The 72089-nt window shown below is 31.3% G+C and overlaps 1 protein-coding gene across 3 annotated transcripts; it reads right to left on the bottom strand.

Annotated features, from left to right (window-relative positions):
* Nucleotides 1–13268: 13268 nt before the first annotated feature.
* Nucleotides 13269–56748, bottom strand: LOC139527075 (golgin subfamily A member 4-like). Of its 3 annotated transcripts, none has more exons than XM_071322334.1 (7): nucleotides 56535–56748; nucleotides 55633–55679; nucleotides 54823–54854; nucleotides 53262–53301; nucleotides 51103–51132; nucleotides 17515–22850; nucleotides 13269–15748 (listed from the first exon to the last, which is right to left on the bottom strand). In XM_071322334.1, exons 6-7 carry the CDS (start codon nucleotides 22770–22772, stop codon nucleotides 13606–13608), a joined length of 7401 nt encoding a protein of 2466 aa, XP_071178435.1. In that variant the 5' UTR covers nucleotides 22773–22850; nucleotides 51103–51132; nucleotides 53262–53301; nucleotides 54823–54854; nucleotides 55633–55679; nucleotides 56535–56748; the 3' UTR covers nucleotides 13269–13605. The 3 variants fall into 3 exon arrangements, with proteins under 3 accessions (XP_071178435.1, XP_071178436.1, XP_071178434.1); XM_071322335.1 differs by lacking the exon at nucleotides 56535–56748 and adding an exon at nucleotides 56332–56402; XM_071322333.1 differs by lacking the exons at nucleotides 51103–51132; nucleotides 53262–53301; nucleotides 54823–54854; nucleotides 55633–55679; nucleotides 56535–56748 and adding an exon at nucleotides 37008–37521.
* Nucleotides 56749–72089: the final 15341 nt, after the last annotated feature.

Raw genomic sequence — 72089 nt, 5'->3', positions numbered from 1 at the left:
TCGCAGCAGTCCATTCCATTATTCAAAATTGGCAATTTTCATTTTCACGCGTATTTCAATATTTAAATCCTTCGTTACTCCTCTAATATGCGTTGCGGAACATGTTGACTATATACATGTTGTTCCGCTCGTTATTAGCTCTGAAATGGAGAGAAGTTTTATCTATAATTAGGGGCTAAAGGGTCGCAACAGTCCATTTCATTATTGAAAATTGGCTATTTCTTCATTTTCACGCGTATTTCAATATTTAAGTCCTTCATCAACCTTTAATATGCGTTGCTGAACATGTTGACTATATACATTTTGTTACTCTCGTTATAAGCTTTCGAATGAGGTATAAGGTTTATCTATAATTAGGGCCTAAAGGGTCACAGCAGTCCATTCCATTATTCGAAATTGGCTATTTCTTATTTTTCACGCGTATTTCAATATTTAAGTCCTTCGTTACTCCTCTAAAATGCGTTGCAGAATATGTTGACTATACACATTTTGTTCTTCTCGTTATAATCTTTTGAACGAGGTATAGGGTTTTTATATAATTAGGGGCTAAAGGGTCGCAGCAGTCCATTCCATTATTCAAAATTGGCTATTTCTTATTTTTCACGCGTATTTCAATATTTAAGTCCTTCGTTACTCCTCTAATATGCGTTGCGGAACATATTGACTATAATCATTTTGTTCCTCTCGTTACAAGCTTTCGAATGAGGTATAAGGTTTATCTATAATTAGGGGCTAAAGGGTCGCAACAGTCAATTCCATTTTTCAAATATGGCTATTTCTAAATTTTCACGCGTATTTCAATATTTAAGTCCTTCGTTACTCCTCTAATATGCGTAGCGGAACATGTTGGCTATATACATTTTGTTCCTCTCGTTATAAGCTTTCGAATGAGGTATAAGGTTGATCTATAATAAGGGGTTATAGGGTCGCAGGAGTCCATTCCATTATTCAAAATATTCATTTCATTATTCAAAATTGGCTATTTCTTAATTTTCACGCGTATTTCAATATATCAGTCCTTCGTTACTCCTCTAATATGCGTTGCAGAATATGTTGACTATACACATTTTGTTCCTCTCGTTATAATCTTTTGAACGAGGTATAGGGTTTTTCTATAATTAGGGGCTAAAGAGTCGCAGCAGTCCATTCCATTATTCAAAATTGGCAATTTTCATTTTCACGCGTATTTCAATATTTAAATCCTTCGTTACTCCTCTAATATGCGTTGTGGAACATGTCGACTATAAACATTTTGTTCCGCTCGTTATAAGCTTTCGAATAGAGAGAAGGTTTATCTATAATTAGGGGCTAAAAGGTCGTAACAGTCAATTTCATTATTCAAAATTGGCTATTTCTTTATTTTCACGCGTATTTCAATATTTAAGTCCTTCATCACTCCTCTAATATGCGTTGCGGAACATGTTGACTATATACATTTTGTTACTTTCATTATAAGCTTTCGAATGAGGTATAAAGTTTATCTATCATTAGGGCCTAAAGGGTCACAGTAGTCCATTCCATTATTCAAAATTGGCTATTTCTTATTTTTCACGCGTATTTCAATATTTAAGTCCTTCGTTACTCCTATAATATGCGTTGCGGAACATGTTGACTATATACATTTTGTCCCTCTCGTTATAAGCGTTCGAATGAGGTTAAAGGTTTATTGATAATTAGGGGCTAAAGGGTCGCAACAGTCCACTGCATTATTCAATATTGGCTATTTCTTCATTTTCACTCGTATTTGAATATTTAAGTCCTTCATCACTCCTCTAATATGCGTTGCGGAACATGTTGACTATATATATATTGTTACTCTCGTTATAAGCTTTCCAATGAGGTATCAGGTTTACTATAATTAAGGCCTAAAGGGTCACAGCAGTCCATTCCATTCTTCAAAATTGGCTATTTCTTATTTTTCACGCGTATTTCAATATTTAAGTCCTTCGTTTCTCCTCTAATATGCGTTGCGGAACATGTTGACTATATACATTTTGTTCCTCTTGTTATAAGCTTTCGAATGAGGAGAAGGTTTCTCTATAATAAGGGGCTAAAGGGTCGCAGCAGTCCATTCCATTATTCAAAATATTCATTTCATTATTCAAAAATGGCTATTTCTTAATTTTCACGCGTATTTCAATATTTCAGTCCTTCGTTACTCCTCTAATATGCGTTGCAGAATATGTTGACTATACACATTTTGTTCCTCTCGTTATCATCTTTTGAACGAGGTATAAGGTTTTTCTATAATTAGGGGCTAAAAGGTCGCAGCAGTCCATTCCATTATTCAAAATTGGCAATTTTCATTTTCACGCGTATTTCAATATTTAAATCCTTCGTTACTCCAATAATATGCGTTGCGGAACATGTTGACTATATACATGTTGTTCCGCTCGTTATAAGCTTTCAAATGGAAAGAAGGTTTATCTATAATTAGGGGCTAAAGGGTCGCAACAGTCCATTTCATTATTGAAAATTGGCTATTTCTTCATTTTCACGCGTATTTCAATATTTAAGTCCTTCATCACCCCTTTAATATGCGTTGCGGAACATGTTGACTATATACATTTTGTTTCTCCCGTTATAAGCTTTCGAATGAGATAGAAGGTTTATCTATAATTAGGGCCTAAAGGGTCACAGCAGTGCATTCCATTATTCGAAATTGGCTATTTCTTATTTTTCACGCGTATTTCAATATTGAAGTCCTTCGTTACTCCTCTAATATGCGTTGCAGAACATGTTGACTATAAACATTTTGTTCCTCTCGTTATGAGGTAAAAGGTTTATCTATAATTAGGGGCTAAAGGGTCGCAACAGTCAATTCCATTTTTCAAATATGGCTATTTCTTAATTTTCACGCGTATTTCAATATTTAAGTCCTTCGTTACTCCTCTAATATGCGTTGCAGAACATGTTGGCTATATACATTTTGTTCCTCTCGTTATAAGCTTTCGAATAAGGTTGAAGGTTTATCTATAATTAGGTGCTAAAGGGTCGCAGAAGTCCATTCCCTTATTCAAAATATCCATTTCATTATTTAGAATTAGCTATTTCTTGATTTTCACGCGTATTTCAATATTTAAGTCCTTCGTTTCATCTTTAATATGCGTTGCGGAACATATTGACTATATACATTTTGTTCCTCTCGTTATAAGCTTTCGAATGAGGTAGAATGTTTATCTATGAGTAGGGGCTAAAGGGTCGCACCAGTCCATACCATAATTCAAAATATCCATTTCATTATTCAAAATTGGCTATTTCTTAATTTTCACGCGTGTTTCAATATTTAAGTCCTTCGTTTCTCCTCTAATATGCGTTGCGGAACATATTGACTATATACATTTTGTTCCTCTCGTTTTGAGCCTTCGAATGAGGTATAAGGTTTATCTATAATAAGGGGCTAAAGGGTCGCAGCAGTCCATTCCATTATTCAAAATATTCATTTCATTATTCAAAATTGGCTATTTCTTAATTTTCACGCGTATTTCAATATTTAAGTCCTTCGTTTCTCCTTTAATATGCGTTGCGGAACATATTGACTATACACATTTTGTTCCTCTCGTTTTGAGCTTTCGAATGAGGTATACGGTTTATCTATAATAAGGGGCTAAAGGGTCGCAGCAGTCCATTCCATTATTCAAAACTGGCTATTTCTTATTTTTCACGCGTATTTCAATATTTAAGTCCTTCGTTACTCCTCTAATATGCGTTGCTGAACATGTCGACTATATATATTTTGTTCCGCTCGTTATAAGCTTTCGAATGGAGAGAAGGTGTATCTATAATTAGGGGCTAAAAGGTCGCAACAGTCAATTTCATTATTCAAAATTGGCTATTTCTTTATTTTCACGCGTATTTCAATATTTAAGTCCTTCATCACTCCTCTAATATGCGTTGCGGAACATGTTGACTATATACATTTTGTTACTCTCGTTATAAGCTTTCGAATGAGGTATTCGGTTTATCTATAATTAGAGGCTAAAGGGTCGTAACAGTCAATTCCATTTTTCAAATATGGCTATTTCTAAATTTTCACGCGTATTTCAATATTTAAGTCCTTATTTACTCCTCTAATATGCGTAGCGGAACATGTTGGCCATATACATTTTGTTCCTTTTATTATAAGCTTTCGAATGAGGTATAAGGTTTATCTATAATTAGGGGCTAAAGGGTCGTAACAGTCAATTCCATTTTTTAAATATGGCTATTTCTAAATTTTCACGCGTATTTCAATATTTAAGTCCTTCGTTTCTCCTCTGATATGCGTAGCGGAACATGTTGGCTATATGCATTTTGTTCCTCTCGTTATAAGCTTTCGAATAAGGTAGAAGGTTGATCTCTAATAAGGGGTTAAAGGGTCGCAGTAGTCCATTCCATTATTCAAAATATTAATTTTATTATTCAAAATTGGCTATTTCGTAATTTTCACGCGTATTTCAATATATCAGTCCTTCGTTACTCCTCTAATATGCGTTGCAGAATATGTTGACTATACAAATTATGTTCCTCTCGTTATAATCTTTTGAACGAGGTATAGGGTTTTTCTATAATTAGGGGCTAAAGGGTCGCAGCAGTCCATTCCATTATTCAAGATTGGCAATTTTCATTTTCACGCGTATTTCAATATTTAAATCCTTCGTTACTCCTCTAATATGCGTTGCGGAACATGTCGACTATATACATTTTGTTGTGCTCGTTATAAGCTTTCGAATGGAGAGAAGGTTTATCTATAATTAGGCGCTAAAAGGTCGCAACAGTCAATTTCATTATTCAAAATTGGCTATTTCTTTATTTTCACGCGTATTTTAATATTTAAGTCCTTCATCACTCCTCTAATATGCGTTGCGGAACATGTCGACTATATACATTTTGTTGTGCTCGTTATAAGCTTTCGAATGGAGAGAAGGTTTATCTATAATTAGGGGCTAAAAGGTCGCAACAGTCAATTTCATTATTCAAAATTGGCTATTTCTTTATTTTCACGCGTATTTCAATATTCAAGTCCTTCATCACTCCTCTAATATGCGTTGCGGAACATGTTGACTATATACATTTTGTTACTCTCATTATAAGCTTTCGAATGAGGTATAAAGTTTATCTATCATTAGGGCCTAAAGGGTCACAGTAGTCCATTCCATTATTCAAAATTGGCTATTTCTTATTTTTCACGCGTATTTTAATATTTAAGTCCTTCGTTACTCCTCTAATATGCGTTGCGGAACATGTTGACTATATACATTTTGTTCCTCTCGTTATAAGCGTTCGAATGAGGTTAAAGGTTTATCTATAATTAGGGGCTAAAGGGTCGCAACAGTCAATTCCATTTTTCAAAATTGGCTATTTCTTAATTTTCACGCGTATTTCAATATTTAAGTCCTTCGTTACTGCTCTAATATGCGTTGTGGAACATGTTGGCTATATACATTTTGTTCCTCTCGTTATAAGCGTTCGAATGAGGTATAAGGTTTATCTATAATTAGGTGCTAAAGGGTCGCAGCAGTCCATTCCATTATTTTAAATATCCATTTCATTATTTAGAATTGGCTATTTCTTGATTTTCACGCGTATTTCAATATTTAAGTCCTTCGTTACATCTTTAATATGCGTTGCGGAACATATTGACTATATACATTTTGTTCCTCTCTTTATAAGCTTTCGAATGAGGTAGAATGTTTATCTATGAGTAGGGCTAAAAGGTCGCAGCAGTCCATTCCATTATTCAAAATATCCATTTCATTATTCAAAATTGGCTATTTCTTAATTTTCACGCGTGTTTCAATATTTAAGTCCTTCGTTTCTCCTCTAATATGCGTTGCGGAACATATTGACTATATACATTTTGTTCCTCTCGTTATAATCTTTTGAACGAGGTATAGGGTTTTTCTATAATAAGGGGCTAAAGGGTCGCAGCAGTCCATTCCATTATTCAAAATATTCATTTCATTATTCAAAATTGGCTATTTCTTAATTTTCACGCGTATTTCAATATTTAAGTCCTTCGTTTCTCCTCTAATATGCGTTGCGGAACATGTTGACTATACACATTTTGTTCTTCTCGTTATAAGCTTTCGAATGAGGTAGAAGGTTTATCTATAATTAGGGGCATAAGGGTCGCAACAGTCCATTTCATTATTCAAAATTGTCTATTTCTTCATTTTCACGCGTATTTCAATATTTAAATCTTGAAGTTCGTTACTCCTTTAATATGCGTTGCGGAACATGTTGACTATATACATTTTGTTCCTCTCGTTATAAGCTTAAAGAGTTCAATCATCAAAGTGAAAATAATTGAGTTCGTTTAAAAACATTATTTAATGTTGTCATGAAACATAAATTATACAACTCCGTTTCTTTTAAAAGAAAAAAAGAAAAAAAGAAAAAGTTCCTGCTAATGTGAGATTCGATCTTGGATAGCATTCTCCTAACGCCACGACCTAACGTTCGCAGCTATAAACACTACATCATACGGACGTTATAGTCTACTATGAACACTATCACATCCGTTATCGGTAAATATTAGTATTTAACTCTGGTAGAAATCTATCGCGTTATAAGCTTAACGTCTGCAAGCGTAAACTTGTTTAAACTACATATCTGATCTCTTTTATACATTTCTTTAGAATTATATTACTCAAAATGATATCATTTACCATTTATTGCAAAAACCTTGGTCTGTTACAAAAACACATAGACCGACGAATTTGCTATTTTTCCAGTTTTTGCTAGTTATTTATGTTTCTTTCGCTTTCATTTTGTAAAGATCGAGATAAATACTTGTGTGTTTTAAATGAAGTTTTTCACTGGAATGTAAACAAAAACCATATCTTTGTGTTCATATTGTTTTAAATTCATGTACGCTTCATTGATCTCTTATAACTTTAATTCTTCAACTATTTCTAATAATTTTTTTTTATTATATTTCTCATATTTACCTGCAATTAAGTCAAACCGCACCATAATCTTCACCTTTCTGCTTATAATAAATGTATTCATACCGATATTTCAGATTTGTCGTTACAGTATTTGGAATTATTTATGATCTGTATAATCATGATCCAACCACAAATGCGGAAAGTTTAAACCGGAGTTCCGAAACCTCTAGACTAGAATGACTGTACATTTGTACTATTATAGATCTTAGTACTACGATCTACTACAAATTATTGTCAAGATTGAGGCACTATAACCCAATAAGATAAGCAAAGTTTTTTTGGGCAAAATTCGATTTTCTTTTAATTCCAGGCTTATCGTTGTCTACAATTTAGAAGTCACCGTACAAATTCGCTGTTATTCAGTAAGATTTTTTTTAAAGTACTTAGTCTCAATAAATAATTTGAATACATTCTTAATGTTTACAGACATGTTTTTTATTTTTTGGTAATTAAAAGTTTAAGAATATTCAAGAAATAGGAATGCACAAATCAGGTTTTGGTAGAAGAATCCACAAAGAATCTCACTGTAAAGCCACTATCCTAGGCTAGTATTGCACTGCTTAAAAATGAAAAAGTTAAATTAAAGTATCACACCAAGCTTGCACCAAAAAGAATTTTTAGGTGATGTTTATAAAGTATATGCTTAACAACAATTTTTTTTTGGTGCAAGCATGGTGCGTTGGTCAAAAGAGAGAAAGAACATAGTATTTTTGTTATTTTTTGTACATTTCGCTAATTTGATGTTATTAACATGTTTTTTTTTTTTATTGCAACAACACGTCTCAACTCTATGAATCATGTTCTAGTTAAGAATTGCAAACAATCGGCAAAATATAACTTTTTATTCTTTTGAAAATCTGGGGCCATTTTAGGCTATTATAGCCCCTACTCCTTAGTGTTAATTGTCCAGTGACACATATTACATGTATACATTTATCACACAAATCAGTTTTAATTATCCAGTGACAAAAATTTCATGTATTTCACGGCAAATTAGTGTTGATTGTCCAGTGACATGCTTGAAGCATCACATGAATATCACGATGGATAAGTGTAAATTGTCCAATGGCAAGTATTAAATGTATATCACGGCAAATTAGTGTTTATTGTCCAGTGACAAGTATAACATGTATCTCATGGCCAATAAGGGTTAATTATCGAGTAACAAGTATGACATGTATATCAAGATGGAGCAGTGTAAATTGTCCAGTGACAAGTATTACATGTATATTATGGCAAATTAGTGTAAAGCGTCCAGTCACACATTTTACATGTATATCATGATAGATTAGTGTAAATCTTCCAGTGAAAAGTATTACATGTTTATAATGATCAGTGGTTAGCATCCAGTGGCAAGTTTTACATATGAAAAAAGAAGATGTGGTACGATTGTCAATGAGACAACTCTCCACATGAGAACAAAATAACATGTTTATCACAATGAATCAGTGTTAATCGTATATTGACAAGTATTACATGTATATCATGACAATCAGTGTAAAACATTCAATCACAAGTATAACACTTTATGGCATACATCTATATCATTTGAACTCTGGTGGATAGTTTTCTCATTGGCAATCATATCATATTTCAATTTTCTAAAGTAAAGATAAAACAAAAGTTTGGATTAAATAACGTAAGCTCCTAATTTGTTTGAAAAAAATAAAATAAACTAACAAATATTCTATTTACTATTTATTCGATCAACATGCATTCAATATCTTTACATTTCAATATGGTCCACTTTTGTAATGTAATGAGAATTTCAATAAGGACAAAATACATAGTTAGGTTGGTAAACCTGTCAAACAGCTTTCATGATATGATTGGGCAGAGCTTAAGATAATTAGCATCTTCTGTTAAGCTCCGCCCACAAGTCTGACTTTTTAACATATAATAAAAGTTGAGCATTCAATCTATGTACATGAATGTTATAATATGCACTGAGACGATATGAAAATGCAAAAGACAAGATAAAAAAGGGGGAAAAACTCATGATTTTACTCACACATAAATGATTACAAAAAAAAATTTGTGTACAAAAGTTTTTTTTCACAAAAGTTTAATTAATTCATGAACCAAAAAATAATTATTTTTCAATAATTCTTTGCATGTTTTAATTTGAAATCATATATTGTATAAATCAAATTTAAATACATGATACCAAACAACTGCCTTTTAAATAAAAAATACTCACTACACGTATACACCGACATTTCTGTTCTTCGTGTAAACAATAAAATATTAGTTTTTATCATTGTTAGCCTTCAAGAAATTGCAATTAGATTTTCTGAGGGAGGGGCGTGTAATAGGGGCATTATTTAAATCTGGGTGAAAATTCACATTTTTGAACACAAGTACTTCTTGCAATGTCCTGCATTTTGTAGAACAGAATAATCATTTTCACCTTCTTTTACAGAATAATTTTCTTCCAGTCATTAATACGTCAGACTAATCATGTTCAAAATTCTTCATGGGATCCCTCAATTTTTTAACAAGGTTGACCTGAATTAGTGAGGGTCAAGCTACGATTAACTAAAACTTTTTCCTATAGTAAAAAAAAACCCATTCATCCAATCTATTATCCAATCAGAAAGGGAGATAATTTCACTCTTACCTGTTCTATATATATTATAAAATGTTTAGTCTCATATGATTTAAATTAATTTAAAGAATATGTAAAGTTCTGAATAAATATTTTTTTTAGAATGCCATGATGCATTTCAATGATTTTCAAACACATCCTCATGTATACACATTTTTAAATACAATTTTAGATAACTAAAAAGTTGAGTCAAATTCCATATAACATGTATCATTTAGATTTACTTAAGTAATAAGTACTGTTCTATATATTTTTAATTACTTACATAATAAGTAAAAGTCTTGTACGATTTTAATTTACTTCAATAATAAGCAAAATTCATATCTACTGTGGATTCGTTTATTATCATGGCTACCAATTTTTTGTGGATTGAGGAAATTATCTTTTTGTCTCTAGGAATACTTCAAACACTTTCATGATTTTACAATTCAAACAAATTTTTAATTCAGTTCTAAAGAATGAGAAAACTTGTGTATCAGCGAAACATAACGTTAAAAAAATCATGCCAAAAATAGTAACCCGACAATAAAACAGAATCCACAATATCTGAACACTTAATGGTCTATAGAGATCATTTGTTATAAATAAAAGGCATGAAGAACGACCTACATAGATATCACCTGTTTTTAAGTACTCCTTTACTGTAAATAATGGTCTATAATTTACATGCAAATATGATAATTGGGATCATACTTTTTATAAAACATTCATTCAGTATTTATATCTGATACATGTAGGCAAATGTGTAATTTGACAAGATTATGATGATGACTTTCGCATTTAACAAAATATTTTGTTTCCAACAAACCATTCACACTCATTAAACCAAAAAAATGTGCACATAAAAAATAGCAATACATTACAGCTTCATTGTACAAGGAACAATTAAGGCCCAAATAAGGACATGTTTGTTTCATCTGACATGAAAATTACAGAATGTACTTTACACATCAAAATTATATACAAAACATACATTGATACATTTTCTGTAAAACATTGATGCAAAAACAAAATTATAAACTAAATAAAATATAACTTACAAATATTCATCCTTTTTATTGGTAATGTCTTGTAAGTTTTCAATACATGGTTATAATTCTTTTACTGAATATCAAAATTCTTGTCAAACATTTAATCAGCCATAATTTGTGATACACACATATTTATATGCAATGTTGGTCATTGTTTTCTTTAGTTTTATTGTAAAAAGTATCTAACTTTCAGCACACTTTGTATATTTAAACTTAAGAAATTTAAGACCAAATATAAAACTATAATTAATCAACAAGACTTAAGAAAAAGTTATAAAGATTTATAAATTAATTGTACAAAACTATTGTTTCACATTTCAATCAAGTCTCAAAGTCATTTCCCATTGAAACGAATCTATTTAATCAAATTCACATAGAAATTAATCACATTGGACATTTGTGCAACCAATCCACCAAACCATAATACCTTTCAATCAAAAAGCTTTAAAAAATCATTTTAAAACTGGTATCCTAAATCTATAAAGTGTAGATGGATGAAAGAGCAGACATATCAATCAGTAAACAGGGGAGATAATACATATCAATCAGTTAGAAGGGGAGATAATAACTATATCCTATTTAGGCCTGAACTAAAAACAGGATGCGAAGTATCGCTGAAATAATTCATAACAAATTTATATTTGGGCAAAGGAACACTGTTCAAATTTCAAAAGAATAACTTTCAAAGTTCACATAAATAAAAGATCAGGACAGCATTTATGCACAACTAAAAATTTCAAGTGAAAAAGTTCCAAAATTTGTATGAATGGGTTATTGTTGTACAAAAATATATCCAGTATGAATCAAAATTATATTTATAACTTTTAATTATCTAATTTTAAATTAATGGGATCAATTTAGCTATTTTGCTACAAATGTACACTACAATTTGTATATACAATGACACAAAAATTTGAACCAAAATACAAAACCAGCTACCAATTTTTGTGGTATAAAATCACACAAAAAAATAATCTATACAAAGATTTTTTTTATCTAATTACATAAACATTAAAGTGCATAAAATGTACAAATGTAAAAATACAAAGAAAAATGCATATATATCTCATTTTACACATTAATTCTTTCATTTAAGTATACAAGTTATAAAATGTAATACCAATTTCTTCACTTAAATATACACTTTATAAAATGTGATACATTATACCGATTGGTGTTGAAAATTACTATCCAAGAAAAAAGAGAAACATAATTTTTTGAAGATTCATTCTAAAAAAATTGCTTTGCATAGAATTTATATTTTGATATAACATTAACACCTACGGCGATTGCCAGTCTGAATTTAATCTGTCCAATCAAATCTAAACAACATTTTCATTATTATTCATTTCAAAAATGTAGAAAAAAACATAAGTTGACGATAGCATTCATTACGATCATTGCAAAGTCTGTGAACTATTGATATGAAAAAGAATAAGAGACTTTTGTTATTCTCAAGAAGAGAGTTAACCCAAGCAATGATTTTCAACAATTTCAAATTTTAAGTTATGAACCAGTAAATAAACATTCGCAGTTATGTAATAAATAAAGATGACAAGCTAAGTACATGAAAATTTTTTTGACCATTCAAAAAAATTGTGAAATGCAGGAATTATAAAAAAAAGTTTTAATGTTGTCTAGAGCAATACACTGTTTGCACATTTAAATAAATAATGCCCATATTTTCTATGTAACAAAAGTACATTAAATAAACAATAATAACGTTCATACGAAAATTAATAAATTTGAAATTCAACTTTTAAGCGAAATCATACAAAAAAATCACTGACAAACAACAACTATGATACATGTAAACTGAAAATGTTAGAAAATTGGAATATACTCAAATCATTCAAAATTTTAAACTTCTAAGAGCATAATCATGATAATGTTAGATGAAGAAGAGAGACAATCGTCTTCAATCAAAAACTATATCTGTATTATAGACTGTATAACAGATAGATATAAAGATGATTTTTTTAAATATCTAAAAGATGGGATTGAACAAATGAATCAAGACTTGAGAGGCTAAATTATGCATCTATTCTGACTGCAGCCTATTCTATTCAAATAGAACTTATCAAGTCATTTGCAAGTCTACCAAACTTGCAGGGATGATTTTCTTTGAAATTTTCTTTAAAATTTATCTGAAACACTAACACTTCTTTCAAATTGCATTTTCTAAAATTTATCTGAAACACTAGCACTTCTTTCAAAAGTGTAATTTCTATTGCTCTTTAATACAAAGTCTAGCATTTTTGAAAATGAGTTAAAGAATAAATATCAAATAACTGAAAGGAGTTAAATATAAACTAGAAAAAATCTATTTGACAAAGGAAATGGGTTTACAAATAAAAAAAAAAATATATCTATCTGTTTTGTCTAGATTTTAATAAAAACATGTATAAATTTGAATTTTGCAGGAAGTACTGCATAGAGACTATCATGGGATGTGTTGCATGCTTATACATGTTATATGGAATAATCTTTTATAAAACTTTGAAAAATTCTTTGGAAAGTTTTCTAACTTTAGGAATGTGTCTGAATTATTTGTAACTTGAATGTATTTCATACAAAAAATAAAATTGACCTCTAATATCCAAAAAAATGTACAGTGTCATTGTACTTCACAAATTTTTTTTTCCAAAACTTCCCTTTTTCCCCATGATTTTATGTTAAAACATGATATTTATAAAATTTTAGAACAAGAACCTAAATGACATATCAAAACATTAATGTGCATGTATAAATCTAAAAATCCTATTTGTTGTCATGTTTGTAAATAAATACATATGTTTAGTGCTTAAACTAACATGACTAATATGAAACATATACACCTATTCATTAGAAAAACAACACGTTTGTATTTCACACATCAAACATTATTCATATTATCCAACACTGTATTACATTATTACAAACAGGATTAGAAAATACACCAAAAAAAATATTATGTTCCACATGTGTACACTAACATACATAAAAAAGTTATTCAATTTTACAAATTTGCATATTATAACAGTTTAGAAAAAATTTAGTCCTTTTTCACGTACTGAATTTTCTGACCAGGGTGGTATTTTTGAATGTGAGGAGCAACTTCTCCCATTGATAATGGCACTAGACTTGGACAATACGGACACTTTAGAGGTTGGGCAGGCTTCTGACCAGACAATTGATTTGGACTCGGATGATGAGGTCTTTGATACGATTGAGGGTACGGAGGGGGAGCCCTGTACATCTGATTATACATTCCCGGTCTATTGTAGGCGGATGGATTGTACTGTCCTATCTGTTGAGGTCTTTGTTGCTGCATTCCATGCATTTGTGAATATGGCACTGGCCTAATGTTAGGTGTTGGCTGTCTTGCTGGTTGTAAATTAAATATTTGGAATGCGTCAGGCGACATATCGTCCATATCTTCAGAGTTATCGTGTTGACTATTGGGAGTTGAATTCCTAGACAAGTCTAACGGTGCTCCTCCACCTTCTGATGTTTTCCCATCACTTTGCTGATTTGGGGAAGTCACAGACCGTCGAATGGGTACCGATGGCACCTTAAGTACTGGTCTACTTTGTGGTGGCGGAGAGACATTACTTGACATTGATTGTCCTTGAGACTGAGTATGGAGTCTCTGCACCTTATCTGTCATTGTAAAGTTTGTATGTCTAATAGAAGTAGACGATGGCACTACTTGTGACTGAGGCTGTGAATTATTTCCAGGAAAGCGAATAAGAGGAGGGGGTCCTCTCATTAAGGGTGGTGGACTTGTAATCTTCCTACCATCACTATGTGGCAAAGTTTGAGCCTGAGTGGGCTCTGTATTTTGCTGTTGAGGGATATGAACAGGTCGGTATGACTTTCGACTAGCAGCTTTATTTATAGGTGGTGTTGGATTTATAGGCTGATTGCTCGATTGAGAATGAACCGCTATAGAACCAGGAACTGGACCTGGCATTCTAACAGGCTGACTTTGTATCATGCCAGGGAAGACTGGCTGCATTGGTGGCCTTGATGGTTGAGGTGGTCTTTGATGATAGACTGGCAAAGGCTGATGCCTACTACTTGGAATTGGCATAGGTTGTTGCCTGCTGCTAGGTACAACCATAGATTGTTGCCTGATGCTTGGAACTGGCATAGATTGTTGCCTGATGCTGGGAACTGGCATAGATTGTTGCCTGAAGCTGGGCACTGGCATAGACGGTTGCCTGTTGCTAGGAACTGCCATATTCTCATATCCTTGTCTTAGTTGATTACTCTGTGAGGTTAGAGGTGGTGGTATTTGTTTTTGTGATGTACTTTTATTTTGTGAGGTTTTATCTTTTATAAGGCACTGAACCCTTGTAAAGAGATTCTCTTCGATTGCAAGAGATAGAATTATATCGTCTGTATTTTTGTTGTGAACTGTTTTAATATGATTAAATACAACTTCCTCTTCTTTAGCACGGAATCTTTTACAATCAGGACAAACATAGACAAATACTTCGTTATGTTCTTTTTCCAAATGTTCATAAATATAGTCTAGAGATGGCATGTGACGCTTGCATTTTAAACATTTGTAAATGTCCTTCTCAATTAAATATTTCCCATCAACTTTTTGTGTGTCTCCCACAGGCACTTCAATTGTTCGTAAATGTTGTTTGGCATCGCTCGACAAGGCCACAGGTGGGCTTTTTGTGTTAGGAGATGGATGAAACTGCTTAATATGTTTATGAATGTCAGGTTCTGTAGCACCTTCGTACTGTCTACAAAACGGGCATAAAAATAATCGTGGAATCTCTTTATGGCCTGTACGTAAATGTTCAACCATTGAAGATAACACGGGTGCATGCACATTACATTTTTCACATTTGTACGTTGTCGTAGTCTCTTTTAACTTAGCAGAATCCATAATGCTAGGCTGACTGTACGGCATCCTTTGTGGCATGGAAAGAAGTGGCCTGTTATTAGCCTGTAACTGATGCCTTAAACTACTAGTGGGTACCAGTACCGGAGGTCGATTTACTGGCATTTGAATAGGAATAGGAGGGGGTTTACTTGTTTCGGCTGTTTCGCCCCAAACATCTTTGGCAAAGTCACTTCCTCCCTGTAAGCTGACAACATCTACGATTTTCAGTCCCATGTCATTTCCAGAATTATCGTCCAATAGCTGATTAGGATTCTCAGCTACACTGGCATTTCTGAAACAAAACAAACATTTAAATTATACTGCAGATATCAACTTAAACACTGTTTTTCAGGTCCAAAGCCTACGAAATTCAATCTAAACTTTTCACTCTTTTTTTTTTGGCAATTTTTTAATTGTCATATGACTGTTACATGTGTAAGAGTAATCAGCTCCACTAATAACATGCTTATACTGTAAACGGACTTATTTTCACAATGAATTTATAATTGTGACTTTCACTTGTAAAACAATAATGCAAAAATTAATTGTCCTGTAAATTTATGTAAAAATTATATTGTCCCTAACCATGCTTACTGAACTACTTCAAAATGTTCAAGTAAATTTGAAAATCACAAAATTATATCGCTGCGAAAAAGAGATACATGTAGACAGGGCTTAACACGAAGTTGTCTCATTGGCAACCATACGTCATCTTCTTATTCTCATATTTACTATTACATGTATTAATAAATGTTTATATAATATCAGAATATCATCATGATCATTGACAATTCACATCAAATTTGTCTGTTTTCTTCAAAACAATTTTTTTTTGAAGGCATCACTTAGTTACTGAATTAAAATATATATAAACATGATATATGCATGATAAGTGAAGGTGCCCAGTAGATTTCTTTGTTTATATTTCTTGAGAGTATAATAATTAAAAATATATTAGCAAATTAAACCATAAAATAAATTGTATTGGCATGTTTTGACCTACTAACATGACTCACGTCAGATTTTAAGGTCTTGTGAAAAAAATTGGATGTTACAGAAAATCAACATGATTAAGGGGAGATAATTCAAATCTTGAATTAAAAAATGAAAATTAATAATCTACAACATTGTACAAGTAAATGTTTCTTTCATCTTCAAGAAAATAGACATAACTTGGATAAGTACTCAACATGTCCAATCCGACAAGAGTTATTTTGTGACATTGGATATATGCAAGGAGCCTGATGTTCAGTTGTTGTTTGTTGATGTCGTTCATAAACATGATAAATATATTTATTACATTGGTTGCAATGAATTACATTGATTTCCCAGTTAGATAAAAACCGATAATTTCACATGTGAAATAAACGTGGTTATTTCACTCTCTGACGTCATACAACAATAGGCGTTGTCAAGACGTCGATAACGTCGGATCAAAACAAATTGTCTATGCGTAGGAAAAAAATATAGTTCCTTACATTTTCTACATTAATTTCATAAAAAAAAAAAAGCCATTTGCCAATGTAATAAAAAGTATAACTAATTGCCGTATTTGATTATCAAAAATAAGACAACTTGTGACCGAACGCCGCTATGGATTAAACTCGTGCTGCACACTCGTTTAATCCATGCGTCGTTCGGTCACGCGTTGTCTTATTTTTGATATTCAAATACGGCGATTAGTTATACTATAAATGTTTCTTGTTTATTATGTAGATTTTACACATCATTTTTGGGGCGCTTTATAGCTGTGTGAGCTAAGGCTTTGTGTTGAAGACTATACTTTGACCTAAAATGGTTTACTTTTACAAATTGTTACTAGGATGGAGAGTTGTCTCATTGGCACTCATAACACATCTTCTTATATATTTATGGTCAACAAAAATTCCCTATAGTAGTGATTCATGTGATTGTTGCATATTAATACGTGTTCATGGTGTATGTTCATTGTTGCCAAAACTTTAAATCTTTAGATTTTTTTTCTCTATAATTATAAGAAGGTGCATATTTGTTTGTGTTTATTTGTTAAAATCCCTGATGTAACAAGGGGAAACATACCTGGTATCTTCTGATACAGTTTTATCCCCTTCAGTAGAAGTGGGGTTACCATACATTTGAGCCAACTGTTCAATTCCATCTGGTTCATGATGGACTGGTTCCACTGTTTTCTTACTAGTATCTGGGTGATCGGTAGTAGTTGGTTCATCCGCTGATGGTTGGGAATCAGTTGAAGTAATGTCTTCATCGTTTTCGGCTGTCGTACTATCAGCCTCGGCACTTGTTTTCTCAGTAAAAGTTTTTGAACCTTTTTTCCCAGAGAATAAATCACTCATTCTATCGAAAATATTTCCTTTATCACCACTTGAAGGCTTTTCTATTGTTTTTCTGACATCGTAATAATCTGGTAAACTTTTGTATGCCACCGGTTGATCAGGATGTTCATTAGAAAAGTGTCTAGCGATTCCTTCGCCATATCGACTAACAGATTTGTTGCATACTGAGCAAAGATATTGAATGTTCTCACGATGTTCTTGTTCTACATGAGTGTTGATGTCTTTCACTTTACTAGCGGAGAAGTCACAATGGCAACAACAATAACATCCAGTAGCACTGTCATTAACATTCCGAGGGAGTCGGACACTAATTATTAACGATTCCGACGAATGCTGAACGTCTTGTATATCCGCTTGAATGACGTTGGAATTTTCAGATGTTTTTGGAGTATTAATTTCTTCGTAATAATTACTTTCGTCAACAGTGTCAACTGTTATAATTTTTAGTTCTTTTTCACAATGTGCTTTTTTGGAGTGATTGAATGCTGCATTTCTGGAAGGGAATATTTCATCACAATGCGAACATTTAAATGGAGAGTTCAAATGAATATAAATGTGTGATTCCATAAGATTTCTCTTTTGTGACTTAAACTCACAGTTTTTGTAATTGCATTTAAACCTAAACATATTCTCTGAAGAATTCTTATTCATGGCCTGAAGAGAAATATTTGCTGAATTATTTTCTGTATATTCTGAAGCTAATCCTTGATTAGCAACTACAGTAGTTGCAGGATTTGGTACTTGTGACAATGTGCTAGCTGTTGGCATCACTTTCCCTGAAGAATCCTCAAAATTGAATGCTGTGTCTTTTGACCCGAGAGTTTCAAATTCGAATGTTTGTTTTGGTAAGATTCGTCTAAATGGCGTCATCTGCTTTCTAGCTCTGTTTCGAGGCGCTGTCCATTTGTGACCTTTAAACTTCTTTTTAACCTTTTCTTTCTGCTTAATTTTCAATATTAATGGTGGAACTGTAAAAGTTTTTGTTTCGATATCAGTTGGCTCAGGACTTGATACTATTTCAGCTGTCAACTTTGACAACTTTGATGAATAATTATATGATTTAGCTTGCTTCCTAGCTTTTGCCGGTCTTTTAACAGGAGGATTGGACCCTTCTATTGCTGACTTTTGTGTTGCATCTTTAGAATCATTTCCTAATTGGGTAGAATTATTCTGGACATTGTTCTCAACTTCAGCATGGGCATGCTTTGGTTTGACATTAACAGTCCCTTCAGTATCAGTTGTGGCTTCATCTTCAGTTGTAGACATATCATCATGATCACGATCAGGCGTAGGTTTTTCAGAATGATCACTCATTTTCAAATACTTCACAAAGTCAATTAAAACAATGGAGCAAGGTTTACATAAATGTGTTGGTGCTTCTGCAAGTTCATCTACTTTTTCTGGCGAGCAATCTTGTACATGTTGTAACTGTTCTGTTTGTTTTGGGGGAGACAACTGATCTATAGAATGTTTGGGCGGGGAAAGCTGCTCTATTTTTTCTCTCAATAATTTGTTTTGGAACATTTTCTTTTGTTTCTCCTCCCTTCTGATTGCACGTTGAGTTTCTTCCAACATGTATTTTCTCTCTTCCAGACTATGTTTCATTGCAATTATTTCTAACGGAGAACGAGATGCCTTCTTTCTCAACTGGAAAACACGTTTGACTTCTGTTTTTCCTGAAGTTTCAGGAGTTGTAACTATAACTGATTCCTGCGTTGATTCACTTTCTGACTTGGAATCTGTCTCATTTTCTATCTTTCTTTTTCTTGTATTTAGTAATTCAGCTGATTCACTGACAGATGCTGATTCTTCACTTTTATCCAATACTTCAGTAGGAATTGGAACAGACTTTCCTTCTTTGTCATCAATATTTTCATTGGCATTAGATTCCTTAATCTCAGTCTGATTATTGTCTCCAGTGCTAGTTTCCAAAAAGCCATCACTGGTTTTATCAAACTTGCTATTTTTTTCAATTGACCCAGTTAATTCATCAGTTTTTTTGCCTTCATTTATGCTCTTCTCTTCTTCCTCCAATACTTTGGTTTTGTCTTCCATTATAGCGATTGGTGTATTGTTTGTCTCATTCAAAACACTATCAACAGGTATTGTTTCTGTTAATTGTTTGATATTTGTTTTTTCTGCATTGTTTGTAATTGTTGGAAGCATGGCACTTTCAGTTTCAATAGACATTGTCAAATTACTATTAACGGAGTCAACATTATCTTTTGCATTCTCGTCTTCAATTTTATTCATTTCCTTCTTTTCTATAACATTCTCATCCTTTTCCATGTTTTCATATTCAGATTTGGTTTTCCCGCAAATCTCTTCCACCATTTTTTCTAGAATATCAGAAACTACACGTTGTGCTTGGTTATTTGATGACATTTCTTCAACCTCACCAATTTCTGGATCATCTGACAATAGTTCTAGATGCAAATGTTCTTCATCTGTTAAATCATCTACTTTATCTACAATTTCATCTTCTTGACATATTTTGTTCTTTTCCTCCTTATCAGTCATTTTTCCTAGGAAACTTGAGACTTCTGTATTTTGAGTACTATCGATAGCAGTACTTGTGATAGCTGCTGATTCCAATTTATTGAAATTGTCATAAGCCGTTGTTGCGACACACGCTGCTTCAATACTAATGACGCGTTCCTCTTGTTTAGGAATGCTTTTGTCAAGTTCAGAAATATTCTGCGATACTGTTTCTGTTTTTCCAGCAACTTCTATTGTTTTTGAGGCATTGTAATTATTTTCACTTTTCATTGATTCTACTTCCTGAGTTTGTGAATGCTGTATTGATGAGCCTGCAGCCCCTAGCTGTGGGACCAATTCTGCCAAACTTGGCATTTCAGACTCATATTTTTGACCTCCAAGTTTGTCCAATGCATCTGACCCTATTGGTGTTTCTTCTTTTATTTTTGATGATTCCGTTTTGTCCTGCTTCACTTGTTTTAAGGACAAAAGTATGGTTTCTGGAGATATTTCAGCTTCGGTGGTAAGGATTTCTTTCGGATGAAATTCACCATTATCTTTAGTTTGTTTCACACTTTCAATGGATTTAACATCAACTTCTTTCTGTAAAATATCATCATGATAGCCAGACAATTTTTCTTTGATATTTTTCTCTTGAAAGGCAATATTTTCTTTTAAGCTTTCATCATGGACAATTTGGACAGTAATGATTTCTTCCTTCGCATTTGACTCATATGTGTCATTATATTTTTCTATCAAATCGCAATTTACAGCTTCCGTATCAACTGCCATCTTATAAACAACCTCATCCTTCCCATGTTGACCTCTAACTTTTACAAACTGAATACCACCAGGACCAATAATGGTCAATCTTCCCGTTTTATTTTGACGAATGTATGAACTTTTAACACTTGTAAAGTCTTTTGCATTCTTTTTCATTTTCATTGGTATTTCATAGTCATTTGAAAGTATTTTTGGTGGTCTACCCTTCCTTCGACCAAGCTTAATTCCTTGCAGATGTGAATACTTTTTACTCGTTTCTGACAAATTTGTTTCATTGAAGATAAGCCCTTTATCTGATTTTACTTGTGAATCCTGAATATCACTGTCACTCTCGCCATAAATATTATCAATCTGCGATTCATTATATTCTGAATCGGTTACGTCTGCCCAGCTACCATCAAATGATTGTGCTACAGAATTATCATCGTCATCCTTCCCACGCATTTGTTTCCTCAATGTTTTTTCGTCTAATAGATCAAATTCACCACTTAATGTTCTTTTCCTCTTTTTAAGCACTGGTAGGCCACTCAAATTCTTTACAATTCTTGTTTTCATACTGTCCTGACTTCGTAACATTTTTGAAGGTCCTAATTTTATTCCCATATGATGATGCAATTTTCTTTTACGAGCCTTAGAGGAGGCGCTACTTAGATTAGAGTCTATACTTTCATTTTCAGAATCCACAGGAGTCTCGTTGAGCTGTTCACCAAAATTTAAGTTCCCACTGGAAATAGCTGCTCTTGTATGTTCATTCAACACAGATTTATTTAACGCTTGTCTATTTAAAGACGTCCATCGTGGACCCCTTCCCCTTCGACCAAAAGGCCTACCTATTGGTTTTGAAGATTGCTCAGATGTTGATGAAATTTGTTGCATGTCGGTATCTGTTCTGACTTCTGCATTCAAATGTTTCCAGGGACGTCGACCTTTTTTAACTCTCCCACGGCCTCGACCACGACCTCGACTTCTTAATGGTTTCAATTCTGAATCACCACCTGGATGATCAGCTTGAGTTGTTAAATGATGTACATTGATGATGCTTGAATGAATACCAGGTAGGTTTATGCGAGGTCTTCCACGGAGACCACGACCACGTCCTCTGCCCCGTTTCCTCTCACTGTCAATTTGTTCTTTCAGTAATTTAAGTTTATCTTGGTTAATGTTATTTCTATTTTGACCATCCATATCGTCTGTATCTGAATCTTCTTTTTCAAGTACAGGAATTGAATGTAGTTCACGAATACGTTTTATTCTTCCACGTCCTCTACCTCTTCCTCTCTCAATATGACGCTTTAAAATTTCAAGTCTCTTAATTCGAATATCTTTTGATAAAATTTTCTTTTTTCTCCCACGACCAGATTTCTGTGTATTTTCTAATCGCCCCTCTGTGGGGAAATTACTAGCCTCTTCTTGAGTTACTGTATTAGATATATCATTGTTAGACTCAGACTGTTGATTTTCGTTTCTGATTATTTTTGGTCTTCCTGGCTTTCTCTTTTGAATGACTTGATCACTGTTTATATTATTTTTCTCAGATTTAAGTTTGTTTGTATCAATGTCAGTTTTCCTACTTTCTGATGATGTTGATGGGTCCTTTTGGAGCTCCTTATCTTGAGCTGTTTGTAGTCTCTTAGCAACCTTATTGGCCTGTTTGATACCTGATTTATTGAATTTCCACGATACTGGTGCACCCGATTTGTCCTTACTGAGGTTGTTTAGCATAGCAACAATCTTCTTGTGGCTTTTGGATGTTTTTGTTTTGCTCCGTGTTATCAACTTGCTTGCTATCTTTGATTTGATCTGGAATGAGAAATAATTCTATGTACACTTAATACTAAATTACAAAGGTAAAATATATCATGTATATATATATATGCGGGACGGCTGCAGTGCAGGCGATTTGGTGTCACGATATCACAGTAGCATGGGTTCGAATCCCGGCGAGGGAAGAACCAAAAATTTGCGAAAGCAAATTTACAGATCTAACATTGTTGGGTTGATGTTTAGACGAGTTGTATATATATATATATATACATATATATGTATATTGTTTTAATCATATTTATCACATGTATGTAATATAAATCCAACTTTTGTTATGCTGTATTTTGATAGAATGAGGAATGGTATTTTCGCCAATTTTGTATACCGGGTATATTGAGATTTTCTTTTCTCTGCCGGCGGTGAAATTATATGGAAATTCAATATGCAGATATGCTTGGGTATTTATAAGCCTAACGGCCATGAAAACTGTTTACCTTTTAACCAATATTTTTTTGCAATTATCCTTTGTAAAAGTGATATAGTTTATTATAACCACTCATGAATGTTAACATAATATTGCAGTAATCATTAATCTATTTCAGTAATGTTAATATGGCTTTTAGATGTTTTCAATGACGCCGTAACATTGTGAAAATATCAGTTGCTTTTATCTATACCGTCATATACTATTAAAATTTGGTTATCATGGTAATCTGGTATTGCCTGTAATTTTTGCTGATGGGAATTCAAAACATTGAACAACTATAATTATCTTTTTTATTAAACAGTGGCTTTTAAAAAATCATTTTAAATTATTAACAGAATAGATTATAAATACTAATGGAAATAAGAAACTTTGCATACAATTTTCTCAATGTAATTATGTAAATGTTTCAAAGATTTAAGGTGGTACCCAACACTTGGGGCCAGCTGAAGGACGCCTCCAGGTGCGGGAATTTCTCGCTACATTGAAGACCTATTGGTGACCTTCTGCTGTTGTTTTTTCTATGGTCAGGTTGTTGTCTCTTTGACACATTCCCCATTTCCATTCTCAATTTTATTTTCATGATTGTCATGATTATACACAATCATGACTGTGGCTCTAAATGTATTGACATAATTTTTCAATTCCAGGTTTCAAAAGGTTTAAGCTTTGAGTGTTCTACACAGGCACTTGTCTAAGATTTTTTTTCCCTATAGACCTTAATATAACACAAGGTACTTAACTTGCATTTTCGAAAAATGTCAGGCAGTGAGGAAATTCTGTTATATGCCGCTTTCTAGACTGTCAACCCCTCTAAAACTTGTAATATCGTAAATCTAAATTGATTTATCTTAACAATGGTGTATAACACACCTACAATTGTTCTCGAAATCTTCCGTAGCAATCCTACCAAAGATGCCAAGTATGTCAATCGTAATAATTTTTCCAACCGCTGAAACTTTGGCAATAAATGGCTCGCAGTAAATGATTAATTATAAAAACTGTTCAGAAAAACTGTTATTCTTTGTCTGAATAGGACTTATCACCCAGTTAGTAAAATTGTATAAGATACCGTGAAAAATAAAACCTAACACGTCTTATTTGTGGTATGTCTAATAAGTTACCAGTTTCCTTTTTTAGATTCAAATTTTCCTATGACGTCAATCAATGTCATTCAGACTCTCTCTTGACTTTACGTATGACAATGAAACAAGATCAGATAACTCCGAGAATCATTTAGACTTTCCCATCAAATTGACCAATCGGCAACCGAGATATATATAAGTAGACATGACACGGTTATTGCCAAATCATCAGCGGTTGGCAAAATTATTATGATTGACATATTTAGGTAGGATTGCTATGGATGATTCCGACAACAAATGTAGGCATGTTATACACCATTGTAAAGACAAATCAATTTAGATTTACGCTATAACAAATTTTAGCGGGGTTGACAGCCTAGAAAGCAGCATACAACAGATTTTCGTCACCGCCTGATATTTTTAGAAAATGAAAGTTAAGTACCTCGTGTTATATTAAGGTATATATGGGATTTTTTTTTCTGAGACAAGTGCCTGTGGTGTTCTAGAAGAAATAAAAATGCTTCCGAGACACTTGTAATGTTTATCATTATAAAAAAGGAAGATGTGGTATGATTGCCAATGAGACAACTCTCTGAAATGTCTGAAAGAGACCAAAATGACTCAGAAGTTTACAACTATAGGTCACCGTACAGCCTTCAACAATAAGCAAAGCCCATGCCACATAGTCAGCTATATGTATGAAAGGCCCCGAAATGACAATTTAAAACAATTCAAACAAGAAAAACAACAGCCTAATTTATGTACAAAAAATGTGCGAAAAACTAGTTATTTTCATTTGTAAGTTCTTGCAAGTTTTTACAATCAAATAACAATCGAGGATGCATGTATGGTTACAAAACAATAGTTATTCAGCCAGCTGCTGTGATTAACACTGCATGTCTACAAGATATGATCTACACATTTTATGATTGTATTTATAATTGACAAGATGTTACATGAAAAACCAAAAATAAATGCACAATTCTCAATTCTCTTATTCAGGACTAAGGGAAAAACTGAGGTCAAAATAAAAATAGCCAGAAATATAAATTCAATTAAGAGAACAGAGTTCTATAAAGTCCCCTGCCTTGCACATACTTTATCTATCTAAGGCCAATAACCAAGCAATAGCCATAAAAAAACCTTTTTTTTCTGATTTTAAAACTTTTCATAAAATAAATCTTAAAATAATTAGAGGCTTGGTTTACTCAGCAAATCATACAATGGAAAATTCTGAAAACTTAAAAGCTCAAACTTATAGCAAATAAAAGAAGAGAGTTCAAGTGTTCCCTGCCTTGCATTCCCAGACTCTATACATGCACCAAATATCAAACCAATATCCTCAACAGTCAGGGGACTTACTTAAATGAGTGATTGATTCAAGTAACATTATTTCCATAAAGGTTGGAAGTAAGAGATGACTTTCTTTAATAACCACCTATTTAAGTAGTACAAATTAATCACAAGAAGAAGTGATTTAATTTTATTTTAGCTTTAAATATAGAATACTAATGATCCAGGGACTAATTATGTTTCTAAAAATTATCAGACCAACATCTGTGTTGATAGGATGACCAGGTCATTTCAGGTGATGACCTTTTTACTGAATCTAGGATAATGACATAAAATCACTTGTTTAAATATCATACCTCAAATTTCCTTCCAAAAAATCACTTCTTTAACATGTGTAAGCATCATTATTTTAATAACCCCACTAATTTCAACCCCCCCCCCCCCCCCCCCCCCCCCCGCCCCCGAACAGTGATTTTTTTTTATCACAAACAGTAGAATTTTATTAACCCTTTCCTCAATTGAAATTTTTCTTTTGCATACTTGATTCGCATAGGATTTTTCAAATAAACATTGAAAATATGCTTTGAAGCATTAATGCATTGCAAAAAACAAATATTCCATCAAATACATTTTAGTCAGATATTTTTATGAATATCCTTTTATATTCCATACAAATTTTATTAGGTCTAATGCAGACACTTTGTAGTCAAAGCATTTCAATTTAGGTACTACACAGGCATCAATATTGAGTAGAGGGGGTGGCGTCAAAAGGTGTCATGGAGGAAAGGATTAAATAATCTGAAAGATGAAACCTTAAACTTTACAGGAAAAATACTCCCACTGCTGGGGAAAATCTGTTAATAAAGTATCAGTTCTTTAAGTAAGCCATCATTATAGCATTTTTTCACCTAAAATAGAATTTGCAGCTATATGATAACATCAAAGGTACAAACCTTACTACTTGAAAGAAGCCAAAATTTCATTTTTTTCAATTTTACTAATTAAAAGATATTATTTAAACCTACTGTATGTGTATAAAATTTTGGTAAAACTACAAAATCACAATTTGTGACAAAACTACAAATTTGCTACTCAAATAAATGATTTAAAAATCACTAAAAATCACTTATTTCAATAAGTGCAACAATTTTTTTTTGGTGAAAAACAGATTATTTCCATGAAATTTACTTAGTCAAAGCTAAAGACAACCAGATGCTCCGCAGGGCACAGATTTATACGACCGCAGAGTTCGAACCCTGAACATTGGGGCAAGTATGGACACAACATTCAAGCTTGATACATTTCTGAATTTGGATTGTGATTTAGTTGACACAACACAGGTTTCTGACACATCATGAATGTGGTCTTAAGAACTTAATTAAACTTAAAAACTTTAAATTTCAAATTAGACATTACCTATTATGGTCCAATATCCAAAATCTAAATACATGGTTAGATTCAGCATATCAAAGAACCCCAAGAATTCAATTTTTGATGAAATCAAATAAAGTTCAATTTTGGACCCTTTAGACCTCAATGTGGACCAATCTGATAGCCGGGCCCAAACATCAAAACTATAAATACATGGTTAGATTAAGCATATATCAAAGAACCCCATATTTTACAATTTTTGTTGAAATCAAACAAAGTTTAATTTTGGACCACAATTTGGACTAACTTGAAAACTGGGCCTATAATCATAAATCTAAAAACAGGTTTAGATTCACCATATCAAACAACCCCAAGGATTCAATTTTTGCTGATATCAAACAAAGTTAAATTTTAGACCACCTTGAAAACTGGGCCCATAATAAAAATCAAAGCGCTGTAAGCGCTGAAGGCAGTTAACCAAAAACCAAGGCAACCGTAATTATGAAAACTGTGGCAATGTTGCCTCAACATTAAACATTCATATATAGTACATTCATGTTTATCTAATGATTTATTTATTAAGGCAAACAATTTATATGTTATCATGGTTTCAAAAGCAATGCATATATCAATGTATATTTTTTATGGTGAGTCTGCAGTGGTACAAGTTCCCAATGATTGCAGTTGTTCTACTTGGTAGTTAACCTTGGTTTTATTTGACTGCTAGAAGTTCAATTTGACGTAGTATGAACATGTAATAGTATGAATGGACTGGTTTCCCTGGAAAGAAAACTGAGTGTGTGTTCTATAGTACAAAAGTTATGAGACACGAATCAGACAAATGTTCACTACAACAGGGATCAAAGATGAGGTCTGACTGACTTGTCCATAGTAAATGTAAATGATTTGTTATTTTGTCCCATACAAATGAATATATATAATTTAGGGGTAGGGATCTCAACGGTTTTCAAGTTCTCAAACAGGTAGGGGTAGGCAGAGGATTTAGGGGGCAGGGGGCCCGCCTCCCCCTTTTGGGAAAAAAATTTGGTTGCTTATATAGGTAATCACTGAAGCATGACTGGAGCGGGCCCCTCTTAGGTCAGTCAGTGGGCCCCACTTATGAATATTTCTGGATCCGCCACTGGGGGTAGGGTGACCCTAGGGACTTCCCCTACATTTCATTTTATTTGTTATATTGTCCCATACATGAATATATATGGTTTAGGGGTGGGGATCTCATTGGTTTCCAAGTTCTCAAACAGGAAGGGTAGGGTGACCCAAGGCACTCCCCCTATATTTCATTTAATTAGTTATATTGATCCATACATGAATATATATTGTTTTGGTGTGGGGATCTCGACCGTTTCCAAGTTCTCAAACAGGAGGGTTGGGATGACCACAGGGACTTCCCTTATATTTCATTTGATTTGTTATATTGTCCCATACATGAGTATATATGGTTTAGGGGTATGGATCTTGACCATTTCCAAGTTCTCAAACAGGAGCGTGAACAGTGACCTCAGGGACTCCCCTATCTTTCATCTGATTTGTTATATTGTTATACATGAATATATATGGTTTAAGGATGGGGATCTCGACCATTTTTAAATTCTAAAACAGGAGGGGTGGGGTGACCCCTAGCGACTCTTCCTATATTTCATTTGATTTTTCATATTGTCACAAACATGAATATATATGGTTAAGGGGTGTGGATCTCGACCGTTTCCAAGTTCTCAAACAGGGAGGGTGGGGCAACTCCAGGGACTCCCCCTATATTTCATTTTTTATTTATTATATTTCCCTATACTTGAATATATGCAGGGGCGGATTTAGACGGGGGAGGGTTGCGGGCTTGCACCCCCCCCCCCCTTAAATTTGCAAAGCATGGGTTGTTTCTCAGCTTAATAAAGAAAATTCCGATAATTTTACCTCAATTTTTTTTTAGCCTCGCTCTGCTCATCAAAAATTTAAGTTTGCGCCCCTCCTAGCCTAAAATCCTGGATCTGCCCCACATATGGTTTAGGGGTAGGGAGCTCGACCGTTTCAACAGTGGCGGATCCAGGGGGGTTCCGGGGGTTGGAACCCCTCCCTTTTTTGGCCGATCAATGCATTTGAATGGGAGCATATAGTTGGAACCACCCCCCTTTACTCTGGGTTGGGAACCCCCCCTTTTTAAAATGGCTGGATCCGCCATTGTTCCAAATTATCAAACAGGAGGGGGTAGAGTGGCCTAAAGAATGCCATCATATGATTTACTTACATTAAGGTATATATAATATAGTTGCATTATTTGTGAAACTAAAGAATGAAACTTTCAGCTACCTTAATTGACCCTTCAAAATTGAGAAAAAAACAAATAGCCCCTCAAAATTGCAGTAATATGTTTACACTTTAAAAGCATCTCACATGCATTATCATGATTTATCATTTATAAAGAAAATTTAGACTGTGACCATGAACATGTATATTGTTAGATATACTGTTCCCAGCTGTCACGTTGTATTGGATTTTTAAATTAAAATTTATCAAAAAGTAATTTTTAGTTTTTGAATAGATATGTTTCTGCTGTTTCTTTCTTTTACATATATCTTTTGGTTTACAATACTAGTGTTTATATTCATTTACCATGCATAGATGTATTTTTTCACCTGCTTGGATTTATTTTGTAAATGATCGTCAAACCCGGAATTACCCTTATCCGCTTCCGGAATCGGATCCGATTTTGTAAAATTTTGTCTTCACGGCCGCCATTGTTATGTGTTTACAATGTTGTTTTTGTCAATCAGATACGATTTTACTCGAATTTATACAATATTTGTCGGTAATTTTCTGTATAAAGCTAGCGGTTGAACAAAATAAACATCGCCGTCATGAATAATAATGATAAAAATAAGTTTTTAGCTCGTTTTAATAATTGGAGACTTTGGTGAACATGGTGAAAAGGTTTGCAAAGTAATTTCTTATTTTCTTTCAAATGTAAGGCGACTACGTCGGGCGTAGCTAGAAACCAACTATCCTAGTCGAAATTCCGCTTGCAAAAGTGGAAGGTCTCGGACCACTGCTAATTTGCACACCTGCCTACAAATTGAAAAGCTACGAAAATTTCTTTTTCTAATTTGAAATTGCCGCCAACAGCATGAACAGTTGAATTATATAATAGACTACTGACGTAGTTGTACTACGTATTGATGACAAACAATATTCCTACGACTTTTGTCATTTAGGAAATCTAAACTGCTTGTCTAAAGAAATTTTCGGCGATTAAATATTTCATACAATTGTTCTTTGACATCTTAGCTAAAAGCACAAGTCATAATGAACTACACAAGGATTTTTAATAAGCACTACTTCCTATGTGTAACTTTAAAACTTTTGGATAAATCGACGATCATTTAAGGTTTTTCTGGTCATTTTTTTTGTAATCCAGAATAAAAAGTATTAAAAAAGTGTTCAATTAGTTATATATAACATAGTAACAAGCTAGATAATAACAATGGCAAGTATTTCAGGATTTATTGGGTAGAACACAAATCTAGGGTGCTCGCATAATGCAGCTTAACTGCATAAAAATTATAAACTCTTACATTTTTGTACATGTTTAGATTCAGCATATCAAAAGAACCTCAAGGATTCAATTTTTGTAAAAAATCAAACTTAGTTTAATTTTGGACCCTTTGGACCTTAATTAATGTAGACCAACTTAAAAATGGGACCAAAAATTAAGAATCTACATACACTGTGAGATTCGGCATATATCAAAGAACCCCAATTATTCAATTTTTTATGAATTCAAACAAAGTTTAATTTTGGACCCTTTGGGCCCCTTATTCCTAAACTGTTGGGACCAAAACTCCCAAAATCAAACCCAACCTTCCTTTTATAGTCATAAACCTTGTGTTTAAATTTCATAGATTTCTATATTTACTTATACTAAAGTTATGGTGCAAAAACCAAGAATAATGCTTATTTGGGCCCCTTTTTGGCCCCCAATTCCTAAACTGTTGGGACCTCAACTCCCAAAATCAATCCAAACCTTCCTTTTGTGGTCATAAACCTTGTGTCAAAATTTCTTAGATTTCTATTTACTTAAACTAAAGTTATAGTGTGAAACCCAAGAAAATGCTTATTTGGGCCCTTTTTGGCCCCTAATTCCTAAAATGTTGGGACCAAAACTCCCAAAATCAATCCCAACCTTCCTTTTGTGTTCATAAACCTTGTGTTAAAATTTCATAGATTTCTATTCACTTTTACTAAAGTTAGAGTGCGAAAACTAAAAGTATTCAGACGACGAAGAAGCCAATGTGATACCAATATACGACCAAAAAATTTTCAATTTTTGCGGTCGTATAAAAATTAATAAATACTTAACACAAGTGATTTCAGGATCACCTAATCACCTAAAAAATTCGTAAGGGTTCAACGGAACACAGTGTCTCGCCTACTTTTGCTGTTAATCGCAGACTCAACAAAAATGAGGAAAAACATCAATAAAAATTTCCCTCTCGATACTGTCTTTTGATTGAAAGAAGCTTCCAAGTTTGGTAAAAAAATCCAGGATAGTTTATGAATCAAATAAATGTTTTATAAACTTTAACTGCAGACTGTATGTAATGTTAACTGGAAGAAAAACTAAGTCCATTTATAAGTAAAATACGGAAAAAGTGACTTTTTTTTTTTACAAAATTTACTTCTGAATAATATCTTATAATCAGAAACAAGCTTTTGTCTCAGTTTGGTAGAAATCCAGGATAGTTTAAGAACATTATAAAAATTTTAAAAACTTAAACCACAGAGTGAATGTTTTGTTTCTGGCAAAAAAACTAAGTCAGTAAAATACGGAAAAGTGGAAATTTATTTTTACAAAATTTTCTTCTTGATACTATCTTATGATCATAAACAAGCTTCTGTCTAAGTTTGGTACAAATCAAGGATAGTTTATGAAAGTTATTAAAATTTTAAAAACTTTAACCACAGAGTGAATATTTGTGGACGCCGCCAACGACGACGACGGAATTTAGGATCGCTTAGTCTCGCTTTTTCGACTTAATTCGAAGGCTCGACAAAAATTAAAATGTTAACAAAATTGGACACTGAATTTTTAAAATCACTTATATCATTATATCAGTAATTTAATAAGTAAGAATTTAAACACTTAAGAAAATGATGATATCATTTTCATTAATCATCATTTTAATTACATTTTTTTCTCACATATATCTTTTAATGGGTTTAAAAAAGATGTAAAGTATGACTCCTATCAGAATTCACCTAACTATATATATCATGTATATACCCCATTAAGATTTATTTCACATGTTGCTATCAATCCTTTTGGTTATTACAATGAATAAAAGAAGAAGATTTGGTATCCCTATATAATGATGAATATCATGTATATATATAGCTATCATGTCTATGATAATATATAGCTTTTAAGATGATAGTTTACAAACTTATTTTTTTATAGTATCTATAAGGGCAATAAGCTTAATTAAGGCATTTATAATTTATACTTAATAGTGGTCCTCTGATTTTTTTATTGCAATAGACAGAATTGTCAGAGAATATAGACATGATATAGATCTAAAACATTCTGAAATGTTTTAACCTTGCTTCCTTTTCTTCATTTAACATGTTTCTATGGTTTTCAAGAAACAAGACAATACTTTATTTAACCACTGTGATCATTGCATGCAGCTAATATAAAATTAAGAAGATGGGGATATAGGAAGATGTGGTGTGAGTGCCAATGAGACAAACTCTCCATCCAAATAACAATTTTAAAAAAGTAAATCATTAAAAGTCAATGTACAGCCTTCAACACGGAACCTTGGTTCACACCGAACAACAAGCTATAAAAGGCCCCAAAATTACTAGTGTAAAACCATCCAAACGGGAAAACCAATGGTCTAATGTATGATTGCCAATAAACAATTCTCCACAAGAGAAGACAAGAGATCAATTGACACAGAAATTTACAACTACAATGTACATGTATACATGTAGGTCACTGTACAGTCTTCAACAATGAGCAAAGCCCATACCACATACTAATAGTCAGCTATAAAAGGCCCCAAGATTCATGAGATTAGAAATGTAAAACAAATCCAATTTAAACAAGAAAACTAAACCACTGACTGAATTAAAGGCTCATGACATGCACATACATGACATACAAAATGTGGCAGGGTTAAAATTAAATTAATATTTCTTATTATTTATCCGATTTACAATACAAGTATAAAGTTCTAGGTACATTGTAGTATTGTCAGATTTAAATTTTCTAATAATCTCCCTGTACATGCCTTATGCTTCTCCAAGACAACCACAACAACCCCTACTCCTTAATTTCCAAGGACAGTGCAAGATAATTATAGTTGGCAAACATACCTCAAACATGTTTTGCTGGTTTTTTTAAAACTTTTTTTCATTTATCATGTTCAACTGTTTAGCTCAAGAATAAAAATGTATATTGTTCACTATTGGAAGTAACTGCAAAAGGCAAAAACTATGGTACCCCCTTAGTAGAGGCATATAAATCAGGTACATGATTTGAAAATTTGCATGTACATGTAATTTTGACATCAACTTTGTTAATGTTACATGTTTTCAATCATAACTACCTGTACATGTATTACGTTCAAGATGAAATTGAATTTGTGTTCATGTGATGTCCACGGTCAAATGGAAAACATCACATGTATAACTGTATGAATTCATTTGTTTATCAGCAGGACACTGGAAAGCATGTTTAAGGCAATTAGCAACTGTATGTCTTAGGAGATTTTTATAAAGGAGAAAAATACTTTGTACGTACTGCAATAATGTCCTTTTCACATTCTGATATTGGATGCTAATTTTTTTAATTCTGATGCAGACATTTTGTAGTCAAAGCGTTTCAAATGAGGTACTACACAGGTGTCAAAAGGCGTCATTATGGAGTAAAGGGTTAAAAAAAAATCTAAATAAAACTATATTACATAATATTGGTGTTTACAACTTAATCAACAATAACAGTAATAATGTAATATTGTATAATCATGATAATTAGAAGCATAAAAATGTCGTTTGACAATCCCCCTTTACATGTTTACTTCATGATTTAGCATTTGATAGAAACTGTTTTACTACATATTTTCTATTGCATATACATTATACATGTTATACATGCATGACAAAACTCAGTATAAATATATAAGAAAGATGATGGATTGTTGCAAATGTCCAGTGGCAACAATTACAAACAAACACACAAACATTTTATTTGCTTATCCCAATGCCCAAAATGGAAAAATAATTATAAAATTGTACAATATAATATTCATGATATTACACGACATCATAATCTTGGCTAGCTGCAGACCCGCAGATGGTTGTCCACAAATAGTAAAAAAATATCCGACGTACCTGATAGTACAAATAGTAAAAAAATATCCCACAAACCTCAGAGTTACGGTTCAGGGCAAGATTATGTTAAATCATATTTTGTAATAACCATTATAATGTGATAAGATCTGAAATTATGAATATGAATCCTGTTTTTCACTTGACGGTCATGCAGAGCCTGATTTTTAAAAAGTAAGTTCACCAGGTAGCAGTGAGCATTAAGACAGGACAATTCAGAGTCCGTGTCAAACATGCTTGATTCGATACCAGGTTGCTGTGTCTTTGAGGGGAAAAAGCACCATTCAAATATAAATTTTTTAATTTTCAGTTATTTTCATGATTTTATTTGGAAAGGAGTAAGTTTGGTAAGGGCAATATTTGGCCCCAATTATAAAGTTGATAGTTAGAAGACAATAATTGTATTAAGTTGCCTTAAAGACATGTGAGAAAGTTTATCCAAACTGTTTTTGTCAAAGTTTAATTCTAACACGTTGATTTTTACATCCCAAAAAGGTCAAGATAAACATGATAAAGGATTTTGGTGAAATTTGACAAGATCAGCTGGATTTCAACCAAATAAAGGACCAGGAAACACAGAGCACAGGCGTCGACAAGCTTAACATTCAAATAAGACATGTGACATGTCTTCACAAACATTATTTTAAAAGATCTTTGCTGTTGACGTATGGGCTCTATGTTTCCTGTCCAATAATCTATGGAAATTTACCGATTTCCAATGATTTTTTCGTGTAAAATCAATATGAGTACAACTTGTGACGTCATAATGAAACGCAGAAACGTAAAATTTTCATCAAAATGGCTTATATCCTATCTAGTCAATGTATTAGCTATAACTTATCGTGATATTGGTAAATAAATCCGAATTTGAAATTTACGCTAAAAAAGGGGGCCATTTTAGGACCTTATCGAACATACTCCTTTGGTCATGTATAATCAAAACTGTCATGGCAATCTGATTTAGGTAAACAAATAGCACATAAATAAGCAGAATTCGAGAATTAAGGACAAATAAAGGCGTATAGATAAGAAATAAAGGGTACGAAAAGATACTAGAATATATAGAACAGTCAAGGGTCTAACTTAAATAAGTTATCAGGAAAAAATAACATGCATGTTGTTATTACAGACACTTTCATGAGTTGTCTTCTCTTTTTTCCTGAATCTGTAATAACATATGTTGGTTATCAGTGAAATATATCAAAAATGTTTTATCTTTAATGGGCACTTGGGAATTCTTAGAAACTTTTGCGCAGTAGCTTAATAAATTACCTTGATAACTAATTTTCTAATTCCATTAATACAATTATGATTAACCATGGTAAATCAATGAGACAAGGCTTTTAAGGGCAAACTAAGCTGTAATAACAAGGCTTATGTTATTACATGCATGTAATTTACTATATCAGATTAAATGAGACACTTGGAATCTTGCACAGTGCCTTATTACAAGCTTTGATCATCATTTCTTACAATGAATTGAAATACATTATTATGCAAGTCAGAGCAAAGCCTTTAAAGAGATATAGAGAAGCTGCAATAACACCCATTGGTTATTGCAGGAATGTATTTTCTGTAATAACATAGGTGTACTATGCATGATTGGTAAGCTATGAGCTGTTATATATTTGCAAAGATTAGTATACATAAAGAAAATTATAATATCAATCCAACTTGAGAAAAATTGAACAATATAAAGGTTGTATATTTTCCCTATGAAACATGTAACATACATATGTTATTACAGTTTTTTTTATATTTCAGCTCACAATAACAACATGTATGTTATTTTTCTCTAATAACTTATTTAAGTTAGACCCTTGACTGTAGAAAATGGGGTATTATAATATATATATATATATATATATAAGGTCATTTATAAATAAAAAAAAGAATGCAGAAATAAGGACTACATACATGACATACATTATATGAAGTTTTTCTTTACCATATTTAAATCGGTTCAGTCAAATAAGCAGAAACATTCACATTATAAATGATTATTTATCGTTTGATGAAACTTTTATCATTGTTATGATTATAAACATCATCAGCTGATCATGAGTGTCAAGTGCCCCCCTCCTTTTTACCTTCCCATAAATACACAATAATCTGTAATTTTAATTTAAAAATACTTTTTTGTCAGTGATGACATTGTAATAGCAATTTTTCTTGTAAATTTTTAAACTCAAACAAAAATTTAACAAAGAAAAATATTTGATTGTATTATTTTTTTTTTAATTAATTTCCCATCACGTCAACTTATTTTATTTGTCAACAGATCACCATTTATTTATCGTGTTTATTATTATATATATATTACATTTACTTTCATTCATTCTTTGTAATTACACACAATGTAATCGCACATTTAACATGTTTACACGCCTTGTTTATTATAAGCGTGTATCTTTTTTTAGCTTGTCACGTTATCGTGGCAACACACAAATCGATAAACGAGGGTGCAATATAATCACACCCGCTTCGCAATAAAAATAGTTATTAAAATAGTGTTTCATCAATAAAAGTTCACGATTGATACCGGCGTATGTTTACCTTTTCGTCCATCGTGTTTTGCACTAATAAATCTTCATTGAAAGTTATATTTTGTCCTAATTTTGACAGAAATCAAGTGTATGATCTTTCCAGGGATATGATAATGGCGGTTGTGCTGCCAATCTAGTGGAGCGGATGTGACGTCAGTCAGCTGTACAAAGGACTTCATGAGCAAGAAGCAAAGTACATTGATCACAGATAGTACATTAGAAACTTGTAGAATAACTACTCAACCATGAGTTTAAATAAACATAAGACAATGCAAAACATTTATTTAAGAACTAATTTATGTGTTAAACAATTAAAGTAGATCAAAACTTGCTTATTTATTTTTATATGGATTGAACCAAATGACAGTTCAGGGTTCTCGTTTGGATAATAAACAAAGTTGGGCGCAGAATATTTGATTCGCAAATTTCATTGTTTAATAATTTTTATTAATAAGATAATAAATATTGATGGAAAATGGCCGCAAGAAATGTTAGACCACGAATAAGGGTTTTGTTTATAAGGCCCGGTCTCTTGTCGATTGACATTTGTGATGTCTGTTTGTCTACTGTACTGCATTGGTAAAGTGGGAGTTAGTCCCATTGACAATCTGGCCTATAAATACTCAATTGAATGTAGGAAATGACTTTAAGTCATGTATCTAAATTTATCTCTCAATTACATTGGTATTCGCCGGTGTTAAGATGATAAATTGAAGAAAAAAGTGGAAGCCCAATTAGATATTTGAGCCCAAATTTACCTCTCCCAGATTATAAATCATCACAATAAGGTTCTGGATGGGGATTCCAGAATAGAAATTAATTGTAAAAAAAAAGAAAAAAAACAAAAAACACGGATCACAAATCCTAGAGAAAAAAGGGGGCCAGAATATAAAGAATAGACATGAACATGATGAAAGAGAATAACATGAACTTGAACTTTCACGTAACAAGTACAGTGTCAACTATGAATTAGCATGAGTGTTTTAGACCAATCTTAATTTGGAAGTCAGACGATTCCGCAATTTCAATATCCTAAGACATCATCATTCTTTTCGAGTGGTGTTGTCATTACTCCATAAATTTAGTATTGTTTTCTGTCAACGAGTTATGTTTCTTCTTGAATAGATACATGAGTTCTTTTGATCATGTTGATGAAAATTTTCAAGCTTTTCAGTTCGAAACATCAGCTTCATTTCATTGCTCCAACAACATATATATAGTGTTAGTATACATGAAATAGTACACGATCAAAGGTACCAGGATTATAACATATATACGTACATGAAAGCTTAATAAACGGAAACTTGTCAAAAGAACTAATATAAGTGTTTTATAACCCGAGCATGAAATAAAATCCTGTCTTCCTGGTTTTAAAGATTTTTATTGAAAAAAAAACGAGGAAGAAGTGAACAAGGAAGTAGCGACAAAAATATAACGTATTAGATAAGTAAAGCAATGTACAGTAACATTTATCATGTTTATAGCCAATTTATTTGTTCAGTGATAAACAATTTAGATATATAATATTCGAGAAAACGCTTCAGATAACAGATTCATAGGATTTTGTACAGCTTGCTGTCTGGGTTAAAAAAAGTTCAGAGTCCTTTTGAGCAGCGCTTTAATTTGATAAAGGTATATTTTTTCTTCTTCCTTATGTTCTCTTTCTAGTGTTCTTTCTCACGAATTGAGTCCAGAGTCTTGGAAAAATGAATAGTTCCGCAAATCTGGATATGAATACTTTTGCAGTTCCATCTATCTGGACAAACAAGGTGGGAAAAAAAGAAGCAGTACTTTCAACTTTTAAAATTACATATGTGTATAATACAGATTAGAAAAAAAACACCCCAAAAACACAACGAACATCTTGGAATAAAGAACATAGTTTAGATGTATACGTGTAGAATGACAAAACTTTCTTTGTCTCAAAAACATATCCAACATGATAGGTTTTGTCGAGCATTTCTATACTGTTTCTAGGTGATCTTTCAGATATCACTTATATCACTTAGACAACGTATGGTTGTACAAATATCACTTATGTACTTAGACAACGTATGGTTGTACAAATATCACTTATGTACTTAGACAACGTATGGTTGTACTTTTCATACTGCAACTTTTAAAACTATCTGCAAATACTTAAACGATTTATATCAACATCACTATCATCATTACAATTTCAACAATAAAAAGTAAAAATAGAACTAATTATGCTAGTAGATAAAATAGTGTCAGTGCCTATAGCAATAGCTAACAGGGATTTGAGTTTTAGTTGTTATTGGCGGATCCAAATGGGGGGGGGGGGGGGGTTCCGGGGGTTGGAACCCCCATTTTTTGGCCGATCAATGCATTTGAATGGGGACATATAGTTGGAACCCCCCCCCCCTTTGTCCTGGGTTAGGACCCCCTTTTAAAATCTGGTAGTAGTTGTCGAAGAAGTAAACGTTGCTGTTGTGGTAGAAGTAGATGATGTAGTAGCATTTGCAATATTAGTAGAATTAATTTTAATCATAATAATACTATTGATAATACTAATATTGATAAGTATATCAATAATTGTAAAAATAACAGTAGTCGTATTAGTTAGTAGCATTAGTAGAAGTAGTAATATTAATAGTACTAGTAGTAGAAGAAGAAGAAACTGAAGTAGTAAAATTGATATTTATAGAACTCGTAGCTTTAGTAGAGGTAGTATTAATAGTGGAAGTAGTAAAAGCAATAGTAGTTTTAGTAGAAGTATTATCATTATTAGAAGTAGTAATATAACTATTGATATATAATTAATAGTAATAGTAACTTTAGTAGAAGTAGTATGAATAGTAGTAGTAGTAGTAGTAGTAATAGTAACAGAAGCTTAAGCTTAAGCATAGTTAATATTAGTAGTTGTAGTAGTAAAGATAATAGTAGCTTTAGTTAAAATAGTATTTATAGTAGGTACAGCAATAGTAATATTAATATTAATAATAGATTAAGTTAATGCAGTTTTTATAGTCGTAGTAGACAAAGTAATAGTAGCTTTAGTAGAAGTAGTATAAGTAGCAGTAGACAAATACTTGTACTATTTTTGTTAGTAGCTTTAGAAGATACAGAATACATAGATGGAGGGTTAAAGTAATTGTAGCTTTATTAGAAATAGAAGTAGAATTATTAGTAGTAAAAGTAATTGTAGCTGTAAAAGAGGAAGTATTTGTAGTGTTAGGAGTACTAGTAATAATAGCTTTAGTAGAAGTAGTAATAGTAGTAGTAATAGTTGTAGAAGTAGTGATAGTAGTAGTAATAGTTGTAGAAGTAGTAATAGTAATAGTTATAGTAATAGTTATTAAAGTACTAGTAGTGGTAGAAGTAATTTTGATAGTAGCTTTAGTACAAATAGTATTAGTAGTTAGTAGAGGAAGTATACGTATAAGTAGTAATAGTAGTTGAAGCTATATAGAGGAAGTTTTAGTAGTAGTAATAGTTTTAGTGATAGTAATAGTAATTGAAGCTCATGTAGCTACAGTATTATTTGTTTTGAATTCAGAAATAGTAGCTTCAGTGGAATTAGTAGTATTAGTAGTAGTAGTAATAATAAATAGTTATTGTAGCTGTGGTGCAAGAAGTATTATAAGTAGTTGCAGTAATAGCAATAATAGCTTAAGAAGAAAAGGTAGTAGAAGTAGTAAAATAATTACAGCTTTATTAGAAAAAATAGTAGTAGTAATAGTAGTAGTATTAGTAGTAGTAATAGTAGTAGTATTAGTAGTAGTAATAGTAGGAGTTATTGTAGCTTCAGTAGAAGTAGTATTTTAAGTGGTAGTAGTAGTAATATTAATAGTAATAGAAGCTTTAGTTGAAGTAGAATTAGTAGAAGATGTAGTAAAAGTATTAGTAGCTTTTGTAGACGTAATATTAATAGTGAAAGCAATATTAGAAATAGAAGCTGTAAATGTAATAGTTATATTTTCACACGTATCAATGGAACCGTTGTCGTAGCACAGTTAAAGTAGCAGTAGTAGTTTAAGTAGCAGTAGAAGTGGACGCTGTTATAATAAAAAACGTAATAGAGTAGAAGTGGCATAATAGCAGAAGTAGTAATACTAATAGTTATTGTTTCTGAATAGTAATATAAGTATACGTGATTGTGGTTTTGCTGGTAGGAGTTATTGCAGATTTACTAGAAGTAGTAGTAATTACAACTCGAGTAGTAGTAGTAATTGAAGCCTAGTTAAGTAGTGTACAAGTTATTGTTGTAGTTTTTATAGACGAAGGGATAGAAATAGAAGGAGTTACTGTAGTAGTTTAAGTGGTTAAAGTTTGAATAGTAGTTATTGTAGATTAAGTAAAAACTGTATAGAAGTAAAAGTAGAAGTGGAAATTGTTGTAGCAGCTTTGATAGAACAGGCATAGTAGTAGTTGTTGTAGTATTGTTTTTGCTTTATAAGGAGAACAAATTGTATCTTAAGAGGACGTAGTAATTGTAGTGTAAAAGGAGAAGTAGAAGAAGTAGTAGTAGTAGACGATAAGAGGCAAAAGAAACCATAGGAACATTCAAACTTGTCAGTCGAAATCAGACTGACAAAGCCATGGTTAAAATGAAAAGACCAACAAACAAACAATAGTACACAAAACACAACTTAGAAATCCTGTAGTAGTTGTAATAATAGTAGTTGTAGTAGTAGAAATTGTGCTTTAGAAGGAGTTATAGTAGTAGAAGTAGTATTATCTACAGTAATTATGTTTGTTTTAGGAGAAGTAGTATAGTTGTTGCAATATAATGCTAGCTTGGGAGGTAAGTAAGTAATAAACGTAGCTTTCGTAGTAGCAGTATGGTAGTATCAGTAGTTATTATTGGTAACTATAGTAGTTACAGTAGAAGTAGTAGTAGTAGTTACTGTACTATAGTAGTATAACAGTATTTTGTAGAAGTAGTAGTAGTAATTATGACTCAAATAAAAGCAATATAATGATTGATTCAATGATAGAAATATTGTTGTAGTAGTAGTTGTAGCTTTTTGTAGAATTTCATTGACATCAATGATTGTACTTATTGTAGCTTCCGTAGTCGTAGTCGTTATATACTAGTAAAAGTAGCAGTTGAAGTAATGATTTAGGACATTTTTAATGGATGTAGTGAATATGTTATAAGGGTGTTGCCAGTACATAAGTAATCGATATCATGCATATACGAAAAAAAAATGGAGAAAGGTTCGACTGAAAGGTGAACAAACATAACTCTTTCAAATCTACGATCTGTTTCCTCTCGTAAAATCATAATGATAACACTGAGTATTAAAATGTTTAAATAATGCTCATGCAAAATACACATACGCAGCTTATTTCTGTACTTGATATATCATGGGATATTTTATGTTCCGACAAGAAATCACAAGTTAAATCATGTTACTTTTACATTAAAAAAAATTACCCTTAAGGTATAAGTAAGCTTTTTAGATGAAGTACACGTAGTAGTTGTACTTGTATTAAAGTTGTAGTAGAAATGATAATATGCTTAGTATGAATGATATTAATAATTTTTTTTTATAATAACAACGAAAAACCCCAGAACAAAAGCCCACAAAAACAACAATATTAACAATAAGGATAATAATGACATCAACAACACCACTAACACCAACACCAACAACAACAACAACAACAATGATGATTAAATAATGATAATAATAAAATAATAATAATAATAATAATAATAATAATAATAATAATAATAATAATAATAATAATAATAATAATAATAATAATAATAATAATAATAATAATAATATAGGACTATATAGGACTATTTATTGCATGAATATTGGGGAACATTGTCCCGAGTAGAATTTCATATTGCACGAGCTTTGGAGTGCAATATATGTTCTACGAGTGACAATATTCCCCAATATTCATGCAATAACCCTTTCATTGAATAGCAATATAATATTTAAAAGTAAAAATTAGTTTAAACTAAGATTTTATCGTTGATGATGTCATGAATTTTGAAGATTCATTGCACTAGTGCAATATTGGAATTTATTGCATGCTAACTTTTGGTTACTTTCTGTGGGAAATATTATATTGCTATGCAATAATAGTGATTATAATGATAAAAAATAGTTTTATTAAATACGTATACATTTTAGAAGTAACGCAAATGTAAAATAATAATAATAATAATAATAATAATAGTAATTATAATAATAATAATAATAATAATAATAATAATAATAATAATAATAATAATAATAATAATAATAATAAAAATAATAATAATAATAATAATAATAATAATAATAATAATAATAATAAAATTAATATAGGGCTATTGCATGAATATTGGGGAATATTGTCCCCACAAGAATTTCATATTGCACGAGTTTGGGAGTGCAATATATGTTCTATGAGTAACAATATTCCCCAATATTCGTGCAATAACCCTTTTATTGAATAGCAATATAATATTTAAAAGTAAAAATTAGTTTAAACTAAGATTATATCGTTGATGATGTCATGAATTTTGAAGATGTATTGCACTAGTGCAATATTGGAATTTATTGGACGCTAACTTTTGGTTACTTTCTGTGAGAAATATTATATTGCTATGCAATAATAGTGATTATAATGATAAAAAAATAGTTTTATTAAATACGTATACATTTTAGAAGTAACGTAAATGTAAAATAGTAGTAATAATAATAATAATAATAATAATAATAATAATAATAATAATAATAATAATAATAATAATAATAATAATAATAATAATAATAATAATATAGGACTATATAGGACTATTTATTGCATGAATATTGGGGAACATTGTCCCGAGTAGAATTTCATATTGCACGAGCTTGGGAGTGCAATATATGTTCTACGAGTGACAATATTCCCCAATATTCATGCAATAACCCTTTCATTGAATAGCAATATAATATTTAAAAGTAAAAATTAGTTTAAACTAAGATTTTATCGTTGATGATGTCATGAATTTTGAAGATTCATTGCACTAGTGCAATATTGGAATTTATTGCATGCTAACTTTTGGTTACTTTCTGTGGGAAATATTATATTGCTATGCAATAATAGTGATTATAATGATAAAAAATAGTTTTATTAAATACGTATACATTTTAGAAGTAACGCAAATGTAAAATAATAATAATAATTATAATAATAATAATAATAATAATAATAATAATAATAATAATAATAATAATAATAATAATAAAATTAATATAGGGCTATTGCATGAATATTGGGGAATATTGTCCCCACTAGAATTTCATATTGCACGAGTTTGGGAGTGCAATATATGTTCTATGAGTAACAATATTCCCCAATATTCGTGCAATAACCCTTTAATTGAATAGCAATATAATATTTAAAAGTAAAAATTAGTTTAAACTAAGATTATATCGTTGATGATGTCATGAATTTTGAAGATGTATTGCACTAGTGCAATATTGGAATTTATTGGACGCTAACTTTTGGTTACTTTCTGTGAGAAATATTATATTGCTATGCAATAATAGTGATTATAATGATAAAAAAATAGTTTTATTAAATACGTATACATTTTAGAAGTAACGTAAATGTAAAATAGTAGTAATAATAATAATAATAATAATAATAATAATAATAATAATAATAATAATAATAATTATAATAATAATAATAATTATAATAATAATAATAATTATAATAATAATTATAATAATTATAAAAATAATATCAATAATAATAATAATACTAAAAATATCAAAAATTATAATGATAATAATATCAAAAATAACAAAACTAGTATTAATAACGATATAACAATCAATTTATAATACAATATAATTATGGTGTTTACAGTATTAATAAGCCAAACATCAAAGTACTTCATAGCATATGGTGTATGATTATGTCCATACATAAACAAAAATACTTAAGGTAGATAGGGTGTCTTCCTCCATCTTGGATTTTGAAATACCAGAAAACAAGGTCTAGATCTTTGATGAAATGTTCAAATTTTGATAGTAGTAGGTAATTAATGTGTAAGAATTTTCATAATAATATAGAAAATGCCATGTTTGATCATATTTATGATTGTATTTTACAAAAATAAGAATTCTTTTGTTTGATTCATTTTTTTCCAACTTTGTCAAATAAGGGGAGGCAACTCAAATACAAGGGCAGATAATCCAGATAGTGTTACTTTTACAATAGAATGTGTTAGGAATTTACCCATTTTTACATGTAGCAAGAAAACGAGTCCGGTGACCCCATTTTTTCTTTTTCTTATCTGAAAGCATAATATTGAAGCTATCTTCTCATATTTTATCTCAAAATTCTATGGTGTGGTTTGCGTTTTATGGCGGAAAAATGGGTTTTCCATGCATAATCTATACACAATCTGGACAATTTTGAACAACCTGTAGCGTGAAAATAAGTCCGGTGACCCATTCTTTTTATTAATGTTTTCAAACAAGCAGGATATGAACTACATTTTGGCAAATTATTAACAGATTCTATGGATTATAATTTAGACACCCCATCTACCTTAAGGGACATCATGTTGTTAAAAAAGGTATATGATGAATTATGTAGAGCTCGATATAGACAAGGAAAGAGAATGCACTTGCATATAATTACTTTCGACTCGACTTATATCTCTCCGTATTATGTGAGTTCACCAGTGAAGGTAATTCGTTGAGTTCAAGTTCTTTATCTTGTTTTTCATACTAAATTTTACCTTTTATAAAAAAGTAAAGCACCGCCCGGTGATCAACTTGAATCATGTGGCGCAAGAAACTTGTATTTTCAATGATAATAGTTTAAGACTTGCAGACGTCACAAAACTGTTTTTTTTTTCGTTGGAGAAATCTAACAATCTGACAACCACACGACAAACAGTACACATACCACAACATAGAAAACTAAAGACTTAACATGGTTATGAACAGATTAATAACAGATTGTGGTCAAGAACTTTTGAATTATTACCAGAAACCTTTCTTTATGTTTGTTTTCTGATAAAAAAAAACCCAACAACACCAGTTTGTCCACATTTAAAGGTCTTCACGCTGCTACCGAAAGGTTAACTTAAATGACAGAAAACAATGATACAGAACTTCCAACTTATTTGTAAGCTTATTAACGTAGCACATTAAGCCAGGCTAAATTAATTAGATGTTTCAGCTACCGTAACACGACATGAACATTAAATTTTTCAATTATATTCATGTAATAAATCATCAACGATACAGTTCTAATTTTATTCAATCTCAACAATAGATGATCCGTTTTGGAAAATATTAATTTTGAAAATTGAAAATGAAATAAGTCATCTAAAGAATTGAAGAAAATATATCTACTATTGACCACAATGTCAAAAACCACTCTTTGGGACATACCTCGAAATGTTATCGTTTGATATGTTCCAAATTGGCCAGGTAGATTCAGAATATCAAATTGCTTTGTCAAATATATTTGTGAATAGAATACAATACACGAATACCTTAGTTACGGCATCGATTCCAAATAACTGGAGCTTAGCTTATTGAAATGTACTGAAGTTAAACGATTTTTGTAAAACATATATACACATTTTTTTCACTGATCGAGTGGATTAACTATTGAACACTTCTCTGACATACTAGACGTCATGTTTGCTACAGTGTACGTCGAACAACGGTATACTGCTGTTGCCTTATTTACAACAAACCGTTTGCCAATGATAGTCGAAGTAACACAACGAGTACCAACACCAATGCTGACGTTATCAATTCGATAAAGTGTGGAAGGAAATCTTTGTTTACAAATAGCAACTCAAAGATATTTAATTGAAGAGCTACAATAAAGAATAGACCAATATCATACCGAACAATAAGTCTTTTTATTACTATACTGACAATGTTTTCTAATGTAAAACCACAACGAAAAAGAAGGACATGAATCATGATGGACAAAATTAACATATTTTCATTTTATTCTAAAAGAGGGACGAAAGATACCTAAAGGGACAGTCAAACTCATAAATCGAAAATAAACTGACAACGCCATGGCTAAAAATGAAAAAAGACAAACAGACAAACAATAGTACACATGACACAACATAGAGAACTAAAGATAATATTTTATGATCGTTCCTTTTTATGATCAACTGTTTTTCACAAGGTCGGCTTTGCATTTATTTCCTTGTTTGTAGAGTTGGACATATTGGTCCTTACACCTTTTATTTTTCTTCTGCCATGGAAGATGCGTGCTTGATATCTTGATGTTCACAGGAACAGATTAACATGAGTTTATGGAAAAGACCCTCAATCTATTTACATCCGACTATCAATCTGGTATATCTTGTTGCTCTGGTTTTATCCTGCTTTGTTGTTTCGGTCCATTCAATGATAATGATGATATGACATGTTTAATAATCCTTATGTATCTTTGTACATTGTATATTAAAAACAATCTTTCTTTAATTGTCACTGGCATTGTCAATCATTGTGGAAATGTAAAAAAAAATAGGATATAGGTGAATTGAATGAGGGACAATTGTTTCAGGATCTAGTACAAACAGAGTCTTATTTTTAATATAAGAATTGAAAGGTTACAACATATACAATAATGTTATGCCCTTTGTCATAATTTGTTTTATTTCTTAATATTCATATCTGCATTCTATTAACATGTGTAAAAACTGTAACATATAATGAATGACGATTCAAACAATTCCTTGAAATTCAACAATATTTTCAAATAAAACAATTAGGTCTTAAATGGCATAAACTCGAATAGAAATTCATCACGGTACATAAACATACATGACCACTCGACACAAACCTTTAACGAATCCTCCATTTTAAAAATCTGTTCAGGTAACATACAAATGGAGATCTTGATATATATGTATTTTATAATAGTATCCATTTCCGTTTGATTATGGAAACAGGAAGTATGATTTCTTTTCATACTCGTGAAACTGAAAACCTCATCAAGGAAAATTGTAAAATTACAGCGAATACGGAAGTTTCAATTTAAGATTTACCACGGAAGTTACATGGCTTACTTTTATATAACAACACTTAGATATACACATAATACAGTAGTATACAACATTTTCCCTCTTACATCATATGGCCAGTAGAGCACGGTTTGAAAAAAGGTTCCGATTATGTTTAACAGAAGCTTTGGTCTCACACTAATTGTGACAGGAGGTTGATGAGATGTTTAGATTTCGAAACAATTTACTAATATTTAAGATATCAATAAACTAAAAAGGTTCCAATACATATTCCCAAACATATCCTAAATTATAAACCAGAGTCACGAGTCAAGAAAGCTCCGAAATTTATGGATTCACTTTTTGGTCAAATAATACTTTTCAATTGACACATTTAGGTATATTCAGAGTAAATGTTTTTTTTTGTTATCATTATGTTAGCAAGACATCCCATTTATGTCGTAACGTGGTGATTTTGGGTAAAAAAAGCCCAAATAAAAATCTCTCAGCAGCACACAAAATTGAAAAAAAGAATAATCATTTGTCATAAAAGGTAAACATTTTATTTGTTTTAATTGTACAAACTAAGTATAAACTCAGACTCATCCAAAATATATAAGTTAAATACAAAGCAATACTAAATTAAATTAATTTGGGGACGTTTGATAACTGAAACGAAGATCAATGGAAACTATGTACAACTTTTGTATTTCCATTAGATATCAAACACTGCTCATTGTAAATGTAACTTTTAAAAGCTTCTAACAGTAACCAACAGGTCAACAAGACTAACACATTGATTTATGATTCTTATAACTGAATCAATTAAATGACGACATAATAAAAGAAAAAAACTATTTTAGGCCAAATAACGGCACTACAATTCGTACAATTTCGATCGAACACAAACCCATTGATTGTTTTTTTCTGCCTTTTGATAATATTTTTGTCTCATTGACTCATTCATCGTTTCTATTCCCAGTTTTATGACATGTTTGATTGTTGTGATCCCATGATTTTATTACAAACACAAAATGTTCATTTTCATTTTTATGTACAGTAATGTTTCGTAAATTATGGGAAAAGGAGGAACAATGATGCAAATACTTTCCCTGTACAGGTATTCACATGTAAGTTCAATAGCTACTTCTTCAATCAAATGTTTATACGAGCGACCCCCAGGTCATAGGACCCTTTTTTGCTACGAGAACGATAAAAGATACAAACAGTGCAAACGAAACCATACGTAAACATAAGACAAGAACCACAACGGTACATAAAAGCAAGCATCGTTGTAGAAAGAAAAGAAAACACCATGAACAAACTAGTCAAACGGAATTACAAAAAAATCCCGAACAACGGAAAATATTGGGTAGGACAAGGCCCATTAAAGTGGACCATGTGTTACATTAAAATTACACATAAATGTTTTCTATATGTTTTTTTTTGTTATATGACTCGATAGTTTGAAGATTAACAAAACTTGCTTTTCACATATATCAAAAAGAACAATAGTCAACAAATATAAAATAGACAAAGTAAGAAGTTTTCTTTATTCTAAAACACATACTATTGCTTTGTATCGTTTGTATAACAAACAAACAGGAAATATATACATCCTTGTACTATTGAAACCTGATGCAATATATTGACGAATTTCCGCCTTGTAAATGACGTCGCAAATAATAATTGTTTAAGTCATTTATATCTGTTACATATTTCCAATAATATAAAAGGAAAATATTGTTTTTGGATGTGAACATTGATTTTAAACATATATTTAGCTGACATGAGAAGGCGGTCAGAAGGAAAACTCGATAACCAATACTCCTCCCCATACATTGTTCTGATTAAGCATATACCTAATTTTGAAACATGTAGTTTTTATTGTTTGTTTACAGTCGTTTTTGCTTCCTTTTTTGACAGTATTATATATTGACTCTTGTTTATTGGGTTTTACTTGTATTTTATTTTTAATGAAATGATTTTAAATATTCATATGCTACAAAAACAGCTTTACACAATTTAATATACTCAAACATTTATAGATGTACTGTAATTTTGTTTAACATAGCAACATCCTATTTAAATAATCAGAGTTGTTTCTAATTCTAAAATTGGTAAACATCTTTTGTACATCTTATTCATTTAGTCATGTTAGTTTCTCAAATCAAATCTACAGTTTTGAAAAATGTGTGCTCTAATATTTTATTCGCTTTGAAAGTGGATCGGGGTTTTAATTAATTTTAATAAAAGGTAGTACTAAGCTCGATATTTTAAAAAAATGAAATTAATTTACCAAATTAAATTCAGAAATAGAATATAGTTCAATGAAAAAAATATCTTAATCTTATTTACATTGAAAGAAATGTTTTCATCAATTCCAAATTCTACGTTTGTTAATTCAGGGAAGATAACTCATAAATGTATTTTCATAAGGGAATGTACAGCGCATTTAACGATTTTATTATGTAGCAAGAAAATGGTCCTTCTATTTTTGTTTAAATCTTAGAAAGAACAGTAATTATATTGTATACGAACTTACATCTCAAGTCTCGTTTTAAAATTCATTCGATTAGGCTTTTTTCCAGAAGCAGTCCTTATAGAGAATCTGACTCCTTAGCAAAACCTGTAGTACGAAGACAAAGCTTCGACACCCTTATCTTTTATAGAATGTTCATAATGGCATGACATATTGACAAAGTATGAACAATGCTGTCTTTTTTTGTCTTTGATGTAAAATAATTTAAACTAAATTCATTGATATTTCGATCGAATGTTAAAATCATCTGATCGATCTTAATACTCAACAATATTACACAAAGCGAACTATTTGTTTAGGAGTTTTAAGGAATATCGAAAAGATGTGACTTATTCTGTATATCAATTTTTAACTTTTATTTTTATAAAATACTGTTGATTCATTTTTTTTTCATGGATACCAATTTTCCTGGATAAAGGAAAACTTGCATGTTCGTGGTTATTTAATTTCGTGGTTTTGACAAAGTCTGTAAATAAGTCTAAACAAATTTCTCTTTCGTTGAACATTTAATTTCGTGGTTCACATGTACCAATTAAATCCACGAAAATTGGTACCCAACAAATAATTATGAATCCACAGTAACTGTTATCACCAAACACTTACCCATGTTATCTGTTATCTTCGAGTATATTTCTAAAAATAATATAATAAAAACAAAATAGACAGAGAATATTATATGGATTTTCAATATCATAATCGTAAAGCACCAAACACCAGTATAATTTCTACAACTGAGCTCGAGGAGTTGTATTTGTCAGAATTTATACGGTGTGCGATATTGAAAAAGCCATATGATACACGCTTTTATAATATGAATAAAACATATTATTTCTGTTGGAATGTAACACAGCCTTTGCAATCTGGCTGGATGTTTATATCTCTTTATGACAGTATACAATGATTGTCTTGAGTTGTATTACACATACACACACTATTTGATGATATGAAACTAATTTCCATATGCGGTCTTAAAAGAGAATTACGCCAACAATATTTCCAATTAAGAATAATGACAAAAGCCAATGAAATGAATGATTTTGATCCACTAATAGAAGTTAAAACTAAAGTGATTTCATCTTGAAAGCAGCAAAGTTTTTGATAGCGGCAAAGTGAAATGGTTCGTTAAAATAATGTAGTCACTAGTCTACTTCCATTTTACCATTTGAAACCCTTGGCTGAAAACATTTCTTGTAAGCAGCAAAACAATATGGTGAAAATATATTCAAGCACCGGAATATCATATCATCCGGTTCAGCTTTACTCTATATACAGTCGCTACAGGAAAGCAAATTAAGACGGAGAGATGGAAAGTTTATTAGGGAAAAGTTGATAACTCATCTTTCTAGTGTCTGAAAGTTCACTTCTCCACCTACCTTTATTGTTAATTCTAGATATGAAGCAGACTTGACAGTATGTGTGGTATCATTCATTTCTGTATTTAGGTTCATATTTTAATTTCTGACGAAATATACAGTTGATGATTTTGATTTTCTGTTTATATTTTTCTTTTCTTTGAATGACGTATCATTATTTGACTTCAGTTCCAAATCAATATGATACATCAATGTGTTAATGATTATAAATAATTTCAAATTTAAAGCTTGACAGATTAATCTTTTAATAAAATATATGTGTTCTACACTTTCACCAAATGTATCTTTTCAGACTACCCTTCGAGGTTGTTGTGTGTGGCTACTGTTGATCCGTCTTTAATTTTCTTTGAAGTGTTTTATTATCTGTTATTTACATTTTTTTTTAATTTGTGGCCAATGTTTGTCTTAGTTATTCTTCAATTTGTTTTGAATGTCATTTTTGTATCGTCGATATTAGTTGTCTGTTTATTTGAAATATTAGATATTTTGCGCATCACATAAGACGTTGAGAGTAACGGTTAGGAGAAACCAAAATAAAAACTACGACAAGTCCATAATTATGTCATTTCAACTTCAGTTTATAATGCATTCTCCCTTCCAATTTGACAAATTAGTGATTTTGTTTTGTATAGTTATCAATTTTCATTAGTAATAGTTCGTTCGTTGTTAACATTTTGTTTCATTTTGTTACATTCTAATTGAAATAACCAAATCGATTGCTCCTGCAACAGAATAAAATATAATCATTATCTTTTATCTTGCCTTGATTAAAGACTGTATCCACCCAATTTGCAATGTCTGAGTATGTATTAAATAGAATAGGAGTAAATTTCAGTAAGACTGTAAACCAGTTCACCGTTAAAAAAGCCAAAAAGAAGGACATCAATGTGAAGATTACGACGTTTTTGAGCGAAATGACATTGGCACACATATATGGTTATATGTGTTGTCTAGTTTTTAGAGGGCATTGCTATTTCATCTGATGGCAAGTTTATTTGTTTAATGTCTTTTTCAAAGACCCTTATATGAAAAAAGATTGTTGTATTTAATAATTAAAAAGTTTGTTCAAGGATTTTTTTCTATCTGGAGTATTTTTATATTCTAATGACATTTTAAAATTGACAATAAGCAGAACATTCTTCTGGATATTTGTATCAGTATTATCTAAATAAAAATGAAGATTGCGAATTTTTGATATATTATATGTTATAATCAGGTATTTCCTATGTCACCAACAATTGTATATCTATATCTACACCCGACACCTCTTAAAGTCTTATTAATGACCGGATGACAAGCAATTAATCACAAAATAAATAAGCCTATTATCATTATACAGTACCGCCTTTCACTTAAACGTTGCACATTTTATTTTTGTAACATAGATACCTGTTTTTTTTCAATGTATGACCATTCTCTTGTCTTCTCCCTGGCGATTTGAAACATAAGTAAACTATAATATAAAATCTAAAATATGTATTGTTTCGTCAGAATATCAATAGTTGTTTTTATTTATTTATTCACAGGATAAATTCTTCTCAAACACATTACTAAGCAGGCAACAGTTCAATAATGATACCTTTCTTAATGTCAGTAATACATCTGTTAAAACATACAAATAAATAATAGCCATTGTAATAAATTGAATAACAGAAAGAGTGATCAAGTAGATTGTCAACCTGGGCTTACGTCGTTTGATCAGAATTTCCCGAGTTATTTGTGGTTTGTAGTTTACCCTTTTACCAAATTTGTGATGAATAATTGAGTCTCAGTCAAAGAACATTTGAACACCACTCGGAACAAGCAAGGTTTTATTCTTGTACCAAACGGGTTTCAGACATATCGATTACTCTTACTCACCAGATGTATAGTAGAAAAAATATGCATGTACTAATCTGACTGATACGTTTGTCGATAATTTATTTCACCGATGTTACAATCGTGTAAGTATTATTCAAATTTGAACATTATACTGTTATGAAAGACAGTAATAGTAAAATATTAGTAGTGATAATAAGAGATAAGAATTAAACAACTTTAAATAATGAATTCGCTAGAAATTTACCATTCAAAACATTATGTTTCTCATTCGAAGGTTTCACAGCAATCGGTTTCATGAAGGTTCTTCCACCTGTTTCAAATTGTTAAATCCTTAGATTTGCACATACATGTTTTAACCGATTAACAAATAATCTGTCTTTTTCATTTTACAGACTATAGTGGTGACTATCTTTCTTTCACTTATGCATTTGTCATCTTACTTGACATATGATATCATGTGACATATAGTTTTTCATAGGCTTTTTATAAGGCAATAATGTTGTTCATTAGCAAGTGGTATGATGCCAGCGGTTCAAACAGGCGGTTTGAATACTATCAGATTGCATTACACAAAGTTGCATTGACTGAGAAGATATTGTTTAAGCACTTGTTACTTTTTTTTATGTATTTTAAGTTTTGTTTTGTTTTTATTTTTACATTTTAGTATCGCCTGTTAAAAAGACTGGCCATCGGATTGTCCTGTCTCATACGAAAATACGCTAAATTTGTATTTTTCTAGCTCTGAAGGAAACGCATTTTTTTCCATTAACCGTATGACTCATTGGTTGTCTGTCTGAACAGTAGTTTTAGGCATTAACCTGTTTGGAATACATTACTGGAGTTTTTTTTTTAAATCAGATTCTTTTGAAGTAATGTCTCATGATGTCCTAATTATTCACATTTGATGAAATTATCATTGTAAAGTGACAAAGTTGAAAATATGGTCTTTATTTGAGAGCCCAGGTAATCGTGTGGTCTAGCGGGACGGCTGCAGTGCAGGCGATTTGGTGACACGATATCGAATCCCGGCGAGGGAAGAACCAAAAATTTGCGAAAGCAAATTTACAGATCTAACATTGTTGGGGTGATGTTTAGACGAGTTGTATATATATACATATATATTTATTACCTGGAGCACCAATCTGTCTGTATTTCGTCTCTCTAAAAAGAAAACCTAGTATAAAAGAGATAACTTTTTTTATATGCTGCCATAAAATATATTTTTCTTTCATTTCAACGATTCGGGAATTTTTTTTACATTTTCATAAACACGTTGAAGTTGAGGCTAGATTTAAAAAAAAAGCGCACAAAATTACCTGTGTTTTGAAGTATCTGGTCATTTTTCTTATGTTTGTATTTCTTCAAATGAATGTAAGTCCATTTGTTCCTCGTTTTATATTCTTCTGGTTTTTTTCTCACTTATATTATTGTTTTACTCTTCGACTTTAGAAGACATTGTGTAGATTTGATATCTATGATCTTTGCTCAAATGATCATTGCTTATGAGTTTATTTTCATTTAGTCTGTACATTTAAAATCCCTAGCAACGACTATATTACACAAATGCAAAGTTTTCTATATAAGTGTGTATAGTTGATGATACAGTGTTTTGTTGTTCAAGTTTCAGCTATACATGTTAAATCATATTACGGTGGTTTTATTTTTTATGTTTCAAATGAATGTTATTCGGTTTAGAGACGTTTCACAAGAACTGCAAAAAATCATACCCAGGAAAAAAGTTAAAAAGAGTGGTTTGTATATATCTACAATTCGAATTTGAAAAAAAAGTTTTCTTATATTGATTTTACCATCTTTGATTTCAAAATATCGATTTCAACAAACATGCAAGAAAGTTCTTTAAAAAAAAAACTTTGTGATAATTGTTATCGTTTTGAATGAAAAAATAAATAGTTCTTAGTTTTACAAAATCATTTATTACCTTTAAAGTTGTCGATTTGTCCGTTTTAAGTCATACATTTAACGTATCTGAAAACAAAAGAACGATATATTAATTGTGCATGGTACAGCTGTCGACAAAGAAAATAACACACGTGTTATAGTAGGACTTCCTTAGCGTTTATATCAATGTATTAACATAAAGATGTAATTCATTAATACATTCTATGTTGCTTTTTGTGAGTTTGTATTTCTAATTTTTCTTATTACTAGTGACGCGTTTGTAATAATCACAACCTTGAGAGAAACTGTTGAAAAGTGTAATTGATGATTACAGGACAATATGAGTACCTTGGCTAATCTACGTCTAATAATCGCATGTGACATCATAACTGACGTTTCTGTCAACCTATTAACAGTACGTTTGTAAAATTGCAAATTTCAGACGGAAATAATGGCAATTAACGTACCTTCTGCTGTAAAACATTGTTCAGAGAACGAAATTATTCATCACATAATGCTGTGTTGTATCTAAATGTTATATATATATATATACCCAAAGCTATTAATAATGATATCATTTGAAAATGTTTAACATGTGTGAAAATACCATAAATACATGCTTGTATAAAAACTACAGATAACCTCCTATAGAGATAACACTACTATAAATAAACGAATTCAAACCTACAAGAACAAAACAAGTACATAAACAGTGTATGCAATTAAATAAGAAACTTACTGGCCGGTTGCACGTGGTGTTATATATATTAACAGAATAATCTGCTTGTCAACGCAGACAACTCTATAGGTAACGTGATTGATAAAAATGTTTCTATTTTAAGATTTAATTTCTTCTGCTATACCTCCTAATAACAAATACGCGACTTACAATAGTTTACAGTTCAATAATCACCAGAGAAAATATTATACATAAAAACTTACCACTTAAAACTTTGTCTGAACTGTGACGCACTGCTATTGTTTATCTTCAGGACTCTAGTACTTTATATAAATACACCATTAATGAGCCTTACACCGGTATCTAACGGAAAAAGACTGATATGAAATAGGTCATTTACAAACGCGGTTATAGTTTAATAAAGAAGCAATCAGCTGCATTTATATATACTTGTGTTCTACGAACAGCTTTTTTTTTATTAACGTTTAAAATATATAACATACCAAGTATAATAAATATATATTATAGGATAATATGTCATGCGTTGAATAAAGCGACCAGACATGTTGATTTAAAACATTTCTGTCGTATAGTTTAAACCCATATTGATGTTTGGATATCTTTAAGGTTATTGTTTATTAATTGTATGTGATTAAATAGTCTGCACGGCCAAATTGAAATGAATAGGTGTACATATGCTATAAATGCAAGGTTTACTGCAACGATCATCGGCAAACCGCCATTTATTGTCGTCGTCTGCTTCAAAGTTTAATCTGTTATCTTCAATGTAGATAAGTTTCTCACGAGTGATAAATAAGTTTAGAATATAACTGGCATTCGGCCATGTAAAAAGATAAAATTGCCATTTTCAATTATATGTAGTTGTAGTTTATTTATAAGTTGTTTCCGAATGTTAAACAGAACCAAAAGAAATTTTGAGATTTTGTAAAAAATCAATATTACTAAGGAAAGATGACCTTTATTTACCTAATTTTACATATAATTGGCACACATTTTTGGAATTTTGGATCCTCAATGCTCTTCAACTCTGTACTTGTTTGGCTTTATACATATTTGGATATGAGCGTCACTGATGAGTCTTGTGTAGACGAAACTCGCGTCTGGCGTACTAAATTATAATCCTGATACCTTTGATAACTATTTACATATAATCACAGTATAGTTTAGAATTAAACGATTACATTCAATGCTTTTGACATTAGTATTTTAAGATTTAATATTTTTAAGATGGTCACATGTTCTGTCTGTCGCGACTGAAGTTAAAAGGGTTATCATTTTTATTAAATGTGATTTATGAGAATCATGATTTTACAGGTAATGTAGTGTAAATCCTATCTAAAGGTAAAACTTGGAATAGTTCAAAATGTTGTTAATACATACGAGAAAGCTTACTTGGGGACAATTATATTTCAAATATAACGTATATATTTTCTGATGAATTAAGTCCATTTGTTTAAACTTTATGTGGAGTATTTTCTTTCGATTGGTTGTTTTCCTGGTCATATTACATATAACATTATTACCACATCTTGTGCAATGTAATAATGTTTTTTTTCTATTATGAACAAACAAAGTCCATTGTTGTTTTTATGTGTTTGTATAGTTGCTTTACCGGATGTCGGCCGTGTTTATATTATAGTTTATTATACTTCACGTTAAAATGTCATATTTTGATTGACTAATACGAGGGTATTTATTTACTCGATAACATGGCTGAGAGGGTGACCATTTATTTGAAATCAGAAATAGATAAATTAAAGGACAATGAATTGAATTTACATCAAGTATTTAAATACAATACCTAAGTTCTACGTTTTGACTCAGATTTTATTATTTGACTGTTTAAATTTTAAAAAAAAATTGTTGATTTTTCTAATACCCGTAACGTTGTACGTGACGTCATAGAAAATACTTTTAAAACGAGAGTAATCTGTAAAACACAATAATGATTGGACATTCAGTATAACAAGTTAGATAACACATAGCTGAGAGGGTGATAGAGCTGATTGACAATGTTTTCTGGGGGTACCAATCTGCTCTATCAACCTCTCAGCTATGTGTTATTAATATAATGTTATACAGTATACGTTCTAGTATTTTTAGCTATTCCCGCTATCACATGTTTGTATTTTGTTAAACAAAGTACTTAACAAGTAAGAAAAAGGGGAACTATTCACAATGGTATATAGATCTTTGGACATATCTGTTGACTGACCTTTATTTCCGTACCTTTTTAATAATAGCTAGTTTTAAAAAATAACATTATTCAGGACTTGTATGTTCTATATTTTCATAATTCGATGCATCTGTTATCTCTAAAAGAGTGCATTAAATATTTAAAAAAAAAAAGACCAATTATCATTATTCTCTCTATCAACATCTTTCAAAGGCTCATAAGACTATAGTTCGTCAGACAATTTTTATACCTTTTCTAACATATTGGCGTCAAAAACATTTGTAGTGTAAAACAGCGTTTTGAAATCTTGTTGTCAATACTTAGATACTAGCAACAATTTTACAAAAGCTGTTGCTCATATATATTGTACATTAAAACTGTAAGATTAATGTTCTTATTAGATCCAATACGCAATTCTCAACATGTTTATGACGACATAGTGACATCATCACATGTGACTTGTCAATGAAGTGCCCATATTATATTTATCTTTTCTGTTATTATTAAAATTTACATAAAATAAGATTTGGTATGATTGCAATGCAATAAGACAACTCTCCACAAGAGACCAAAATGACTCAGAAATTAACAACTAAAGATCACCGTGCGGCCTTCAACAATGAACAAAGTCCATACCATGCCTTTTTGTGTTTCTTTGTTACATAGATTGTTTTTATGGTGATTAAGGTTTTAGAATAATGTTGACTGATGTACGCCATTGTTTGACATTTTTACCTATTATGTCTGTCTGTTTTGTCCACACATCGTTGTAAAATATGATTGAATTTCATACGACTGTCAAACAAGAGAGAGGTGTAGTAAGCTATGAAACCATGTTTAATCCTACATAAGAAAATGCGTGTACCAAGTCAGGAATATGACAATTGTTATCTATTCGTCTGATGTGTTTTAGCTGTTTATTTTGACATTTGAATAAACTCTTCATAGATACCAGGATAAAAAAAATGTATTAACGCCAGACAATTTAATACGCCAGACGCGCGTTTCGTCTACAAAAGACTCTCATCAGTGACGCTCGAATAAAAAATGTTTAAAAGGCAAAATGAAGTACGAAGTTGAAGAGCATTGAGGACCAAACATTCATAAAAGTTTTGCCAAATACAGCTAAAGTAATCTATTACTGAGGTAGAAATGAGTAGGGATTTTCCGTTTTGAATTGTCCTTGGCGTTCGGTATTTGTGTGATTCGATTTTTTTGAATAACTTTAAGATTTAATAATTTTTACGACGCAAATAATAAAATAGAAAAATACTGACTACGTGAATTACTTGTGAAAATCCTCAAGGCTCTTTGTTGAACACGAGTTCAGGACAATTTTTAAATGTTATGTTTATACAACTACGCCGTTTGATTAGTGTTATCGAGAAATAACATTTAAATGAATGGTTAATAAGGTTAAACAATTGATAAATTTGTTAGACCAATCTCGTCATCAAAATGTTAAAATGCCGTTCGTTGCCTTTTAGTCTTTGCATTTACCCGTCATTATATATATACAGCCATTTTTTGTCTTTAAAATTAAAACCGACCGTGCAAAGCTGTTTAGCCAGTCAAGGTCGTTAAAAACTTCCATTTGTTGTTAAAATTAATGGTTACATGTTAACGATAGCGATACTAACATGTTCTTTGTAGCACAATTATGTTCTATAAATACATAACATCCGATTAGTCATACAACGCCCATTATTTAATTCCTGTCGTGACCTGCACAATACGCGTAAAACTGGAGGTTAACAATTTAAACATTACACCATTATTCTTTAAACAAACACGATAGAAACAAACTACAAATAACAATTAGCTGGTGAATTAAAACTTTCAGTGTATAATTGACATGTTTGACGATTGGCAAAGTCTATCAAAATGTAATAGTTTGACACCTCCGTGGTATAAATGATATTCTAGTTAATAGAACAAAACTCATATGAAATCTAAGTGGAAATAAATCACTTTATGCAACCAACCTTTTTGGCTAACTTTGTGTATTCCATCGTTTTTAGTATTGATTGACTAGGAAAGCCTGAAGGGACTATGTCACAAAAACGCAAAATATGTTAACATTTCAAAATAACACAACTTGTATATGTGTAAATTAATTTGGGTTATTCGCATGTAAAATGTACAGTGACCGATATGAAGATACCCAACAGTTTTGTTTAACATTACTTTTGTTTTATGACATGTTGTATCAAAGGCATTTGATTTAAGGATTTGGCTTCGTTTGATTTAAGGATTTGGCTTCGTTTGATTTAAGGATTTGGCTTCGTTTGATTTAAGGATTTGGCTTCGTTTGATTTAAGGATTTTGCATTCCACTTTTAATAAACAAAAAAGAGTCTCGACAATCGACTGAAATCGACATATCTAAATAAAGAAGCATATACTACAACAATGATATCATGAAAACAACACAGACTGGACGTTTCTAGATCAAAACATTTAGTACCCTTTGCTACAACAACACATCAGATTCCTATTGAAAGCAATTGTTTTCAGTTGTTACGCAATTAAAAGGTTCAGAAGTGTTCAAAAATGTTAAAGGTTTTAAAGGTTACAAATTATATATGTGGTTAAGTTCCAAGAGTAAGGACACTTCGTTTACTTTGTCAGAGTCACTGCACAAATAAGAAGACAAAAACAAACTCGTACATGACGTCAGAAAATGCACCCTCTAACAAAGAGTAGAAAACACCCTGGGGAAGCTTTTTCCTGCTGACAACGACCGTTTAAGAGCTGTATATGTGTATGACATTTAAACAAAAACAATAGAAGATCATAGAAGAAGTTCAAAACAATTTCCTTATAAAAAAGGAACACAAAATAACATAAAAACGTTCAGACATCATAAATAAAGAAAAACGACAACTATTTTGCTAAATCCGAAGATGATTGGAAAAGAGAGGCAATAGATACCAGAGGGACAGTCAAACTCGTGAATTTAAAATAAACTGAAAACACCATACCTAACAAAGAAAAAGACAAACATAAAAATAATAGTACAAAGGACACTATACACTGATAGACAACATTGTTCAAAATACTGCATACAGAGACTAAAGACCGAACACAGAACTCCCGCCAAAACCCGTTGATGATATCCGGTCCGCCAGAAGGGCAACTAGGTCATAAATCCACATGAAGCACATATAAGCTTGCCCATTGTTAGTATACATGTTGTTACATAGCCGCATTGGGTGATTTTCACTTTATAAGTTTAATATGTATGATATGGTTAAACAGTACATATTTACAAAAAATGAAAACAGCACATTATACAAAGATTTGAAAGCCAAGGATTTCAGTTCATACACCAAAAAGTATGGAAAAACCTTCCCTATGTGTACCCCTTGATTATCAAGAAATGAATAATTTAAGTATAAAAGAATTTATCAAGAATAATGCCAATGTCAAAAGTCTATCTAATATGTTGACTGAAACGTATTGTTATGCGTTTACTTTTCTACATTGGTTAGAGGTATAGGGGGAGGGTTGAGATCTCACAAACATGTTTAACCCCGCCGCAATTTTGCGCCTGTCCCAAGTCAGGAGCCTCTGGCCTTTGTTAGTCTTATTATTTTAATTTTAGTTTCTTGTGTACAATTTGGAAATTAGTATGGCGTTCATTATCACTGGACTAGTATATATTTGTTTAGGGGCCAGCTGAAGGACGCCTCCGGGTGCGGGAATTTCTCGCTACATTGAAGACCTGTTGGTGACCCTCTGCTGTTGTTTTTTATTTGGTCGGGTTGTTGTCTCTTTGACACATTCCCCATTTCCATTCTCAATTTTATGATAACATACTGTTAATCAACATATATGGGACTGACAATAGCAATTAACAGGGCTATTTCGAAATATAAAGATAACTTCGGAAGGCGGTGAGTGAAATTCCTCAAACACTAGATAAATAAATTATTTCAAATGATACATTGCAACTAGAAAAAAATAAAAGAAATGGACAAACCTTTTTGTATATTATATCTATTAATCTCATACCGGAACAGTTCGAGTAGTATAACGCTACAAGTCTAACTGATCCCAAAGGGCATTTTAGAAGATATCATGGAAAAGTACATGACTTTAAGGCAATGTTGCAAATTGTGAGTTTGTTTATAATTACGGAGAAGCAAAACATGATTGCGGAAAGGTAAAAAAAACGCCCTAAGAGAAAATGTCAATTACCGAAATGGATCACCTAGCAACGTGAACTTGCAACGTGATATACTGCATAAAGTATAGCTGAACTAATAGAATACCTTATGATAAATTGATAGGTTTTCACCCGATGTCTAAAATTTATACAACTAGAACTTTTTTGTCATGTTTCTTACAATTTGTTATACTTTGAAAGGTTGCTAATATCACAATTAGCTAAGCAATCAACAGATATGCAAAGAAAAAAGCCAGTTTCGGAATTAATTAAACAACATGTCTAGAAAATAAATATACTTTCACGTAAATTAAACGCAATGAATTAGTAGGGAGTTAAAAGGACAAAAAGTTGGAAATTCTTGTTCCCCCTTTTTGCCTTATACACTTGATAGGACAGTAGGGTTTCTTTTCTCATTTGGCATTACGATTTGTTGTTCAGTACACATTTATGTCAATAAATCTTTAAGAATACAGACTGTTGAAACGGTATGCAATCTGTTCACATCAAAACAGTGTAATATAATACCAATAACGCTAATTGAATATTTGATGATTTCGTCAGATATTCCGTTTTTCACCCTAACTGACCAAATATATATGTTGGAAGTTTAATTTAGTTTAATTTGGGTTAACGTTTGATAATAAACATGTGTTATTTGATCTTACGTATTCATTATACGTGCATCTAGATTAATACGGTTAAGCTGAAACTGAAAACTGAAAGCTTTGAAAATCAAATAAAGACTATTTATTTGATATTATGAAATTTGTAAAGACACGAACATAATAATCAAAACAGAGTTAGAAAAAAGGTAGAAAACATACAAAGGAATAGCAGTATGTATAACACTAAACAGAAAAGTAAAGTTTATAAAAAAAAACAACTAAGCCAGTTAAAAACGCAGGTGCCTGGGAAAACACGACAGTTCCTGCCCGATTTGTGGGACCAATAACGTTATTGTTGGCCAGTAGAAATCCAATAGTTTGTTGGCTAGAGAATCTAAAATAAATGTCACGGAACATTGTACAAAAGACATCAATAACTATTAATGGTACCATAGTCATGATAGTCATTTAAAAAATTGAAAGTGGTCAAGAAAAGATATATATATCATAAAAAAATGAAAAAAAGTAGCAATCACCTTACGAGCCATATCTATAAAGTGAGAGATTTTCATTTTGTTTGTCAGTGCAGAGAATGAATAAATAAAACGAAATAATTTCAATACAACGCTCATGTTCCTTTTCGACATATTATATACAGAATGTAATCTTAATACTGCTGTGGTCAACGAAATACAAACAAATACCTGAACTTGATCAGCACGCAATGTAAACAGTGTTATGGTCATGACTATAAATTAACTGAATATAAAGCATTGAATTTTTCAAAATACAGAGGACTATAAATCCCAGTTATAGAAAACCTAAGCTGTATTTGAGAAAACTGTTTCGAAGTTTGGTATCCTTTATGCTCTTTAACTCTGTATCTTATTTCGTTTTTGTTTTACTTTATGATGCGAGCTGAAATTAATGATAAGTTTTTCGCAACTCTAACCCGTGTCTGGCGTACACAATTTCAAAATGAATTTATTGATGTGTAAGAAATGAATTAGCGTAATCTTCAATTGATTATCATGCATGCAAACCATAGTTGTATTTGTAACTTGATTAAAATAATAACCACCAATATAACTATACCCTTCCCCCTTTTAAAGTTTGTGCTTTTAACTCAATAAGTCTGCATTGGAATGCAAACAAACAAATAATTTTCATAACTGATGAAGATTCAATCCATATAATAATGGATGGGATATAGATCAGAGATGTAACTATAATTTGTTTGTAGATAACTTCAATCAGGCAACATTATGTACATGTATGGCTTTCTTGAGAACAAATTGTAATTAACTAAAATCAATGCTCTTACTGTAAACTAAGTATTAACTTTCAAATACTTTTGTTGAATTGGAAAGATATTCATCGAAATAACCTTCACGAAATTGACGATAATTTGCCTCAAGTTATATCTCCATAGCAACCATCCTATGTAAGAAAGCAATCAGATTGAAGGGATTTGAAGTATTTATTGCAGTTAAACATAACGTATTTTGGTGTAGCATGACGCCTTATTAATATTGTTCCACGTATTTATAAAGAAATCGATCACTGCATTTTATACAAGTAATAAACTTTCAATGATTACAGAATGATATCTGAAGGCATGTTATCTTTTAGTTGTGTTTTATTTTCTGCAGGAAATGTTGATAGCTTGTTTTGAATAGTTACAACTAAATGTAAACAAAGCATTAGTAGACACATATCGTTATATATATTCTTTATACGCAATTAACATATTTGTAATTTTTACCATCATGATTGTAAGGTATGTACGCAGTTAATAGTATAACTATTCTATTAAATAGGACAACGGTATAGTTTCTACTATCGTATGTTAAACTATGTATGAGTCATGCTGATATGAAACACGATATAAATAGATTAGCTATTATCAATGACGTTATACTTAGTATTTAAATTAACAAATACTGATATAATCATGACATTTAAAAGTAATATGATAAGAATAGAAGTTTTAAATCAGCCATTTTTGTCCGTTCTTGCAAACTTACTAAAATATGTTATGTTTGTAACCTCAATAAGTACTACAAATCCCGTCAATCAGATTTCTTTCATAAATAGGATGGTTGCTATGGAGATTTTACAAATTAACGACAATTTCGTGAAGGTTGCTTCGATGAATATCTTTCCAATTCAACAGAACATGCAAAGGTATTTGAAAGATAATACAAACTCAATTTTCTTCTGTGGGTTTTTATTACTGTTATGTATTTTTTGTAGTTGCGATCTTTTATTAACTAGCCTGATGAACACTAGTAAAGTAGTATGTTCGTTGTATTGTAAGTACAACCGAATTTCAAATATGGTGAAATTATTTCTGGCAGTTAAGATTAAACTTTCTGTTGTTGATGGACCCAACACCACAAATGCAATTTGCATATTATTGATGTCTGTTTTGGTATTTCCGTGTACGAAACAATACATACGAAACCAGTACTTTTTTATGATTTTCCCCAGTTTTACTCGGACGTTTTGTGGAATCTCAAATCGTCCGTTTCAACAATAAAAAAAAACCCAACATATGATATTCAAGAGTTAAAATGTTCATGGAATATTTACATTTGATCTTCCTTTTACCAACTTATCTTCAACTTCATGGAAGAAAGTACATTAATATGTCAGAAAACACCTTTGGCAGTTTGAAATAATAAGTTGATGAGCACAGATATCGTCATAGACGATACGAACGAGATAAAAAGACAAGTAGTACTCTTAACTACTAGGACTAAAGTGTGACTGTAATTAGACACATTTGATTTTCTATAGTGAAATACTTACCAACAACACTCGGCCAATTCAGACAATTGTCTATCAAATTAAAGCTTATCCAGACAGTACTTCAAAATATCTATTTTTACAATTACACAGATTTGCACCATACAATGTTATACAATTTGAAAAAAATTGTAAGGAGGAAAAGGGGGTGGGGGTGGGGTGGGTTGTTATTTGATCATAACCTGTTGTAATAATAATAACAATGATGATAATAATAATAGTCATGTTATCATTATCAGTTTTAATATTTTATTTTCTATTTTCTATTTTGATCTTTGATCTTTTATTATGTCATTACTATTAAACTGTAATGCACAAATATAACGGATCATTTTGTTAAGATAACTTCCTGAAATGACTTGTATTCTATTAATTTATACTTTCCTACCCTAAATAAAAAATGGAATGTGCACAATACACATCTATCAATTATACTTTCTATAATAGGATTTTGTTTTTACAGATCTTTAATGATAGACATACTGTAAGCCAGGAAAGGCAACAACAAGACCAGGAATAGTAATATGTATTAAACTGAATTCTATCCTTAGCGACTTATAAAATTGGAATCGTTAATGCAACCATATTATAAGAATAATACGAATCAAAAATGATTATCGAGCTTAAACGGGGTTAAATCCGAATGTACAATTTCGTCCTACAGTTTTTGATTCAACAAACACATCGACACGAATAAAACAAGATTGCCATTTGACATGAAATATGTTTGTTGTATGGTTTGGTGACCTTCATGATGTTTAAGCTCCCAAATGAAACATATAAATATAATGATTATTAAAAAAGGCACAACCAACTTCCTAAGTATAAGGTTAGTTGCTGCACGACGGGTGCCACATGTGGATCAGGATCTGCTTACCATTCCGAAGCACCGGAGATAACCCACAGTTTTTGGTGGGGATCGTGTTGCTTAGTTTATTTTTCTATGTTATGTTTTTTTGTACTATTGTTTATCTATTGTTTTCAAGTTATAGCAATGGCTTTGTCAGTTTATTTTCGATTTATGAAACTGAATGTTCCTCTGGTCCACTCTTTCATATCATTCTTTGTTCTTACTACCTCATCAATTTTTAAACGATAATAAAACATATTGATCGTTCGAAACATAAAAATACGTATATTCCGTTGATTTGTTTTTAGTGTAAATAGAAAGGACTATGCGAAACAATTTGATATACATTGGATACAACGGAACATATATATATATATATCAAATTGACGTTGTAGTTTACCAATGTTTTATTCTCACAAGCAGTGAACAAGAACACAATACACTATGAGTAAACATGCATGTTCAAATGTAGTTTTGAAACTGAATCGACTGGAAGACAGTTTAGACAATTCGCCTCAAAAAGCAAACCCATTAGTTAAAAAGATTGAAAAAATTCTAGATGTCAACTGCAAACGTTCTTCGAAACGAGATTATAAAATATCAAAGGCAACTAAATGAGGAGATTTGTTTAAATTGCAAATGAAACAAATATATACAAAGAGACCACAAAAGAATTCAAATGCAAAAAAAATATGTCATCATACATTTTTCGTACGTCAAATAAGCTCATACCATATATTGAAAAAAACACATTATATCTGGCGTCCGAAGCGCTTTTCTTGATTTACCTTCATAAGTAACGGTCAAAGCCAAAAATTTGAAATCCGAAGATGTATACGTAGCGAAACCGTTGAAGAGTATATAACGCTTTAAAAGACCAGTTTCTTTCTTTTGCTTTTTTGTGGTTTGTGTTGTGCTGTGATTTTGTATCATTGATTGGTACCCTATACCCTTTATTTTCTATAATGTAAGTAAACAGGTATACAAATGTAAAAGAGCAAACCAATAGCCTGAATTATGCTACAACAAAAAACGAAAAACAAACATCACAGACAGCAACCCATTATAATTTGTGGATAACAGTTTCTTTTATTTAGAAGTGACATGACTTCACATTTATGTGAATCATTCCCCTACATGGAACCGTTGTGTAACAACACAGCTTAACACAACACAACTTAACACATTGTATAGATTGGCAAGAAAAAGTTTGACACATCAGAACGGGACTAAGCATGAAATACGTGACAAATGACACAACGAACCAACTTAAGGGTTCCTACTGTTACCCCAAACAGGTCGACAGTTAAATGTTAACCAATTGAATACTCATATTCTACCAAACTAAAATGTCAGTATTTGTATACGATAAAGTTATATACGATTGTGTTCATTATATGCTAGAGTTGCAATCGAAATGAAAAAAATTTAGTAAGTAATCTTCATAGATATAATTTATTACACCAGTGTTTTGTCTACATCAGATTTATAAGTTCCTTTGCACATTTTTCATACACCATGAATTGCTGGAAAAACTAGACATTTACAGTTTGAATTGGCAATTATGACATTGTTTTTATCAATTTTTAATCAAAGAGTTATTCAAGAAAACACGAATCATTTAATGTCTATGTACAGCCTCAATGTTTACAAATGTCAATATTTAAACAAACCAATGAGCTTAAACAGAATTAAAATTGAATATCTCTAGTCAAATATGAATGCTTCTACTTTACAAGAAAATCCGACTGTCTACATTGTTTTCAGACAATATATACTTTAAGATTGCGTTCAGGATTAAAAAGGATTACTGGATGTCATATTTATTGATATTTTTTTTAGGTTAAACTTATTAGTTACATAGTGTACTAGTGACATAGTAAGGTATATATGGGGTCAGTAAATTCCATATGGGTTGAGAGTGAAGCGTGTATGAAATAAGCCCCGCCTTCTTTCTAACCTAATATGAAATATACTCGGTCTCCACGCTGACGCTTTCAACCAATCATATTCCTAGAAATGTATAGGAGGTAAGATAATTTGTTATACCATCAATTTAAAAGAGGGGCGAAATATTACAGAGGGTCATTCAAATTCATGAGTTGTTGAAATGATTATGCTTGCTTTTTTTGTACACAAATAGAAATGAAAAAAGTACTTGGTTTAAAAAAACAAAGAATAGATTCGTCGCACTGCTACATCGTAATTGGCTGTGTAATTCATATCTTATTTTGATGTCGTTTGGAGAATTTGGTCTAGAGTATTTCTACCTTTTCCTTAAGTGTATGGGTTGACCATTAAATGTTTTTCTGTTTGTTTGTGTCGTTAAGTTGCAATGTCTATTTTAGAAGTACGAAAAAGAATCTACCGAAAGCAATAGATTATTTTTGCTGCAGTGTACAAAAATCTCTGTTTGTTGGTGGTCTAGTCTTTTACATACTTGTATGTCTGGTTTCAATGAGGAATTTATCTGGAACATTTTAAACTACTATGTTAGGAATAAAATACTGTATCAACCTATAAACAATGCCTTATCAAAAAATTAATTATATAGCATATCCAAACACTTAGTATTAAGGTTCAAGAATGTTGATACCTCGAATAGGAAACGTCCACTGACAGTAGCTGTAACCAACTGACAATTACACAATACTTTTAATTTTACAATGTACGTGCATTTCATATACATATGACTCATTAGTTGCGCTTTAAGCAAAATAGTTGAAAGACTGAACCAATCAGGATGTCTTAGAGCAATAGAAACAAAAAGGTCATCAGTAGTAAATTAAAAGAATAGAAACAATAAAAGTACTACCCCATAAAACAATTGACAGGTGTTTCTGTTACTGGTACCTCAATTTGATAATTTAGCAAGAAGTTTGTTAATATTAGACAATTTTTAGCTTGTTACAATAGGTAGACAATAGTTTATGATTGCAGATTGAATATTGATATTAAATATGAAGATGTGGTATGGTGGTAAATGAAACAACTCTCGACAACAATGAAAAACCCTCATACCAAATAAGAAGCTATAAATGATGTCTTTATATTTTTGAATTTCTGTCATATAGGGTTGCTGTCTAATTGTCTGAGGTCACAGCTATCAATCTATTCACGAAACCGTTAAAAGGAAATAAAACTATCGTTTACTTACATCAAAGAAATCTGTCAATAGCAGAAAATATCTTTAACATATTCTAAATATCTATTCGTCTACGCAGCTGTTGCCCCAACAACATCGATTACTTTATACCGCTTTTGTTATGCAACAGGTTGCTTGTAAATTTAAGCAGACGTAAAACACTTAATAATTTGGACAATTAATTATGGTTTTATAGTAAAAGTTTGATGTACACAGGAAAATAAGAAATGATAATTATATGAAGGTTGTAAAAGAATTTTTATTATACATTACATTAACACTATAACAAATGTTCATGTTATTAGAACTGGCTTAATATTAAAATAGTATGTCCGTCGTAGTCACAATCTTATTCTCTTTTACATGAAATTTGTAGTCGATGAATACAATAAATCACGGACTCTCGCCACCAGACGGACGACGGGTATTATCGTGGAACAGGATCTGCTGATTCTTATTTAAACCATTAGTGATACTTCTGGTTCAGGTGGGGTTTAAGTTGTTTATGCTGTGAGTTGATATACTGTTGTTTATCTTTTCTTCGTTTTTTCTCTCTCAAGATACTTTACAATTCAAAAATGGAGAGGGGGTGTCTTAAATGCTATTTCAACTAAAATTATACCAATCAAATATTCTTTATCTGTATGAAATTGCGTTTATTTACCCTCTCCCTACTATGATACGATAACATCAACCACTTTGCTTAGAGTAATGATTATTTAATTGAAATTCAAATAGTGATTTCCTCCTATAAATAAAAAACGCCCAATATTTATTGGAATGAAGTAGTCAATTTAATTTGCGGGCGAAAATTCATTTACAAATTTGTTTTAAGCGAACAAACCATTAACTATTCTGATAAGTACACTACACAATCCGTATCTTTTTAATAGTATTAATGTATAGTGTATAGAACAGCTTAGAATATGTCTCTATCTCATACATTTAAATAAAAACGAAGATGTGGTATGATTGCCAATTAGACAACTCTCCATATTTATTATGTTTTAACTAATTGTGTAATATCGCACGTTTTTATATTTGCATATTACCGCTATATATGATCGTATTGTCTTTAATAAAGCGTGTCAAACGTCTAGAAATATGCTTGAGTTATTCCCATGTTAAGAAATATAGATTTTTATTTTAGTGTACACAAATATTTGTATAATATGACAGTGTGTATTAAACATGATTCAGAAGGATAACGCCATCTTTTTTTCTTTACACTGTAGTTACCATTTTAAAAGCACTTGTTTAATTCGTTCTATACAGGTAATAAAACACACTTTCATATCGTAAATATTCAGGAAACAATGTATTGTTATACAATAAATCAATATCTACTTCACACACACATGTATTTGTATTCGTCACACATGTCAATGAAATACAGGTATTTAATGGTGGAATAATAAATGTTGATTCACGCCAGAAAGCATTTCATGTTAATTCGATGTTTCTCACTGGTTCTATCTATCTATGTGACGTTCTTTCTTCGACCTTACACATGTCTATTGTTTTAATGTAATATTTTTAATGTCAATATGGTCTCCTGTGGAGAGTTGTCCTATTGGAATTCATACCACATCTTCTTTTTTGTATTTACTTGTGTACGAGAACTTTTGTTATATTGTTGACTCAGACTTTTTCATCAATTTTTACAGTCATATGGAAAATTTCCATGTGCCTAAATATTTAATATGACAACAAAAATTGCAATGAACATAATCCACGTAATGTGTCTTATATATGTTACACGAATAAAAAGTAAGTAAGAAGTTATGCTCCAAATTTGAGCTACACGACAGTCCCCAAAACAACGTAAAAATACAAATCGTACAACGATTGTAAAGACTTAATTAAGAAATAGTTCAGACTGAGTATGGTAGTTTATTTTTTTTAAGAATTTCTTAATTAGACAATTCAACACGAATTGTATAATGCTTTATAATTTACAATCATTGAAAGTTCACGGGGATTGACCTTTATTTTGACTGTTTGCTTTGGAGATCGTTGGTACGTGAAGCAAATGAA

The sequence above is a fragment of the Mytilus edulis genome, chromosome 6 (genome assembly GCF_963676685.1).
Source record: "Mytilus edulis chromosome 6, xbMytEdul2.2, whole genome shotgun sequence".
Classification (NCBI taxonomy): Eukaryota; Metazoa; Mollusca; class Bivalvia; order Mytilida; family Mytilidae; genus Mytilus; species Mytilus edulis.
This window is presented reverse-complemented; position numbering and strand designations above follow the sequence as displayed.

Excerpts from the sequence above, each read along its gene's own strand:
- LOC139527075 (XM_071322333.1), bottom strand. Across the intron at positions 15,749-17,514 it reads ACTGTATCAGAAGATACCAG|AAATGCCAGTGTAGCTGAGA; the intron begins GTATGTTTCCCC and ends GTTTTGTTTCAG.